The 72089-nt window shown below is 37.9% G+C and overlaps 3 protein-coding genes across 6 annotated transcripts in view; 2 read left to right on the top strand and 1 right to left on the bottom strand.

The window, feature by feature from the left end:
- The first annotated feature begins 12118 nt into the window (after positions 1-12118).
- DNAJC28 (DnaJ heat shock protein family (Hsp40) member C28) lies at positions 12119-16976 on the top strand. The gene is made up of 2 exons (XM_027875587.1): positions 12119-12176; positions 15387-16976. The coding sequence occupies exon 2, from the start codon at positions 15422-15424 to the stop codon at positions 16571-16573; it is 1152 nt and encodes a 383-aa protein (XP_027731388.1). The 5' UTR covers positions 12119-12176; positions 15387-15421; the 3' UTR covers positions 16574-16976.
- A 23926-nt stretch (positions 16977-40902) lies between these two features.
- TMEM50B (transmembrane protein 50B) lies at positions 40903-67373 on the top strand. Of its 4 annotated transcripts, none has more exons than XM_027875498.1 (7): positions 40903-41122; positions 51111-51249; positions 55244-55356; positions 56017-56084; positions 59424-59516; positions 63191-63248; positions 65877-67373. In XM_027875498.1, exons 2-7 carry the CDS (start codon positions 51151-51153, stop codon positions 65920-65922), a joined length of 477 nt encoding a protein of 158 aa, XP_027731299.1. In that variant the 5' UTR covers positions 40903-41122; positions 51111-51150; the 3' UTR covers positions 65923-67373. The 4 variants fall into 4 exon arrangements, with proteins under 4 accessions (XP_027731299.1, XP_027731298.1, XP_027731301.1 ...); XM_027875497.1 differs by having other exon boundaries at positions 40903-41156; XM_027875499.1 differs by lacking the exon at positions 40903-41122 and adding an exon at positions 41905-41995.
- Positions 67374-70022: 2649 nt separating this feature from the next.
- Positions 70023-72089, bottom strand: part of IFNGR2 (interferon gamma receptor 2) — a 30398-nt gene continuing 28331 nt past the window's right edge. Inside the window, exon 7 of the mRNA XM_027875600.1 lies at positions 70023-70766. Coding sequence (XP_027731401.1) covers positions 70587-70766 — 180 coding nt within the window. The 3' untranslated portion in view covers positions 70023-70586. The remainder of the gene's footprint in view (positions 70767-72089) is intronic.

Below are 72089 nucleotides of genomic sequence, written 5' to 3'. Positions count from 1 at the left end.
CTAAGGACAAACAACAGCTTCTGAGAATAGAAAATAAGAACATAGGAGCTGCCTCTTTCTTTTCTTTTGTTTTCTTTTCTTTTCCTTCTTTCTTCCTTTTTTTCCATTCCCTCTATCCACATAGGGTATCATACCCTTACCTGCAGGTGCTCCACCCAAAGGAATGTAAATTTTAATCCCTGAAACCTTTTTTTCTTTCTTAAGGACCATGCCTTAAACCCAAATCACTGTGGCTTCTCATTGATTGGCCAACAATAGGTCCCATGCCAAACCCCACTTGGTCATTATTTGGGCCCTGATTGGCTTAGAATGAATGTAAATATCAATTGCAGGTGGTGGTGCAGTGGATAGAGCAATGGCCCTGGAGTCAGGAGGACCTGTGTTCAAATCCGACCTCAGACACTTGACACTTACTAGCTGGGTGACCCTGGGCGAGTCATTTAACCCCATTGCCTAGCCAAAAAAAAAGGGAAGCAGTACAACATTAAGTAATCTCATTTCTAATTGGATGAAAGATTAGGGACTTTTCAAATTAGGAGGGAAAAAAGATTTAGAAAAAGAGGTGCCCTCCTCCCAAGTGTCTGTAAACAATCAAAGGAACATGGAAACAATAACTAATCAGTACAGGGCCAGTTTTCAGATAAGACATATAGATCTCTTAAGATGTACAATTGTGAGAAAACTTCTCGCATTGATCTTTGGACCTAAGTTTCTGGTCAACATAATCTCTTCATAACCAATTATTTCATCTTTCACTCACCACACATTTCCTCAGGCTCAAAACTTAGGACGAATTCTGAATTCCTCACCATCTCTCACCCCAAATATTCAAGTTATTGGGAAAGCTTGTCAATTTCACTCCTTTCTCTCCTCTGACCCTGCTACCACTCTAGTGCAAGCACTTATCCCCCTACACCTTGATTACAGCAATAGCCTGCTGGTGGGTCTACCTGCCTCAAGTTTCTCCCCACTCCAATCCATCCTTCATTCAACCACTAAAGGGATTTTCCTAAAGTGCAGGTCTGATTTTGTCACCTTCCTATTCAATAAACTCCAATGGCTTCCTATTACCTCCCAGGAGCAAATGCAAAATGTTTTGTTTGGCATTCAAAACCCTTCATAATCTAACCCCCTCCAACTTTTCCAGTCTTTTTTTTTTAATTTATTTATTTTGATTTATCAACAATCACTTCCATAAGTGTTTTTGAGTTTTAAATTTTTCTCCCCCTCCCCAAGACAGCACACAATCTGATATAGGATATACATATACATTCCTATTAAACATATTTTCACATTAGTGATGTTCTAAGTAAGAATTAGAACCAATAGGAGGAACCACCAGAAGGAGTAAACAAAACACAACAGAAGAAAAAAATTATCAAATGCTTCGATCTGCATTCAAACTCCATAGTTCTTTCTTCTTTGTGGATAGCATTTTCCATCATGAGGATTTTGGAGATGTCTTAGATCCTTGTATTGCTAAGCAGGATCAAGGCTATCAATATTAGTTATTGCACAATGTGGCTGTTATTGTGTACAATGTTCTCTTGGTTCTGCTTACTTCATTCAGCCATCAGTCCATACAAGTCTTTCCAAGTTTTTCTGAAGTCTGCCTGCCCATCATTTCTTACAGCACAATAGTATTCCATTACATTCACATACCACAACTTGTTCAGCTATTCCCCAATTAATGGGCATTTCCTCAATTTCCAGTTCTTTGCCACCACAAAAAGAGCTGCTATAAATATTTTTGTACATGGGTCCTTTTACCATTTGTATGATCTCTGGGATACAGGCCTAGAAGTGCTATTGCTGGGTCAAAGGGTATGCACATTTTTATAGCCCTTTGGATATAGTTCCAAAATGCTCTCCAAAATGGTTGGATCTTTTCACAACTCCACCAACAATGCATTAGTGTTCCAATTTTCCTATATCTTCTCCAACATTTATCATTTTCCTGTTTTGTCACGTTGGCCAATCTGATAGATGTGATGTGGTACCTCAGAGTTGTTTTGATTTGCATTTCTCTAATCAATAGTGATTTAGAGCATTTTTTCATATGACTATAGGTGGCTTTAATTTCTTCATCTGAAAACTGCTTGTTCATATCCTTTGACTATTTATCAATTGGTGAATGACTTGTATTCTTATAAATTTGACTTAATTCTCTATATATTTTAGAAATGAGGCCCTTATCAGAGACACTGGTTGTAAAAATTCTTTCCCAATTTTCTACTTTCCTTCTAATCTTGGTTGTATTGGCTTTGTGCAAAACCTTTTCAATTTAATGTAATCAAAGTTATCCATTTTGCATTTTGTAATGTTCTCTGTCTCCTGTTCGGGCATGAATTCTTCTGTTCTCCATAAATCTGATAGGTAAACTATTTCTTGCTGTCCCAGTTTCCTTACAATATCAAACTTTATATCTAAATCATGAACCCATTTTGACTTTATTTTGGTATATGCTGTGAGATTTTGGTCTATGCCTAGTTTCTGCCACATTTTTTCAGTTTTCCCAGCAGTTTTTGTCAAATAGTGAGTTCTTCTCCCAGAAGCTGGGGTCTTTGGGTTTATCAAATAATAGATTACTATAGCCATTGACTACTGTGTCTTGCATACTTAACCTATTCCATTGATCTACCACTCTATTTCTCAGCCAGTACCAAGCAGTTTTGATGATTGCTGCTTTATAATACAATTTAAGATCTGGAATGGCTAGGTCACCTCCCCCTGCATTTCTTTTCTTTAGTTCCCTTGATATTCTGGACCTTTTGTTATTCTAAATGAATCTTGTTATTATTTTTTCTAACTCTATAAAATAATTTTTGGTAGTTTGATTGGTATGGCACTGAATAAGTAAATTAGCTTAGGTAGAATTGTCATTTTTATTATATTAGCTCAGCCTACCCATGAACAACTGATGTTTTTCCAATTATTTAGATCTGGCTTTATTTGTGTATTCCAGTCTTCTTCTACCTTGCCTGCTAACACATACTGTTCCATCTATCCTCCTAGCTGTTCCATGAACAAGACACTCCATCTTTCAGCTCTGGATATTCTTTCTGTCTGTCCTTCATCCCTGGAATGCTTTCCCTCCTCCACTCTAACTATTGACTTCCCTGGCTTCTTCTTCTTTTTTTTCTTTGTGGGACTAGGCAATGGGGTTAAGTGACTTGCCCAGGGTCACACAGCTAATAAGTGTCAAGTGTCTGAGGCCAAATTTGAACTCAGGTCCTCCTGACTCCAAGGCCAGAGCTCTATTCACTGTGCCACCTACCTGCTTTTAAGTCTCAACTAAAATCCCACTTTCTACAGGAAACCTTCCCTAATTCCTCCTAAATCTAGTGCTTTCCCTCTTTTAGTTACTTTCTATTTAACCTGAATGTAGCTTGCTTTGTATATATTTGTTTGTATGTTGTCTCATCCCTACCCCACACCACTACATTGTAAGCTCCAAGAGCAGACTGGTTTTTGCCTGCTTTTTGTATCCCCAGCACTTAGCACAGTGTTTGACACATACAAGGGGGCAGGGATAGTGGGAGAAATTTTGGTGATGTAAAAAAAATATTAATAAAAATTAATTTTAGAACATTTTGTTAAAGCCCTGTGCAGAAATAGTTATTTTACATATTACAATCTGGTACGTTTCTCTTAGGCCAATTAAGTTTAAAAAAAAAGTCCATAAACCAATGTTTCCTTCAATGTCATAAAAGTTGAATACACTTAAAATCTCATACATAAACAGACCTAGTTAAACAGACTTTATAGGTAAACTATGTCAGGTTACAGATTAAATTACATTTAGAAAGTTTACAAACAGGTAATTGAAGGGGCAGATTTACACATCCCCAAGGAGTCAGGGATAGCTGAGATTCTTTCTCTGGCTTTTCATCTAAGGAATGTTTAAGGCCTTAAGTAAATTTTCACATGTTATGGGACAGGATTTGATCAGGTGAGGTTAATATTAAGAGAAGACACACTTTTAGTAGACCAAAAGTTGCAAGAGGAATGGCCCTGAGCCCCAAATAATAAAAATTAATAAAAGGAAATAAAAACTTCCCATTAAAAGCACTTGTCATGGGAGAAAAAGTTCTCTGAGTTCATGTGGTAGGTAACCGCTGCCAAAATATATTTACTAAAACACAGAAATTATAGAGGCAAAAACGTAGGTTTTATTATTATGCTAAAGTGTAGGTGAAGGCCTCTGAGAAACCCTGATCCCTCATTAGGAGTCTAAAAAGCCCTCTTATAGACAAAATTATGTCAAAGGAACAGAGAAATAATTCTTTTTACATATTGCAATCTTGTACATTCCTCTTAGATCATAAAGATGAGATGGATCCATAATCCCCACGCTTCCTTCAATATCACAACAGTTGCATAAATTTAGTTAAACAGAATCATAATCTCAAACCTCGTCAAATAAACCCTATAAGTAAGTTAAATCAGGTTTTAATTTAAACTATATTTAGAGGGTACACAAATAGGCTAATTGAGAAGAAAGATTTACTTGTCACCAAGGAGTCAGGGACATTTAAGATTCTTCTTCTGGCTTCTTATCTAAGAAATGTTTAAGGCTTTACATAAATTTTTACAACCTGTGAGACAGGTTTTGGTCAACTCAACAAGCTCTCAAATAGGAGAAAAGGGCCTGACCTTCCCTTAACATTATTATTCTATGAGTCAGGTTTTAGTCAGGTGAGGTTAATAATGACTGATGAGATTTTTCCTTACTGTGCTATCCAGCTATCATTTGTTTCATGGTGATATAGCATAATGAGAAGAACACTTGACCTGGCCTGACATTGACTAGCTTTTTAACCATGGGTAGTTTCCTTATTTGGAAAATGATGGGGCTAATAAGCCCCATCCAAAAATTCCCATTACACATCCTAAAGATACTCGAAGAAAAACAAAATTATGTTTATTGTTGAATGCTTTTATGAAAGCAAGAAAGTAGTCTATTTTATAAAGATTTTTCCAAAAAAATAAAATGACTTGCCTGACTAAAGTCCTTACTCAGAAAAATACACTTTTTTTTATGAGGCAATAGGTGTTAAATGACTTGCCCAATGTCACACAGCTAGTATGTATCAAGTGTTTGGTCTGAGGCCAGATTTGAACTCAGGTCCTCCTGACTTCAGGGCCAGTGCTGTATCCACTGAGCCACCTAGCTGCCCCTTCAGAAAAATAAACTAACCAAAATATCCCAATCAATCAATAAGGGCAGCTAGGTGGTGTAGTGGGATAGAGCATTTGCCCTGGAGTAAGGAGGACCTGAGTTCAAATGTAACCTCAGACACTTGACACTTACTAGCTGTGTGATTTTGGGCAAGTCACTCTCTCCCAATTGCCTCACAAAACAAATAAAACAATCAATAAACATTAATTAAGCACTTACTATGTGATAGGTACTGTGCTAAGGCTAAGTACTGAGGATACAAAAAGAGACTAAAAACATTCCCTGCCCCTTAAGTAGCTTACAATCTAACAAGAAAGACAACTAAAAGCAAATTTTTGTGTTTCTGTGTATATATGTATATGTGTATGACAAACAGGAAATAATTAACAGAGGGACAGCACTAAAAATAAGGGGGATTGGGAAAGACTTTCTACAAAAGATGGGTTTTAATTGGGAGTTAAAGGAAGCCAGGGAAGTCAGTAGGTGAAGTTGAAGAGGGGAAACATTCCAGCCATGGGAGATAGCCACAGAAAATGCCCAGAGCCAAGATATGTGATGTCTTCCCTACCTCCAGCCAATCGGGATTAAGTGACTTGCCCAAGGTCACACAGCTAGTAAGTGTTAAGCGTCTGAGGCTGGATTTGAACTCACATCTTCCTGACTCCAGGGCAATCTCCACTGCATCACCTAGCTGCCCTGTGATGTCTTTTTAATGGAACAGCAGGAGGCCAGTGTCACTGGATCGAAGAGTACATACTGGTGAGTAAAGTGTAAATCTGGAAAGGTAGGAGGGGGCCGGGTTATAAAGGGCTTTGAAAGCCAAAAAGCATTTTGTATTTTTTCCTGGAGGCAGTAGGAAGTCACTGGGGTTTACTGAGTTGGGGGAAGGGGGTGTCTGGGGAGGAGGGGAGGAGTGTGTGTGTGTGTGTGTGTGTGACATAATTACACCTGCATTTTAGGAGAATCACTTTAGTGGCTGAATGGAGAACAGACTGAAGGGGGGAGAGACTTACAGTAGATAGCCCCACTAGCTGGCTATTGCAGTAATAAAGGTATGAAGTGATAAGGGACTGCACTAGAGGGGTGGGCAGTGTCAGAGAAGAGAAGGGGGTGTATGAGAGATGTTGCAGAGGTGAAATTGACAGGCCTTGGCAACAGATTAGATATGGGGGCAGGGGGAAAAGACATTAAGGAGTTCAGGATGATGCCTAGATTTAGAGCCAGGGTAATGGGAGGGTGGTGTTGCTCTCTACAGTAACAGGGAAGTTAAGAGTAAGGGGAAGGGTAATGAGTTCTGTTCGAGGCATGTAGAGTTTAAGATGGCTACTGGACATCCAGTTCTGGATGTCTGAAAGGTGGTTGAAAAATGCAAGACTGGAGATCAGCAGAAAGTTGGGGGAAAGTATGCCCTGGATGAGGATCCATTAAAAGAGCCTGAGGAGAAGTCAGATTGATAGGGAGGAGAAAGTAGTGTCCAGAAAACTATTCCCAAGGTTTCTGCTGCTAATTCAAGTCTTGATTGACTCCATTTCTTCTTCTCCTCCTCTCCCTGCCCCCCATCCATTTGGAGTGCGGGAGGGTGGAGTACCAAACTCCTCCCAATACCTTCCTTTAAATCTAGTGGGAACTGGACTCTCAGATCACTCCACCCCACATTTGTTGCCCTGACTGATTTGAAGGCAGGGCTCTTTTTTATAATAGTTGATGTTGATGTCTTTTTTTTTTCTTTTTTTGGTGAGGCAATCAGGGTTAAGTGACTTGCCCAGGGTCACACAGCTGGTAAGTGTCATGTGTCTGAGGTCAGATTCTGAACTCAGGTCCTTCTGATTCCAAGGCCCAAGCTCTATCCACTGCGCCACCTAGCTGCCCTCTTTTTTATAATTGTATCCCCAGCATTGAGCATAGTGCCTGACACCTCATTAGTGCTTAATAAAGGTTGATTGGATTGATTAGTCAATTAAGATTTTATCATATCTGTCATCCTTATAAAACTTTCCACATAAAGCTAGCGATAGTTTGGTGGCCAAGACCCTCCAACACTTTAGTCTGTCTTTGACAGCTAACCATTGGAAAATAGCATTGAAGTTGGATAATAACTAGTTATTTTACAACTATTTTTTTCTCCTTTCTGATACACAGAAATATTAGTTTTTATTTTGGCCAAGTACAATTCCTGAACACAAGCAAGATTCTCTTTATTATGAGAATCACAAAAAAAAAAACTTATGTTTGCTTTTTGCCTTGTACTTAAACTGTTGAAAGTGGATTTTTAGGAGAATATAAATGATTCCATTTTGCATTATATTTGCTGTTATTATATAAATGTCTCCTTCAGCGTCTCCCATCCCCCAATCACTTTACAGTTACAAAAGAAAACTTAGAAGAATTTTGGTTAGTTCCAGGAACTCACTTGCTTCTTCTTATAGTATTTGGTGGGGGACATAGTAGGATTAGCCAGAGAAACATGATCTAGGTAAGATTACATATAAATAGATTTGAAGCTGATCAGGTGGCCAAACCCAAAGAGTTGTAACATTGTCCTGTTGGAAGAAAGCTTCTAGTAGAATCTGTCTTTGGTCCGCTGCTGTTTATCATGTTTATTCAAAGACTAGGGTGGATCCCCGGATGGCACATTTATCAGATATGAAAATGACCCAAGAGGAATAGCTTCTTTAACCAAACGCATTCCACGAGTTAGTGGCAGAGCTGAGATTAGAATTTGGGCCTTGAGACATCTGGTGCAGACTTCTATCAACTACACTGAAGTCGCACATAGAGGGAGAATACTGGATTAGGAATTCAGAATCTGAGTTCTAGTCCCATTATGTGGTTAATTCAACAAGCATTTATTTAGCACCTACTACGAGCCAGGCACTGTGCTAAGTGCTAAGGATACAAAGAAAGTTAAAAGACAGATCTTCCTCTCAAGGAGCTCACAGTATAATGGGAGAGACATCATGCAAAAAACTATGTACAAACAAGATAGATACAGGATAAATGGGAAGTAATCAACAAAGTGAAGGTATCAGAATGAAGGGGTATATAAGGTATTCAGGGAGGACTAGCATCTCTGGCTTAAGAGCTTGCCAAGCCATTTTCAGGGCTGTGCCTCCAACTTTGGTGTCTACCTGTCACTCAACTCTCACCTATGGCTCTAAGCGTGCAACACCCCTGTAAAACTATTTTAGCAGGTTGAGGGCCTCAAACCTGTTGGCGAATTAGGGGGATGTCTACCCCAAGCAAGAGAAGACTTTCCTCATTGTAATGTACCAAAGACCAAGAACGCAGCTGAAGCAGGTGCTGTGGAGCACTTAGAGCTTGGTCAGAAATGAAGGATGCCAAAGTCATCCACTGCATCCCAAGCCATCATGGTCATCTTACTTTTGTCTTGCTGGACTTTGATGGCTCTGGAAGAAAGGCTAACAACAGTGTGCAACTCTACCTTGCTTTAATTCAGTTAAAGAGCCAGTCTTCATCCTGTGATGTCACTGATCCTCTTGGGGTGGGAGGGTCAGGAATGAAGGACAACAACAACAAATGTTTATTTTTTTTTATTTTTATATTAATTTACTTTGATTTTTCAATAATCACTTCCATATGCTTTTGAGTTTAAAATTTTTCTCCCCCCTCCTCCCCACCATCTTCCCCAAAACGGGGTACAATCTGTTAAAGGCTATACATTTACATTCATATTAAACATATTTTCACATTAGTGATTGAGTGGGTATGTGGGTACCAGTATCAGTGAAGACCCCTCAGGACATGATCCCCCCCTTTTTCTTTTCTTTAGTTATGTAAGCAGGAATTCCTGAACTATAGTGTATTCTGTATATCCTCTAGCTACATGACCTTGGGTAGTAGACTGAAGTCATAAGTCCCAAAAGGGAGGGAAACCTGTTGCGGTTACTGTATTCCTTTGTTCTCTTCATCACTGGGGAAGATTTACACGAATAGATTGTGCCCTGAGGCTCAGCCAATGGGCCAAAGGGAGGGGGTCAGGTTGGGCTATTGTGCTAGGGTCTATATAAACCTATTTTAAACAAAGCGCTCTTGCACTCTCTGGTTGACGCCATTTTAGGCTACACAGGGGTGTCCTTTCTTGAGAAAGCCAATAAAGCAACTTTCCTTTTTGCAATTCTTGTCAAGACTCTGATTCAAATTTGGGTAGGTGGTCTTTTGTCCCACACAGTGATGTTATAAGGAAAAATTAAAACCAGTAGGAGGACCCATCAGAAAGAGGAAACAAAACTCAACAGAAAAGAAAAAAAATAGCAATTCAACTTCCATAGTTCTTTCTTTGGATGTGGATAGCATTTTCCATCACAAGGCCTCTGGAGATGTCTTAGATCCTTGTATTGCCGGGAAGGGTTAAGTTTATCAATATTAGTCATCACACAAGGTGGCTGTTATCATGTACAATGTTCTCTTGGTTCTGCTCACTTCACTCAGCATCAGACCATACAAGTCTTTCCAGGTTTTTCTGAAGTCAGCCTGTTCATCATTTCTTATAGCACAATGGTATTCCATCACATTCATATACCACAACTTGCTCAGCCATTCCCCAATTGATGGGCATCCCCTCAATTTCCAATTCTTTGCCACCACAAAAAGAACTGCTATGAATATTTTTGTACATGTGGGTCCTTTTCCCATTTGTATGATCTCTTTGGGATATAGCCCTAGAAGTGCTATTGCTGGGTCAAAGGGTATGCACATTATTATAGCCCTTTGGGCATAGTTCCAAATTGCTCTTCAAAATGGTTGGATCTTTTCACAACTCCACCAACAATGCATTAGTGTTCCAATTTTCCCACATCTTCTCCAACATTTATCATTTTCCTGTTTTGTCATGTTGGCCAATCTGATGGGTGTAATGTGGTACCTCAGAGTTGTTTTGATTTGCATTTCTCTAATCAATAGTGTTTATTAAATGACTGAAAAAGATGCCGTCTTTGGTCTAGTATAAATGATATTAACCAAAAGTCATGACTCCACAAGAGGAGTAGTAATTTGATTTATTACAAGAGAAAGAAACATGCATGTGGTAACTCTTTACTCCTAGGAGCTAGCTCTACAGACAATACCTTGGATGTTTATGGGGTAACAACAAAAAGGGGATGTCTCATGGGAGGAGTGGAGACCAATCCCTTCCCAAATGGGAGTGGCATGGGAGGAAGAAGGGAGCAGAGGGCTTGGGAATGATGGATCGTGGAGGGAGGACGTATATCCTTATCTGAAAGAAAGGGTCCCAGCTCCACAGTTTATCAGTCTGGGCAGACTGGCAGGAACTAACTCAGCTTCAAGGGCATGAGAGCTTAATAAGAGTTTAGTTGCAAATGATCACTGTTAAGTTAGTTCAGGGGGGCTTCATCTCTAGAAAATAATGCAAGTCAAGAAAACAAGTTGGGGGGGAGTGGTCTTCACAACGGTTACACTAAAGGCTTTGTAATAATTTAAGCATCTTATTCTTTTGCTAAAAATGTACCTTTTTATTTACACACCCTTCATCTGCCTATCTGTAACCTGTGCTGGCTTATTCCTGCAGTGTCTAGCAAGGACCTTGAAAATTCTTGTAACACTACTGAAAAACTCTCCAGCTCTATTCATATTACCTTTTTCTTATTTGAAAAGTATGAAGTGTGTGGTTCAGATGTATGGAGGGCCCTATTGTTAAATTTTCAGTGTGAGCTGAACATCTTGGAAATCAGCAAACTCTACAAATCAGGGTCTGATTTATTGTTTTGTGGTCTAAATTTAAAAAAGTAATGGAGAAAATGTTAATATTATTAGATTACTATTACAAATGTTGTGCAGTGCTGAAAAAAATTATTCAGGTTTTGTTGATAGGTGCTACCAATTACACTTATTAAAACGCAGAGACATTTTAATAACTGGCTTATTATAGGCTGGAAGCACAGTCTCATGGTTTAAAAAGAAAGGGGAAAAAAAAGAAAACCAATGGTCCATGAGTAGCACTTTCGAAAATGTTACATAGGACAAAGCAGGATGGATATAGTCATACCTTTTACATCTAAGATTTAAACAACAAAGAACCGGGACACATTAGCAAGGAACCAAAGCTGGTACCTCAGGGTGGAATCTGCAAACTTATCAGGTAATAATCACCCTCAGAACACAGAATTAATGGCTGAGTCAGAAATTCTTTCACCATTAACCAGTTAATCACCTAAGTTAACGTTTTGGAGGTCTCGGCTCAATTCTGGAAAGCTTCAGCTAAGATGCTTACGTAAGTATCCCCCCCCCAAGATCCCGCTGTTAAACATTTAACAACACACCTCTGATTGTATAAAATGTTGCCTAGCTTGCTTCCCAACCCCCAAAACACACTTCCAGGGCCTCTAGTTAACAAATACTTAAGGTGTTCAAACCCTGTAATAATTAATAAATACAAAGAAAACAACAGACTATCCTGGAAAACCCCAAATTCTTCTTTTCCTTCTTGCTAGGGTCAGGCCTCGTCCCCAACCCCATTGTTGTTCCCCTCCTCCTTTCCTTAGAAAGAGAAATAGACCAAGGATCCCACGTGTCCAAATTCGTCGCGTGCAACTCAACCCAGAATTACACCCTTCCCCCCACCCCCAAGTCCAATAGGCTCAACCATCTCCCGCAACGGGGGGAAGTGTTAGAGAACCCAGCCATTAAGAGCTCCACTGACCAGCTCGGAGAAACAATGACCTGATGCTGTTGGATAAATCCCTTTATTATTAAAGATACTCTGTGCTGTTGGCACGATGCTTCCCCTCTTTCCCATGCAGTGATAATTTCTCCCTGCATGGAACCCTCCAGAGCAAAGGTTCTGATAGTCTGATCCACCGGCTGGGCTGGAGCCTACCCCACCCCCAAGCCTGAAACTGAACCGGCCCAAGGAGAGAGGAAGGCCGAGAAGGGCATCGAGGGAAAGCGCATGCGCTGCGGCGCAGTTGGCGGGGAGGGAGCCTGGGGGCCGCCGAAGCCCTTCTCGGCCGACTGTAAGGTGAGCCCAGCGGGAGCCCCGGCCTCCGGCGCTGCGGGCTGTGGTGGGCAGCAGGTGGTCGCTTAGGCTGGGACCCCAAGGACTGGAGTAGCCGCAGTTTATCCCATTATCGAACTCCTCTCCACCCCCTGCGACATCCCCGGACCTCACAGATGATGGAGAGACTAAATCCCAGGCGCCCCGGCCCGTGTTGTGTGTACCACCACCAATACACATTTATTAGGCGCCTGCAGTGTACCAGGCCCTCTGCTAAGTAAGGGCTAGGGATCCCAAACCCGGAGCAAACAGTATATAAGGTGGACACGTTCTCAGAGGCACTGGCATTAAAGGAGGACGGGAATAGGCTCCTTGCAAAAGGTGGGATTTCAGCTGGGACTTGAAGGAAGATGAGGAGGGTACAGCCAGTGCAAATGCCCAGAGTCGGGAGATGAAGCGTCTTGTTTGTGGGACAGCAAGGAAGCCAGTTATTTTTTATAAACTTAGGTCAATTGTTCGCTGCCCCCTAGTTCTAGGGAATAGGATTATGTGGATTTGGGTTTGAATACTACTGTTATCTATTGTATTAGCTGTATGCCTTGGGGCAAGTCACTTTACTGAGCCTCAGTTTCTTGAATTATAAAATGGGGACAACACTTGGATTATCTAATTTAACGGGGAAGATTTTGCACTTGCACTGGCATTATTTACTCTAAATCTATGAAGACCCTAGGAGATAGGGTAGGCTTATCTTTGTATTTATGCTTTGTAAATTTCAAAGAGCTTTTACTAGTTGATTTTTCTATCCTTCTGGGGCCAGGTCTCTTCTTTAAAAACAAACAACAACAGCAAAAAACATTGGTGGGGGACCAAACATTCTGCCTTTATGAGATAGATACTATCTTGTGCTTGTCTTTAGATTGTAAACTCCTTGAGGAGAGGGGCTGTCTGCCTCTGTTGTGTTCCTAGTGATTGGCACAGTGCCTGCCACATAGCCTGGACAAAATTAAAATGTAATTGAGAAATATTTTTAAAATTAAAAAAATACAGCAAAATATGTTCATGTGTGGTTTTCCAAATTATTATGCTGCTGGATTCCGTACTAAAGTTTAGTGATCTGTTTTTATTTGAGTTTGATACTGCTAATGTAAATAATAAAGAGGGAAAGCATACTAATATTAGGATAATGAGGAACGGTTTCATTAAGTTAAGGGCACCACAGCTCAGCCTTAAGGGAAGCTAGGATTCTGAAAGATAGAGACGAGGAGAACATTTCTGGCACAGGGGAACTGGTCAGGGGCAAAAGGTAGGTTGACTTGACTTGAAACCAAAGCCTACCCAGCATGAACATCTTGCTATCTGCCCTGTTACAGTAATCAAATCAATATGAGTGTTACTTGCCAGACAGAAACATGTTTCTCTGGTTCCCACTCCCCTTTGTCTGCTCTATCTCCTATTAAAACTGTCTCACTTTGAAACTTTTATTCCCAATACCAAGCACAGTGCCTGACTCATAGTAGGCACTTAAATGCTTGTCTGTTCATCTATCCAACCATCCATCTTGTTTTGGCAGCTCTGTGAAATATTGATGAGGCTTTAGAAGACTATTATAATAATACAGATGAGGGTTTTTGAGGGCCTGAGCCAAGGTGGTGGTTATGTGAGTGAAAAGATAGGCACAGAGATGAGGATGTTGTACAAGCAGACCCCATGGAGTTACTGATTTCCACATTTAAGGCCCTCAACAGTTTGGTTCTAGGTGTCAAAGTGGATAGAGTGCCAGGCCTGGAATCAGAAAGACTCATCTTTCTGAGTTTTCAAATCTGTCTCAGATACTTACTAGCTGTATTAGCCCTCCCTTAACCCTATCTGTCTCAGTTTCCTCATCTGTAAAATGAACTGGAAAATGAAATGGCAAACCAGTTTAGTATCTTTGCCAGGAAAACCCCAAATGTTGTCAAGAAAAGTCAGACACAACTAAATAACAACAACAAACAATCTTATTGAGCCCTCTCTCCAACCTTAGCGCCCTACGTATTTTACAATCCACTCATTTTGGACAGCTTGCTGTTGCCCAAATTTGCCATGCCATCTCCCACCTCTATATATTTGCATAAACATCCCCAGGTGCCTAGAATGTACTCTTTCCTCATTTCTTTTAGAATCCTTATTCTTTCAAGATTTACTTTAGGTTAGGGGCAGCAAAGTGGCACAGTAGATAGAGCTCTGGCCTTGGAGTCAGGAGGACCTGAGTTCAAATCCAGCCTTAGACACTGACCCTTACTAGCTGTATGACTCTGGGCAAGTCACTTAACTGCATTGCCTCACCAAAAAGCAAAACAAAAGATTTACTTTTAAGTTTAACATCCTCCATGATGTACTTAGTCTCTGCCACCTACCCCCTTTTAGTGCTGTATTCTTCCTCAAATATTCTATCTGATCTCTTTGCTTCTTAATCCTTAAAGCTTCAAAGGGAATAGGGAGGGACAGGACCTGTGATATGTCTTTAGTTAAAGAGGATTCCTTCTACTAACACAAATTCGCCCACCTTCTTTGTAATTTAGTCTTAAAGAGTTAACTGCAGAATTGAGAGATGAAATAATTTGCTCGAAATCACATAGCTATTATCTGTTGGAGGCTGGATACTCTGGTCCTCCTGACTTCAAAGCAAGCTCTCTATCCACTAGCCAGGTTGCCTCTCAACCCTTTATAGATGTAGAGCTGACCATTTTATTTTTACAGTTGAAGTAACACAGGTACATAGAGGTTAAATGACTTTTCTAAGTAGTGGTGACCCAGGCCCTCTCTCCAAATTCACCATTTTTCTTCTGTACCATTCTGCTTCTATTATTCTAATCTGTATTTATGTGTGTCTCCCCCACTTCCACCCCAGAAATGGAATATAAATTCCTCAAGGTCTGGGAACTATTTAATTGCCGTCTTTGTATCTCTGGTGCCCAGCCAAATCCCTTGCACATAACAGGCACTTAATAAATAATATATTTTACTATTGCTATTAGTGAAATCACTAGAGAATTGATCATTTTGTGATCAGTGTTACTTCACAACAAAAATCACAATTGTGATTTTAAGTAAGTATTCTTTGTTGAAAATTCCATTTTATCCCTCCATTTCTTTTTTTAATATTAGAGATAAGAAATAGTTGAAAGAAGGTGAAGTTACAGTTGATGATATGGTTTTATTTAACCTGTTTTTGATTGTATAATTTTACAGGTTATTGCTTAGAATGCAACTGAATCTGAACAACCATGAAGTGGCTATATATAATTATGAGCTCCAAATTAAGATACTCTATTTTGGTAAATTTAGCAACGATTCCAAACCGGATGAAAGTTATTCCATGTCCTTATATCATTAGTAATAGAATGATGTCAAATTATAAATCTCAAAGGAACATCACAGAATATTACAATATACTTAACCTTGATGAAGGCTGTTCTGCTGCTGAAGTAAGAGAATCTTTTCATCAACTTGCCAAGCAGTTTCATCCAGATAGTGGATCCAGTACAGCTGATTCTGCAGCATTTATACAGATAGAAGAAGCCTATAGGATGGTACTTGACCATGTAATGGAGAAAACAAAGAGACAAAATAAAGTTGAGGAAGAAGCGGATGAAGATATACACAAATATAAAACACCACAACATAGGCATTATTTAAGTTACGAAGGTTTTGGTTTGGGAACTCCAAGCCAACGAGAAAAACAGTATAGGCAATTTAGAGCAGATCGTGCTAGTGAACAAGTAATGGAATATCAAAAGCGGAAACTGGAAAACCAATATTATGCTAATAGTGTGACTGCTAAAAATGTAAGACAAAGTAAGAATCAAAAAATAACTCAGGCAGTTGAGCGCTTAGTAGAGGACCTCATTCAGGAGTCAATGGCTAAAGGAGACTTTGATAATCTCAGTGGTAAAGGAAAACCCCTGAAAAAATTTTCTGGCTGCTCATACATTGATCCTATGACTCACAACCTGAACAGGATTCTGATAGATAATGGATACCAACCAGAATGGATTTCAATGCAAAAGGAGATTAAAGATACTATTGTACAACTCAGAAAAGACATTCTGGTGTCAAGGAATAAACTTGGATATCCAATGACATCAAGTGAGCTAAAGCAGTGGAGCCAAGATTGTGAGAAGTTTCAAGAAAATATTAAAAAATTAAACAAGCGAATTAATTATTTTAATTTGATTGTTCCCATTCTGAACAGGCAAAAAGTTCATTTTGATGCTGAGAAAGAAATTGCCAGAGTCCTAAAAAATTATGAAAACCTAATAGAAGCAGGGAATATGGATAATAAAAGTACAACTAACATCGAAACAAAAAATGTTAAAGTGGTTGGAGTCAAGGAAGGTTTTTTTAAATGGCTAAATCTATGGAAATATAAAATATGAGGATTTCAAGATTCAGTGCCATTGTGTTTCAAAGTCTTTTTTTCTTTTTTTTTTTAAAGATATGCTGACCTCAAAAATGAGATATATGCTATCACACTTGCAAGAAATTGTGTCTGACCGTCTGTCAATTTTCTTCGTTTGTCAGTGACTCTGGAAGGTATTGAATGAACAAATTTCCAACTAGTCTTTAGAATGCATGTGCACATCAACTACGTGTCAAAAAACCCCAACAATTCAAAGACCACAAACCCAAGAGGACTCATTTTGTGGGGAGGAGAAACCATATTTGACAAACTTTGGATTTAAGAACACTAGTAATCGAGTGAAATGAGCTAGGATAAGAATATGGGAATAGTAAATTCAGGGTATGAGGTCAATAAAGATTGCTTCCACTATTAAACTATTTTTGCCTTAAGGCTGTGTCTATTCACACCAAATGAACAAACCAATGTTTAGCTGAACTGTTTTTTCACCTCTCAATGATTTACGTACCTCATTGCTTGATCATTTTTTTTTTACTGCAGTTATTACTAGAGATACTCAGAATGAAAGGAGAGACTACTTCAGGTAGTTCACAGTGCGTATACATGAAGTATTGTATTAGCAATAATGGATTTATGAATGTGTCCATACTTTAACAGATGAAACAATTTTATCAACCTAAAAGACCCTAAACAGAGATAGCTTTTAATTTCTTAAGATGAAAAATTGTTCAGATTTAGTAAAATTAAGCTTTAACAAATTGAACAAAATTGACTTTCCCAGATTTCTCTCTTATTCTACCTATATTTTTCAATTGGTAGTCCCTCTAGAAGGATGAGATGGAAATATTAAAACCTAAACAGAAAAATGGGGTATTAACATTTCTAATCCCTGTGATTATTAGAACAACAAATATATTTGTTTTTGGGCCATTCTACTTTCCTGGAAAATGGAAAGAAGTGGCCATAGATGTTATGTTTATAGTCTATCCACTTTCAGAAAATTTGGCTTTTTTGATAGCTTCTTTGCTCACAAAAATTAATCTGATAAATGAGTGAAATAGGACAGACATCCTTTAAAATATGACAAATTATTAGCTTTAGTTTTATGTGTGGTTGAGAAACTTGTGCAAATTGTCCCGATTTTAGAGGAACAAGTAGTTTTTCAAATGTATTTATGATAGTTAAAACTACTTTCCAAAAATGAGATAATTCTGATAATTAGTTAGCATATGTGGTTGGTTATGTTGTTTAATAAGGCACATTTTTATTTATATTGAAGCTAATTTATAAGGTCATTATTAATTACATTAAAAATTACTGCATTATGAATTTCATTCAAAATGACAATGAAATTATGTTGCTGCTAAGACCTATAGTTCTCTATAGTTTCATGAAGGCTGAAATTCTTTGTTGTAATTAGGTCTGAAATAAATTCCTACTTTGATGACTTTGATTTCATTGATGGGAGGACTCCTTCCAGTACTGTAGATTATAACCCATCAACTTCTCCTAATCCTGTGTGGCTCTTCTCCTTTTCTTGTAAATGTTTCCCAAGGTGTCACTTGATTGCTAGAGGCCTTCTATATTGCTGGACCCTACATGGATACCTGCAGAACCAGTAGGCTCTTCATCACTTATCTTTTATCCTTGCTATGTAATTGGTTCACCTCATTTTCCAGACATATGTCTCTCTAATAATATCCTTTATACTGCTTCTTTATAACCTATTCATACCTACCATTTTCTTTTAGGTGATCTGCAAATAGTGGCAAATAAGAAATAAGCCAAGACCTATATTTTTAGAATTAGAAAATAGGACTCATTAGTTGAAGATAAAAGTTTAAGCAAGCATATGATTTCAACACAATGTACTTTATATTTGCAGAAGTTATCTATAATAATAAAATTAATGAATCAATTATACTGTAAGTATAGGTATATTCAGAAAACAAAAAAACCTAAAATTAGATGTCTGGAACATTGGATAGCTCTACTGTGGAGGACCTTTGTGAGAAGATGGACAAGAGTTAAACAGAATGATAAGGTGTGCATGGGTTTTGATCTGTACTGATAGAGGGAGAATGCCCATTCCAATGAGATCATGTATCCATTGATTCACATATGTAAAATATATGCCAATATGCACTGTGTATATATATATATACATACATATATATGCAAATATATATTCTACATTAGCACTTAGTATCCTCTACTTGTTAGCACTTCAGTGTGTATAATCTTTTTAGTTAAAAACCTATCGCAACACAAATTAATCTTAGAGAGTAAAAGAGTTTTCAAACCTCAGCTGATGCTTACCTTAATCATTCATGTACTCGTTCATTGAGGAAGTATTAAGTGCTTATTATGTACAAAGTACTACTATAGGTACAATGTATTTGCAGAGAAATAGAAATGGATAAAATAGGTCTCTGGTCTCATTGAGTTTATAGTCTAATAAGAATTTACAGCCAGGCTACTGTGGAGCAATAGTAAATAGAACAAACTTCTAGAATAAGAAAAGGACTTAGACAAGCCATTTAAGTTAGTTGAAATGCAACTTGATCTTGGGCCAGACTTCTTCCACTTTACATGTTAATTTCCAACCTTCTAGCATGTTCTTTGCTTTTTAGAAGAATGGTTTATTTCTAAATTTATTCACTATGTAGCATGAGCTTAGGTTATAGGACATAGGATCATAGATTTCAAGCCAGAAAGAGACCTAAAGGGTCACCTGGTGCATTCAGCCTCCTCATTTTACAGGTGAGGAAACTGACACACTAGGAGAGTAACTTTGCTAAGTTATGTGACAGAGCTGGGAGTCAAATCCCAATACAACATTCTCTACTACATGAAAAATTGATGGTGCTTATAAATCTGTTCCAAAAGACGATTTCAAATACTAATCTTAATTTCTGGATATAAAAAGAAAAATATAGAAGTGTTGCCAACTTTGTTAAATTTGGCACTATTTTTTTCATAGACAAAAAAATATTTAAAAAATTATAGGCCAAAATGAATTTGCATATTCCAAAGAATACAAATTTAGTTAAAACTTTATCCTATTTTGTTTTATCCAATTTAATAGGAGAGAATGAGATTGTCAGTGCTTGTATAAGAAAATAGTTTAATACTTCACCAATCTGTGATTTCATCAATGTGGATACTCCTTCCTTTGGGGTATTTTATTTTTAACACATCTCCATTGACTTTGGAAGTGTCTGTTATCAAAAAAATTCATCATCCTTCTGCAAACCGGATGATGAGCACTTCTAATATAGGCTGGCTCTTTGGCGAAAAAAATAAAAGTCTGATTCCAAGCCCATTACTTAAATCCTTTCCAGGTTGGTAGAATCTTCTAGAACTTGTACTTTCCTGGAAGAGCTTTCTAACAAGTCCAGTATCACCTTCAAATCATGAGTGGACATAAGAGGAAGAATTTATTATTTATTGTCAGTATGTAATAAATGTCCTAAAATATTCCAAATGGGATTTTCACTAATATTTTATGTGATATGTGATATTTAGATGATTATTTAAAATATCAAGTAACAAATGACTCCTTACTATAACTAGATCTAAGATCAACAATCTGTAATTAATCAAATACAGTATGTAGGTAAGCTGTTAGTTTATGATTGGCACAATCCCATCCATCTTCTGGATCTTCTTTGGGCCAGTCCTGGGGCTAGTTATCAGATAATCCTCTTACCAATCTCCAGTCTCATCCTGGGACTTATGGTCACCTTGGGCCAATCAAGATTTTACCTAAATCAGTGTTTTCCAACCTATAGGTCCTCAGGTAGGAGAAGGGGTCCATGAATCCATATGAACACCAAGCATTGTCATTTTAATCTTTAGTGCTAACAAAATATGAAGAATCACAGTATAATATTAACACCTTATGTAAATTGAACGTCTTGCACATATATGTACCACTTTTTCCAAATGTATGTAGATGTTTTAATAAATGCAGATTCATTGAAGTTGCTAAATTAATCATAGCTCTCATATATTTTAACATATAATATCAGCAGATATTATTAGTACAACTGTTATATAAAAAAGGGTTCTCATCCTTAAAAAGATTGAGAATCACTGATCTAAGTCTCTCCTTACTCTTCTATACTAATCACACCCAGGGGTCTTTGCTGAAGGGACAGCTTTGGAATAATTTCTCAATTCCCCATCTTCTGGAACTTTGAGACTGGCTAGGTTTGAACACTGTATGGACTACTTTAGGTAAGAGCAAGGCTGGAACCCATCATGATCAGTACCTGATCTTTTGGGAACAAGCTAGTTAACGCATATCATAGGAGCATGTTTCTAATCTGCCCTTCCTAGTGGGTTATAGAGCATGCGAAAATATTCCTTGTCAATATGTGGAACTTTGGAAGGCTTTTTCTAGCTGTTCGTGACCAAAGGGCTCGGCTCGTATTGTATGATGTCTTCTAACTGGCTGCAGAACTGACATCTGGTCACTTAGGAGTTGCTGAGCCAGAAATAAATGTGGAAACAAAAGGTGTAACTCCCCTATCTTCTTCCTTGGGTGAGGAATCCTTTGAACTGCATGGAGCACAGGCAGTTGGCCACATTCCCCCACCAACCTCACACAAGATCCTTGACTACATAGTGTCTGTTTTGTTTGTGTTTATTCTTTCCTGATTTTAGGCAAATGAATATTCCGAGATGGGAGTGCTCAGGTAACCTAGTGAGGTTAAGAGATCCAGAGGTCCATCAACAATTAAAATTAGTAGCAGAGTCCACCAGAGGCAGTATTATTAAGGAGTGAGGAGGTACCTCTGGGCCAAATGTGTTTTCTGCATAAGTGCCTTACTACCATAGTACTTTTTAAAATTTGAGCCTATTCTCCTGAGGGAATTAGTATAACCCTGGAATGTTTTGTGCCAATTGTTCTTGCTGTATCTTCTCAATAAATCCTTTTTTTTCCTTAGTATTTCTTATACATTACTACACTCCGCAAACACTGTAAAGACAAACTGGCCTTTTCTCAGTTCCACTCCCCTTTTAGTGCGTTTGCACTGTTTGTCCCCCAAGCCTAAAATGCATGCCTTTCCTATCTCCACCATCCAGAATCTGGGATTTCATTCAAAGTTTGATGCAGGTCACTACATAAGGGTGTGTCCCCAAACTCCCTGCTGCTAATGCACTCCCTCCCAAACCTACTTTGTATGTATTTTGCGTATATTACCCTTGTACTGGTTCTCATAAAAGCTTTCCTGCTGTTTTAAGCTATTAAGCTTTAATAAGCTATATGTTGTTTCCATTCCAAGGTAAGTTCCTTTGAGGGCAGAGACTGTTTTACTTTTGTCTTTGTATCTCCATCTCTTAGCAGTGCTGACACTTGATCCATTGATAGTTAATTAACCAGGTCAAACCCATTACTTTGCACCTTGTTTTTGTAGTCTTTCAATCTTTATCTAATATCTAATTTCAATCTATACCTAATTGGGGGGTGAAGTGGGGAGGGCACACATATTAGTTTAGCCATAAAATTTGTGTCATTCTAGGGCCTTATGCTACAAAATTCAGTCTTTGAAATTGAATGTTGTGATTAGGGAGAGACTATGAATTTTTATTTGTGATTTCAATCACTCATAAGACTGATTTTCTTCCCCCAGGCTCTGTTACTAATTGTTCTGAGTTTGGGGGAGTTCAGGTATAGACAAAGCCTAAGTTACCAATAAGGTGACTGTGCTTGTAGATATTTTGGTATAATTACCTTAACTTTTAAATTTTAAATTATGGCTAAGAATTCATGCCCATCTGTTTTATCTGGGGGGAAAAAAATCTGATTTTTTTTTTAACTAGCCCAGTGATGGCTAATAGGTGTTATATAAATACATACACATGACATGTTATGGCACTTAATCATCTAGATTTAGCATATACATTTTCAGTTGTTTTTCAGTCATATCCAACTCTTCATGACCCCATTTGGGGTTTTCTTTGCAAAGATACTGGATTGGTTTGCCTTTTCCTTCTTTAGCTTATTTTGCAGATGAGGAAACTGATGGGTGCGATATCTCAGAAATGAGCAAAAATTTGCTATAGAAACTTTGATATTTTTACAGTTTTGCATAATCAGTTGCTGCAGGATTATGAAATAAGTGAAATTCCTACTGCAGGAAGTTCTAAACTGGTGATATAATAGGGACAGAATATCAGAATTTTTTTAAATAAAGAGCCAAATGTATATGTCAGTCTTTACCATGGATTTAAATTCATAGGACCTGAGTTTAAATCCCTGGCTTTGCCACTTAGAAGCTGTATGACCTTGGGCAGATGGTTTTACTTTTTTGGGTCTCAGTTTCCTCATCTTCAAAATGAGTGAACTGGACTAATACAACTTATAAGGTATTTTATATTTATATATATATATATATTATATATACACACATGCACGCGCACACATATGTACACATACACAGTATTTGTGTATGTATATATATATGTATATGTGTGTGTGTGTGTATGTATACAGTAATATGTTCTATAGTAAGTTTTAAACTATCTCTTACCTGGAAGTAGCATTCTCACTAAATACTTGCCCTCCATCTCCAGAGAGAGGTAACCTGAGCTAAAGAACATTGCTACATTTGACTCGGCTATAAAGGTAAAGAAAAGGTTTTTAATCACATACATACATTCTAAACTATCAAAGAACTGGTAGAAACTAATTAGATCCGCTTAATGAAATGTCACATATTTGCGTATATAAATGTATACAGTTTACATCATATCCCGTGAAAGGAAATCTCTACCAAAAAGTAAGCCTGCTATAATAGTGGTGTTCCTCTTTCTACAGCACCAGTAATTTCACCATTCTGAATTGGTGAACCATCATCTGAACTATCAAATTGAAGGCTTTCAATTTATGTGTTCATATGCTAAATTTAAGAGAAATGACAATATGTTACATAAAGCAAAAGTAGGTACTGTACCTGGTGGTCGACTATAACTAGACCTTTTTATAGATGACATTTTTCTTTAATAAAGTTACCAATAAGGTGACTTAACTTTTACATTTTAAATTATGGTTAAGAATTCATGCCCATTTGTTTTATTTGGGGAAAAAAATCTGAGGAAACTGAGGCAGTGTTAAGTGACTTGCCCAGGGTCACACAGCTAATAAGTGTCTGAGGCCAGAGTTAAACTCAGGAAGATGAGCCTTGCTGACTCCAGGCCCCAAACTCTAGATACACTGCACCACCTAGCTGCTCCATTTGCTTTGGACAAATAGCTTAATAAGAGTATGAATGAAAAAGCATGAAGTGCTTACTTATGTGCCAAGCATTGGTTATATAAATAGAAAAGCAAGATAGCCCTCCCTTCTCTCAAGGAATCTGCATTTAAATCAGAGAGACAATAATAAATAGGTTTTAGTTGCAGGTTATGTGGAAAGACCTATTGGTTCCTTAGGCTGCAATGGCAAGACAAAGGGAAACACCTTCCTTGTAATTAATCATTGATAAAACCATATCCGTTCCTGATATCGAACCATTTGACAGTGCCAAGATCCATTAGAAAAGGGCTATGTTGGGAATAAATATTAAGTACCTATTATATGCCAGGCTTCATTTGATACTGTAACATAAGAGTCTGCTTCGGGGGAGACCCAGTACCAAATTGCTTAAGTACACACAAAATTTCAGCACCTGAGGTGCATGATATTTTGGGTTTTAAATATAAAGTTCTCTGATTTTTAAAGCCATTCATAACCCGGCCCCTTCCTATCTTTCCAAACTCTTCAACACTTTGCCCCCATTTCTGTGATCAAGTGACACAGTCTTCCTTGCTATTCTTCATACAAAACACACCTCCTTACTGCATGTTCACTGGTGTTCCTCATTCCTAGAATTCTCACCCTCCTCATCTATGGCTTTCTTCAAGTCCAAACTAAAATCCCACCTTATTTCTGTAAGAAACCTTTTTTTTTTAAGAAACCTTTTTCTAATCCTCCTTAATCTTAGTGCCTTCCCCAAATTATCCTTTATGTATTGTTTTTACATGCTTTTTATGTATATTGTCTTCCCCTAGACTGAGCTCCTTGCGAGCAGGGACTAGTTTTTGCCTTTCTTTGACTTGGTTTTAAGGCCAGCTCCCTGTTGTTGATCCCAAATGTTTGAGGAATTCCTCAACCCAGAGGTCCCAAGATCCTCCTGAAGGCTAATTCCTCCCACTTTGTTCTATTTGACTGAAAGTCAGTAAATCTGGAGGCAAGGCTAGAAGATAAAAAAGTTTAATTAACATTAGTTGACAGGCTAGTGGATAAGCCAGGAGGAGGAGAGATAGGCTCATTTAGGGTTTTACACAGTCTTAGGGCTGTTAAACACTGAGCAAAAGGAGCTTATCGGGTGAGGCCGCCCAGGCTGCTTTCCTTAGTTTGGAGGTTGAGTCATAAGGACAAGATTTTGGAGAGCACGTTAACCTTGGGTTTGGAACAGTTAACCTTGGAATCTCTGGTGTTCCCAAAGATCAGTTTTGGTCCAGTGGGGATGTTTTCTCTGTAGTTAATCTCATCAGATGATATATCCCTACAGGGCCAGAGGTTTCTAAGACAAGAAAGATAGAAATCAGTAAGGCTTATCCTTTGCTTGCCAGCCTAAGGATCTCTGTTTGCACAACCCTGAAGTTCTATTTATTTGACTTCTCATGTTAATATTTCTTGGGAAGAACATGTTTTCCACAAAACTCATGGTATGCAGGTTTTATCCATTTCTTCCATGAGAGCAGGAAGGTGGCATACTTTGAAAACCTGAGTTTAAATCAGGTCTCAGATACCAGCTGTGTGACCCTGGGCAAGTCACTTAACCACAGCCTGCCTCAGTTTCCTCTTCTATAAAATGGGGATAATAACACCACCTACCTCCCAGGATTGCTATGAAGATCAAATGAGATAATAATTGTAAAGCATTTGGCACATGCCTGGCATACAGTAAGTGTTATATAAATGACAGCTATTATTATATTAATAATTAAGTCTTTGTCTCTTTGCTTAGAATATTTGTGTATTAGTTGTTTATTCTCTCTCCCCTCTCCATGGAATCTGAGTTGCCAGTCATGTGAAAACCCATGGGAAAAACCATAAGCTTCTCTATAAGGTTGTGTCCATGATACCATGATCCTGTGATAAGTGTCTCTCTGATCCAAATATCCCCATAACACTTGTAATCACATCACCCTCGTTAATCACCTTTATGGGAAATATTCTAGTCCCATACTGTGTCCTTTATTCCCATCCCATACTGTGATTCTTCTCAACCAATTACTGTATTCAGAGATCCTGAAAAAAGTAGTTGGCAAATAACACCTTTTCCCCCATCCAATCACCATCCTGGAAAACACCCAAAAGGAAAGAGTATTTCTAAAATATGTCAGAGATTAAATTTTTCTTATACAGAAAAGGAAAGAAGGGAGGCATTCTTTGGCACTGCCACACAATCTCCTCAATCTGGGTGTAGATTTGGAGGGATCATAGTATCCCAGTCTTGTCTCCAGACTTCCTGAGGACTTGATTGGCTGCTCAGAATACCTTTAATAAACCTCTTTAGAATACGTCAGTCTCATACATAGGCTTCCTCCTTTCCTTCTCCATAGTGCAACTAGGGCTTTAACTATATAGTCATTCACTTGGAGAGGCCTTGGTCACCAAATGTGAGCACTCAAACAGCTGCAAGCTGCAATGAGAGGTTATATTCACATGGTCATACTTCTATTTTATGGAAAATCACTTTGGTAACTGTGTGGAAGATTGGAAAGGGAAAAGCAATTTGAAGGAAATTAAAGGCTCATGGATGAGTTGGATCAATATAATAATAGCTAACATCTGTATGGCATCTGTATGGATTTTCAAAGTACTTTACAAATATCAGAATTATCTGGGATAATATATATTACCTATATAGGTTATATAACCTATATTAAATTGCTTCCCTCCTCAATAAGGGGGGAGGGAAGAGAGGGAGAGAATTTGGAACTCAAAAAAATTTTAAAAGAATTTTAAAAAAGGAAAACTGTTATTTCATTTGAGCTTCACAATAGCCCTGTGAAGTAGGTGCTATTATTATCCTCATTTTACACATGAGGAAACAGGGTCAAACAGCTAGTAAATGTTTGAGGCTAGATTTGAACTCAGGTCTTCCTGACTTCAGGTCTAGTGCTCTATCTACTGCGCTGCTAAAAACTGGTAAATCCTGAAACAGTCTTTTAGGCCATTTCTAGAGTCTCACATTTCTATGGCAACATTTGCCAGGCATCAATCTAGAAGTCAAGAGGTTACATACGTATAGTAGCTTGTTATCCTTTGTTGTTTCTCCGAAATCTTTTTTTTTTTCTTAATTTCTAGAACCTCAGAGGCAATGTTATTTAGTGGAAAGATCGGGATTCAGAAATGACTCTGACACTTTCCTCATTTGTAAAATGGAAATAATATTTTTATACTTAACTCATAAAGTTGCTATTAAGTGATGAAGCAATAAACTGAGTCATTTTGCATTGTGTTTAGTAATCAGATTTCTTAAAAATAATATTAGATAATATTCGAACAGCTGTTTGGAGGTCATTTGTCTGACAGAGATACTTCTCTATCAACTTCCCTCTGACATAAAAAGTCTGGGTCTTTGATGCTTTTGTGAAAATTCTCATGAAAAGCTCTAGAAATTCCCTAGTACTATAAGGTTTTATTAGTGTAGCACTCTTTCTGGGACTAATTCCCCAATTTGCACTTGAAATCAGTTTGTATCTCCAGAGGTATGACTATTTTCAAGTTCTAGGGCTAATCTGTGGGACTGCATTTCCAAGACTATAGCTCATGAGTCCCTACTAGTACGTTTTTCATTTAACAATAATCAGTCAGGTCTTTGGGATCTGGAGCCCAAAAAGGAAAAACCCTAGCATTTCCCAAATTTCTGGCGTTTGCCTGAGGCTGTCATCATTTTAACTGGCCTTTCATTGTGGTTATACCCAATTTCCCAATTCTGTTGTTACCTCCCAATTGCTCTTGGCCACACCCCACCTTAATCCTATCCAAACTCCATTCTTCCTTGGTCATGTGGTTCAGGTCCCTGGCATTCTGTTCACCCCAGTTTACTGGCCACCCCCATCCAGATCCTCCTAAGTTCCCTCCTCCAGTCACCCCAAACTACTTGGCCATGCCTATATCCCTCCCACAGTCTTTCTGTATATAAGGCCCATCTTGTCTCCATTAAGGTGCTTAGATTTTTAAAATCTGGCCCACTTGCAACAGCGATACAAATGTTTAGATTCCTTAAGAGTCTGGCCAATATGGCGGATTCTTTAAATCTCACCCATCCCCAATTGATGTTCTAATAAACCTTGTCTTTGGCTGAAAAAAACAAACAAACAAAAATAGTCAGTGACTACATACCCTTTTTAATTCAGTATACTAGGTTTATACCCCAAAGAAATCAAAGAAAGAGGAAAGGGACCCATATGTTAAAAATATTTATGGGGGGCAGCTGGGTGCAGTGGATAGAGCACTGGCCCTGGATTCGGGAGGACCTGAGTTTAAATCCAACCTCAGACACATAACACTTAACTAGCTGTGTGATCCTAGGCAAGTCACTTAACCCCATTGCCTGGCCAAAAAAAAGAAATATTTATATCAGCTCTTTTTGTAGTTGTCTAAAACTGGAGACTAAGGGGGTACCCACCTGTTTGGGAATGGCTAAACAAATTATGATAGGTGAACGTCATGGAATATTATTGAACAGGAGGAAGTGAGAATCTGGACAGTTGCAGAAGAAACTGGGAAGTTTTCTGTGAACTGATACACCGTATGGTGAGCAGAATTAGAAGAACAATTTATACAATGACATTATAAAGAAAAACAACTCTTAAAGATTTTAGAACTCTGATAAATGCAAAGATAAATCATTAGTCTAGAAGACTCGAATGAATTATACTACCCATCTCCTACCAAAAGGGGTGATGGACTTAAAATGCAGAATGAATCATACAGGGGCAGTTAGGTGGCACAATGATTAAAGCACAGGCCCTGGAGTCAGGAGGACCCGAGTTCAAATGTGACCTCAGATACTGGACACGTACTAGCTGTGTGACGCTGGGCAAGTCACCTAACCCCATTGCCTAGCCAAAAAAAACAAAAAAACAAAAAAACAAAAACCCAGAATGAATCATACATTTTTTGACATGGTTAATGTACAAATTTGTTTTGATAGACCATATATTTGTTATGAGGGTTTTTGTTTTCTTTTTAAAAGTGGTGGAGAAAGGCAGTGAGTGAGATTGCCTATAAAAATAAAATTTCAAAAGTTACCAATCAGTAGACTTAATCGGATTTTAGCAAAAGCATTTACTATAATATAATAAGAAATTTGTAAGTATATGTATGAAATATAATAAGAAAGTTTGGTTTAAAAAAAATTTCCTCTAAAAACCTGGGGCATACTCTCTTTCACATACATATTGTGTCCATAGGAAGAATGGGCTCAAACTTTAGAAGGATAGAGGCACACGTGTAGGATACATGTATGGCAAAGGGTAATTCACAACCCTGGGTACTTTAGGGCCTGTAAATCCTATGTAGCATAATCCTGACCAGCTTGCAGGTAATACTGGCTAAGCACACATATCACAAATATAATAAGTGCTATTAAGGGCTAAAGTAACATCTGTAATTATTGAAAACAATTTAAAATACAAGTGAATAAATGTTTTGATGACAACAGAATGAGATCTGTTTATAATATAATTACAATGATTGTCATCTACTGAAAATGACACTCTTCAGGCAATATACAAAAATCCAATGTCTGGTTCAGTTAGAGATGGTATAGGTAAGGAAATTTACTGGCATCGTTCTTTAGTAGATTTGGATAATACCAATCTTATTCTCTCCTCGATTTAGAGAAATTTAGACAGGCAGTAGTATCTTTTTTCAATTTTAATTTTTTATAATAAGCATGAGCCCATAAATGTTTGATAATTTAAGAAAAGGTATTAATGTAATACATCCTCCTGTGAAGTCAGGAACATGAGAATTCACCCACCTGGCAGTTAGAGACATTCAAGTCTTTAGAAAACTGTTGAAATGTGTAGGAAAACATTGCTATATTCACTAACAATATGAATGAAAAAAACATTGTTCTATCTTGAAAAGTCACCTACGTGGTCTTAGTCTCCCACTGGAAAAGGGGAAACACCATCTTACTGGGTATCTTGCCTGGTCTCCCGCCTTTAGAGAAGGGGGAATAATGCTACTCCTTCAGCTCTAACTTGTTGCTACCTGAGCTGCTTAAGTCCTTGAGAGGACTCTACCCTGAGGCCAAACCCGCAGGGGTGTTGAAGAACTCATTACACAACTGTGTAATCCCAATGCTCATATTGTAAAAAAAAAAAAAAAAAGGGTAGAATGAATATACTTAATTAAATGAGGGATGGAGATAATTAAAAAAGATAAGTTACATAAATTTAATTAAATGAAACTGAAAAGCTTCTGCACAAACAAAATTAATGTGCCAAGCAAAAGTGAAGCAAATAGGAAGAAATCTTCATACCAGATTTCTCTGATAAGGGTTTGGTATACAATATATCCATCCATATTTACATCCATATCCACATAGCCAATATATCTGTATAGATATAGATATACATAGATATAGCTAATACATATCCAAATATATATCTAATATATCTATCTATAGCTATATCCATATGCAAATATGGGTATAAATGGCTATGGATACATATTTGTATATGGATATAGCTACAGATTAGATATATTGGATATATTTTTATGTACGTATATGGATATAGATATGTAACCAAAAGCTATTCCCCAATAGGTAAGTGGTCAATGGATATGAACATCATCAGTTCTCAAAAGAGGAACTGCAAACAACCACAGGAAAGAATTCTCCAAATCACTAAATAGTAAGAGAAATACTATTCAAAACAACCCTGAAGTTTTGTCTCACATTCTGCAAATTGGCAAATATGACGAAAGATGGGAATAGTTAATATTGGCAAGATTAGGGGAAAATAGGTACACTAATGTATTGGTGAATCTGTGAATTAGTACAAACACTTTGGAAACAAATTTGGAATTAGGCAAAGAAAGCGACTGAAATGACATACCCTTTTCTACTACTAGGCTTATACCCAAAGAAGGCCACAAATAAGAAAGTTCCTATACATACCAAAATATTTATAGCAGTACTTTCTGAGATTGCAAAGATTTGAAAATAAAGTAGCTACCCATGGATGAAATGGCTGAAAAAAATTGTGGCACATAAATGTAATGGAATATTAATAACTATGTCATAAGAAATGACAAAATAAGGGCAGCTAAGTGGCACAGTGGATAGAGCACCGGCCCTGAAGACAGGAGGACCTGAGTTCAAATCTGGCCTCAGATACTGGACACGTACTAGCTGTGTGACCCTAGGCAAGTCACTTAACCCTAATTGCCTTAAAAAAAAATGACAAAATGATGAATATAGACAAACATGGAAAGAGCTATATGATCTGATACAGAATGAAGTAAATAGAACCTGAAATATATATAATCACTAAAACAATGTAAACAGAACCAGGAAAAAAAATGAATGCTGAAAATTTACAAAAACAAAAATGGCTTCAAAGAAGAGATATGAGGACCCCCCCCACATACCCATATAAAGAGGTGAAAGTCTGTGAGTGTGATATATTGCATATATTTTTGAACTTTTGAGATGTATTTATTAGTTTTGAGTTCTTTCTCACTTTTTCTTTCACTCTCTTTCACTTTAAATATAATACTGTTATATGGGATGGCTCTCTGGGAGTGAGAGGTGTACTAAGTAAATTTTTGTTGAGGTAAAAAAAAAAAAGACCAATAATTTTTTAAAGTTCCAGACAGAGGATTTCATATTTGATCTTGGAGGTAATAAGGATCCACTTGAGTTTGTTGAATAAGGGGCACTTGGTCAGACCTGCATTTTAGGAAGATAATTTTGACAGCTTAGTGGAGGATAGACTAGAGTAGGGAGAGCCTTGAGGGAGAGGGACCAACCAGAAGCCTATTGAAATGTATGATATGAAGCCATGAGGGCCTGCACCAGGGTAGTGGCAGTGTCAGAGGAGATAAGGAGATATATACAGGAGATGTAAAAGTATAATCAATGGGACCTCGTAACATATTAGATATATAGATTGAGAGTGAAGAAGTGAGGATGTTGCTTGGGGACCCATTTTCCTCATCACCATCAGCAACAACTGCTGACCAACTACTACTACTACTACCTACCTACCTACTAGATAAGCACAGGTAGGTAAGTCAGTCTAGTTCAAGCAGCAAAGCACAGGAGTCAGGCCACCATCAGCACCTAGATCATTATCTCCTCCCAGATCTTGATGGAGACAGCCAATGACTCTGATCCTAAGACACTGGGAATGACAAAGCTTCCAGCCCAGGGGCCATGGCCATCACCAAACCCCATTATGGAAATTTGGCCTGGCACTTCCCCTTCAGGTTCTACAGCCACATCTATTGAAGACCCAAGAAAGAAAATCCTTGTCATCAAAATCTTTGGCACTATCAAATGCTTCAAAATCAGAAACTGATATGATCTTATTAGTGGAAATGACATTAAAGAAAAGGAATTACCACCTGCTTTACTGTTGGGTCCCAAAGACTATGGGACTTCCCCCTCTGACCTGCAGCAAAAATCATCCATGTGTGTTGTCTCCCCCATTAGTATGTAAGCTCTCTGAACCCAGGCACAGTCTTAACTTTTCTATTTGTATCTCCACTACTTAGCACAGTGCTTTGAACACAGTGAGTAGGGATTAATAAAGGCTTTCTCAAGAGTGGCTTGTTTCCAAAATCTAGCATGGACTTTAGCTCCTGGAGCTCTGGCAGTCTGCTCTCTTGTCATCACAGTTCATAAAGTTGAAACCCAGTCAGATACATCTGTACTCAAGAGCAGGAAAATATAATGCAAAGATGCAAAGAATGAAGGCTCATGTTCATTAAGGCCCAAAGCTTCCCTCTCCACTCAAGAAGGCTTGATTCATCTATTTACTGCTTTCTGTAAGCATTCGTAGTCCTGGCTCAGCAGCCTATCTAAAGACTCATCTTCTTCACATGGGAAGTCCAACAGAAATAATATATGTGCAAGCTCTGAAGTTCACCTAGGGATTGCATCAACAGAGCATGTTCCTCCCATTGCACCTCTGTTTGACTACTTTGCATATGTTTTTCTTTATTCACCTTATATTTAGGCTGTATTGCATTTGCATTTGTCTCCCCTATTAGAGTAGGGATTGTTTCATTCTTTGCATGTATCAAGGTGCATGATTCATGGGAGGAGAGAGTGAGGCTGGTGACTTTGCACAGCCACAGTCTCAGATATTTAAATGATACCACTCTGATGACAGAAAGTACAGAAGAAGGGGTAAGTAGGTGGCACAGTGGATAGAGCACTGGCCCTGGATTCAGGAGGACCTGAGGTCAAATCTGGCCTCAGATACATAACACTTACTAGCTGTGTGACCCTGGGCAAGTCACTTAACCCCATTGCCTAGTCAAAAAAAAAAAGTACAGAAGAGTTAAAGAAGTCTCTTGATGAGGGTGAAAGAGGAAAGTGTCAAAGCTGGCTTGAAGCTTAACATCCAAAAAACTGAGATCTTGGCAACTGGTCCTTTCACTTCCTGGCAAATAGAGGGAGAAGAAATGAAAGCAGTGTCAAATTTTATATTTTTGGCCTCAAAAGATCACTTGACTATGACTGCAGCCATGAAATTAAAAGATGCTTGCTCCTTGGAAGGAAAGCTATAGTAAATATGGAAAGCACACTAAAAAGCAAAGACATCATCTTGCTGACAAAGGTCCAGTTTTTCCAGAACTATATTTTTTTCCAGTAGCAATGTATAGCTGGGATATAAAAAGCCAAGCACCACAGAATTGATGTTTTTGAATTGTGGTGCTGGAGAAGACTCTTTTTTGTTTGTTTGTTTGTTTGTTTTTAGTGAGGCAATCAGGGTTAAGTGACTTGCCCAAGGTCACACAGCTAGTAGTGTCAAGTGTTTGGTCTGAGGCAGGATTTGAACTCAGGTTCTCCTGACTTCAGGGCCAGTGCTCTATCCACTGTGCCACCTAGCTGCCCCTTGGAGAAGACTTTTTGAGAGTCCTTTGGACAGCAAGGAGATCAAATCAGTCAATGTTTAAAGAAATTAGCTCAGACTATTCACTGGAAGGTCAAATTCTGAAGCTGAAGCTTAAATACTTTGGCCACATAATGAAAAGACATTAGAAAACCCCTACTGTTGGGAAAGATTGAAGGCAAAAGGAAAAGGGGGTGGCAGAGGATGAGACTGATAGTGTTATGGAAACAATGAACATGAACTTGGACAGACTTCAAGAGATAGTGAAGGATAGAAGGTCCTGAAGTGCTACGATGTATGGGGTCACAAAGAGTGGGACAGCACTGAGATCTACCCAAAAGTTGAGAGTAACTGTAACAACCACAAGCAGAAATTAGGGAATTCCTCATCTAAGTGGTTCCAAGATCCTCCTGGAGAGTGATTCCTCACACCTTGATCCTTTGACTGGACCTCAAAACAATGCTAGAAGATTAAAAAATTTATTCAGGATCATCTGAAGGGCAGTTGCTAGGTGAATACCAATGGCTAAACAAAGAGAGATACACATATATAAGGTTTTACACAGTCTTAGGGTAACATTTTAGGCAGCAAAAACAGCCATGAGGTGAGGCTGTTTAGCCACTTTCCTAATTTGGTAGGTTGAGTAATAGGGAAAGGATGTCAGGTGATTTTCTGGAGAATGTGTTAACCATGAGGTCTCAGGAGTTGCTAAAGATTTCGAGTGGGGACATTTCCTCTGTAGTTGATCTCATGAGAATATCTTGGTGGGGCAGGAAATCTCTAAGTTAGTGGAGGCCTTCAAGATAGAATCAGTAGGCTTCTGTTAAATGAAATACAGACTGAGGGTCTATCTCTATTTATACTACCCTGTAGTTTCATTTCTCTAATCTCTAAGACTACTTTTTTTTCCTGGGGAGATATTTCCTACCCCCTTCCCCAAACTCACAGAACACAGGCTTTATCCATTTTCTCTACACAGACACTCAAAGGGGAAAAAAACCCCCTTTTTTTTTTCACAGGGAGTGCAGGAATACCTGGGAGAAATAGAATAAACATTTTTTAAAAGTGCTTAGTGATATAACTTTGAATGTAGATGAAGTGGAAAGTTTACTAGATTTGGAGTCAGATTTGTTGTTGTTCAGTCATAATCCCATGTACTATAGCACACCAGGCCCTCAAAATCACATCTGTCATCTCCTTTTCCTTTTGCCTTCAGTCTTTCCTAACATCAGGGTCTTTTCCAATGAGTTAGAGTCAGGTTGTGGGGTAAATCCTGGCTCTGATGTCTTCCATCTTCGTGTCAAGTCACTTCTTCCTGAGATTCAGTTTTCTCATCTGTAAAATTGAACTAAATGATTTCTGACTTTCTTGCCAGCTCTACGTGCTATGATTCATTCATTTGACAAGCATTTTTCAAACTCCTCTTTGGCACTGTGCTAGGTACCGGAGTTACAAAGTCAGAAAAGAAACAGCCCTTGCCCTTGAAGAACTTAAATTCATTTGTGAGAAAACAACATGTACATAGAAAATTAGGTACAAAAAATGTAGAAAGTAATTTCCAGGGAGAGGGTGTTACCAGAGGGGGAACAGGATAGGCTTTCTATAGGAGGTAACACTTGAGGGGAGCTTTGGAAATCTCACCTTCTGCAAGAAGCCTTTCCAGACCCCCCTTAATACTAGTGCCTTCCCTCTCAGATTTCCTCCAATTTGTCTACATTAACTTTGTGACCTTGAGTCACCCTTAATAATTTTGGGCCTCAGTCCCCATCTATAAATTGAAGAGATCATAGATATTGTGTTGGAAAGGACATTAGCGGTAATTTAAACCAACCTATTTATTAAAATAGCTGAGGAAAGAGCCTCAAAGGTTGGGATTTGTGCCAGATAGTTCAGTAGCAGATCCAGGATACAAAGCAAGGTCACCTGATTCCAAATCCCATGCTTTCCACTACACCATGCTATTAAAGAGATGCCCTCTAAGATTTCCTCCAGCATTATCTGTGAATTCGTACGTAACATCACATGAGATAATTAATGGGTGTACAGTTTTGTCTTGTTTGTGATGTCACATAGCTTCAAATTCCTTTAAGGGTGCAATGTCTCAGCTAGCTGTCAGGAAGTTCTCTAGCCAATCTGTCCCCCCTTTATGGGTGGTCATGGCTAGTTTCAGCAGGGTGCCATGTGCTCTCCAGCCACTAGAGGACAATCAAAGCCTGTTTTTACCCCGATGAGTGGCTGCAGTCTGTTGCCTTTGTCCTTTTTGTCAGAAGGGGTGACCTTTTGCCCAGAGCTATTGCTTCCTGCATCCTAGTTTAGGAAAGGAGATATAAATATGGAAAAGATGTGTGACTAAAGGTGCCTGGCTTTGGTTCCCACTAGTCAGTGAGAGTAATTTAGACTCTTTCCTTTAGTCTTCCACTGATTCAGATGCAATGCTTTGGGGGTGGGGGTGGTAGCACCGCAAGTTTAATATATGAATTAAAATGAAAAGAGAAACATACTAACTCCCTTAAATCTGCATTATTGTTTCCTTCATACCCTTTCTACCCCCAGATCTATATGGGAAACGTTCTCACAAACTTCAGAAGTTGATGGAGAGTGCAGGGATGGGATGTGCTTTCACCCCTCCCATAAAGAGGAAGGAATGTGGAGAGATTTTCACTGGCTCAGCAGTTTGATAGTTGGAAGGCTTAATAGCACCCTGAAGTCATCAGCAGACTCTGGACTGTAGATAATACCGGCATTTCTTCCCCATGTGATTTTGTAGTACTTGTAGCAGCTGTCTCTTGACCCTGGAGTCCCAAGAGAGAAAAAACAGTAAAGTAGAGCTTTTTATGACATCATCTTTGGTCTCAGAGAAGTTCATTATGAGCTCAGGACAGTTCTATTTTTCATAGAAGGGCTCTAGAATCTCCTTTCCCTGGGCCCCCTTGAATCATTCTGGGGCCTTTGCAAGAGTCACTTGAAGCAACAAAAATGGGGCAAATCTCCTGGGGTTATGTGTGAATACCAAGAGAATCTTAGAGATTGAAGCAATCAGTTTAGTATTCTATATTTTTTTTTGGCTGCAGAATGCTGGAGCCAAAATACTGAGTTTGTATTGTTGAGCCACTGAAATCCAGTTTAACTGGTTGTGGAAGCCTACGCTCTGTGAAAAGGGACGCCTGAAGCTTTGGCATGCACCTCCCCTGATACCACTTTCAGGGAGCCTAGATAAACTGGTAAACATCCCCATTGGACCTTTTATTTCTGTGATAACATAACCTTCCCCACCCTAGTCCATGACAACAAATCTAAGGGGGTGTGGAGGGCGGTACAGTCCCTCACTATTCGTTGAATAGACAGGCCTCTTCTTTGATGGAGGTGATGGGGTTGGGATCTGGGTCCCAGAAAGGAAAAACCCTGGACTTTCCCACATGGTCAAATCTCTGGTTCTCCTGAGGCTATAATTCCATCATCTGGCCTTTCATTGTGGACCTCCCTATGGCCCCAGGCCATTTCTCCATTCTCTCTTGGCCTTGTGGTCCAGGTCCCTGGAATTCTATTACCTCATAGACTACTTGGCCCCTCCTAAATCCCTCCCATAGTCTTTCTGTATATAAAGTCCATCTTGTCTCCATTAAGATGCTCTGATTCTTATAATCTAGCCACTGCTTGGACTCTTAAAATCTAGCCACTGCTTACCCATGTTCAGACTTCTTAAGAGTCTGCCCAATATTACAGATGTTCTAATAGACCTTGTCTTTGACTGAAAGAAAGCTTGGGTCGAATTCTTTCAGGCAGGACCCGCATGTTGTGATTTTGGGGTCTCAGCACCCCTGAACCCCTAAACCGCATCAGAGGGGCAGGGAGGCTGCCACAGTCAAGGCACTATAGTTTCCTGGGGTTGGCCAGATATACAGGGCTCGATCAGTTTGTAAGGGTTTTTTCTCTTCTCTAGAAAGGGATGGCTGAAACCAAAAAAGCGATCAAGAACTTCTTAACAGAAGCTCAAGTAGATTGCTAAAGCCCTGGAAGTACAGGCTTGAAGTCTAAATTTCCTAGATGGCATGATAATATATAACTGCCTTGCCCTGGACTATCTAACTAAATAGCCAGGGAGGGGTCTGTGCCTAATGCCTCCTGTGGTTTTGTGGTTAATACTAGTGGGCAAGTTGAACCATAGGGGAAATTAAGGATCAGGCCACCTGGCTCTCTGGTGTGTGACCAGATCCTGTCGTATGGGATTTATTCTCATGGCTAGAGTTTGGCTTCTGGGGAGGCTGGATCCATAGTGCCTGTCAAACCCTGGCCCTCTGCATAATGGGCAAGGCTGTAATTCTGATCAAAATCTGCTTCGTATTGCAATTCATCCAGCATTAGCTTACTAATGCCTTCACCAGTCACTTTATAATATGCCCCTGAGTGGAGAGCTTTTGATCCGGTTGATAGGATGCTGGGGCTAGAGGATGGATAGTGAGCCTGTGAAAACTAGTATAACAGATAGGGCCCACACTTCCCAATCCCCACTCCTGCTCAGGATGTATGCATGAACTAGAGACTAAGTATCATCCCTTCCTGCTTCCCAGGTCCTTGCTGAATAGCATTTTAGAATTAAGTTCCCAACATCCCTGCCCTTCCTCCTTCATTCCTTATTAGGCAATTTAGAAAATACTTTCACTTCACTGGTATTATAGATAACAAAGCAGTTTCCTATTCCTCCCATGCTGGTTTTTTGTCTAAAACTCCATATCAGTGTGAGCCCCAAAAGTTTCTGTGCCTTCACCCTCAGCATGGATACTCACTGCCCACTCTCCTTCCCCACTGTGAGCTTCTCTTTGCAAGGAAGTCGAACACTTAAGTCTGTCCCACTAGCATCTGTTCTTATCTTTCCCTTGTGAGTAGCAATAAAGTGTTGTTAAAAGTGTGGAATTTCATTTGAATTCCCCTGCACTGCATATAACTCTCTTTATATGTAATAAGTGTAATCAGTGGACCCTCTCCCCAGTCAGCTCAGACTACAGTACACCCCTTGGAGCATCCCCTTCCAGTGACACACTTGTCCAAATCTTTTCTGGTGGGCCACGTTGCTTGTTCAGTGATGAAATATTTGTTGCTTTTGGACGGAATAACAGATGTCCTTTGGTCTCCTTAATCATCAACAGCCATAAGTGGCTACTTCAGAGAGGATTGGTCACTAAGCCAGGAAGAGGCAAGTGATTAGAATTTAAAGGAATAAATCTATCCTCTAAACCTATTTGTCTCTGTTTGCTAAGCATATTAAGACATTGGGGAGGGCCTCTCCTTGGACTTCTACTGAGAAAGCCCCACCCTGGTAAAAAGGGGGAACTACTAACACATGTTAGCTAGCACATGTACTGACCTAGGTGAGCTTGAGATTCTATCTCAGAGCTCTTGAAGCTGCTTCTGCTTTATTTTCTTTTTTTTTGCTAGGCAATGAGATCAATTGACTTGCCCTGGGTCACACAGCTAGTCAAGTGTCTGAGGCCACATTTGAACTCAGGTCCTCTTGACTCCAGGGCTGGTTGGTGCTCTATCCACTGCACCACCTAGCTGCCCTTATTTTCTTCCTTTAGATATGCTTTTTTTTTTTTTTTTTGCCTTTTTGGTGAGGCAGTCAGGGTTAAATGACTTGCCCAGGGTCACACAGCTAAGTGAGTGTTACTTGTTTGAGGCCACATTTGAACTCAGGTCCTCCTGACTCCAAGGCTGGAGCTCTATCCACTGCGCCACCTAGCTTCCTCCCCCCCATTTTTTTTTTTCTGAGAACTTGGGACCACATGGTGATCCTGGAATAGGAATTTTCAGTCTTGAGGGAAACCTTATACTTTCAAGAAGTCTAGAGCTTCTGGGTTCCTCCACTGGTGCTGGCTACAATTTGCGAGAAGCCCTCTGTAGTTACTAATATGTTCTTCAGAAGAGATATGACCAGTGGTAGGACTATGAACCTAAACTCTCACCTGGCTTTCCAGATGAAGTGCACTTTAAGGGAATCTTTAGAGCCAAGGTACTATTTACATAGACTTACTATGTTACCAGGCACTGTGCTAAGCACTTTATAACTACTATCTCATTTGAGCCTCACAACCCTGGGAGGTAGATGCTATTATTACCCTCACTTTACAGATGAGGAAACTGAGGCAAACAAAGGTTAAGTGGTCACACCCAGGGTGACCCAGCCATTGTCTGAAGCCAGGTTTGAATTCGGGTCTTTCTGACTTTAGGCTCGGCATCCACTACTTTACTTAGGGGAACCAGTTCAGCAGATCCAAATAATGTTGCCATTTTAATTATCAACTTTCCCCTTAACTGTATCAGCAGTTATACATTGCTGTAACAAGAGCTTTGGCATTACGAATTTCTTTTGCATAGCGCTATTCCATAGCTAGAAATCTCTCCCTTCACGTTTCTACCTCCAGGTTTCCTCCAAGTCTCAATTAAGATTTCACTTTCAGTCAAAAGCCCTTCCCTCTCAGATTATCTCCAGTTTATCCCCGTAAGTATCTTGTTTGCACTTAGTTGTTTGCACCTTGTCTCCCTCCCCTCCGCCCCCCTTATTAGATCAATGAAAGCAGGGACCTTTTTTTTTTTTTTTGGTTTGGTATTTCCAGTGCTTGGCACACAGCAAGCAATTAATAAACGCAGGTGCTTAAAAAATGCTTGTGTATTTCACTTGACTCTATCTGCTCTATATTGCAAATTATGAGCCTTTATACTTCGCCTTTGGGGCATAAGACTAACTGAAACTTTAAATGATTTCCCCTCGAAGTGAAGCCAGAGGAATCTAGTCTGAATAATCAACCAGGCTCTTAATTTGAGATCTTTGGCCTTTTACATTCCACTCCCCTGAGCACTCAGGAGCCCCTACAAATGAAGAAACAAGCTCCGGGTTGCCCAATGGTCAGTGTCTCTCAGCCCGGGCCCCAGCTGTCAGGCCCGCACTAATGTAGGGCTTGCTCTTTTCTTCTGCATGTCTCCGGTCAGGCTGCAGCGGAGGGAGCAGCCCCGCCCCCCGGCCTCGCGCACACCCGGCAGCAGCCCCCCACGCAGAGCTGCGCCCCACCCCCTCCGCCTCGCGCATGGATCCAGTTTCCTTCCCCCCCGCCCCCCGGCCGCCTCTCCCCCCACGAACCTCCCGGCTCCCCGCGGCACACGAGGGCGCTCCGCTCCGCTCGGCCCCGCCCCCCGCGGCAGCTTCCCGCGCCAGGATTGGTCGCACGCCGCTTCGGTGCTCAGCTTTCCTTCTCTCCCAACCCATCCCCTTTCCCACCGAGCCTCCGGCAGCCGGGGAGTTGGGAAAGAGGAAGAAGAGGAGGAGGTGGAAAAATTGCTGGGGCCCCAGTCCGGGGCTTGAGCGGCAGAGGCTGACCGGAAGGGGTGGTGGAGGGAGAGGAGGAGGAGAGCAAGTTGGCCGGTAGGAAGGGAGCGCGCCTTCGGGAAGACTTCGGGTCGGTTTGTTGAATAGGAAAAGCTGCTCGGGGCTGCGAGGTTGGGGGGAGGGGAGGGAACACTGGCACTTGGAAGGAGGGGGCGCTCGCGCCGCCGCCCCACCCGCCGCTTCCCTCGGAGCCCGCGCCCCGCCCGCGGCCGTTTTCCCCGGTGCGCCCCCCCACTTCCGGCTTATGCTGGCGGGGAGGTGGGGCGGAAGCGCTTCCGCTTCCCCTTCCACTTCCTTTCTTCTCCCCCCTCCTCTGCGGGGGGGGGAGGTTTCTCTGTCTGACTCTGGGTTTTTTCGGCTCCCCTCTTTTCTCTTCTCCGGCGGATCCGCCCGGCCGGGCCCTCTGGTATCTGCGGGCTGCGCTGGGGCGCTCGGCACGGATCCCGCCGTGGGGGGGCTGCCCGTTATTGCCGGACCGCCCCCCCGCCCCCGCCTGCGGTCCGTGTTGCCTCCGCTTCTCGGGGCGTCGGCTGCAAACCAGGGCCTGGAAGGGCTTTTGTTTGCAGCCTCTGCGGGGGCACGTTTCTGGGTGGCGCCCCCGGGTCCCCTCGAAACCTGGGGTCGGGAGAAACCTCCTATGACGTCATTTGCCCTCCAAAGCGTCGGTCGCCCGAATTTGGTGCAGATGGCGGCACCGGGCCGTCCCTTCTACACCCTCGTAACCGTGACCACGAATTTTCTTTGTGGAACAGCCTGTAAAGACTCGACATTTCAAGTGTTCCCAAGGACGTAGAGAGAGGGATGCAAAAAAGGGGAGCCAAGAATGACCTTCTTTTAACACCCCTGGCAAAAGGTCTCTACAGCAGGCGTTTTACTCAGAAAAGGTTTCCGGAGTGAAGCCACTCAAAAGTAACTTTGCATTTCTCTTCTCTTTACTATATTACTTGCAAATCGGCCTTTATTCCTTCTCATATTGCTTCTGAGATTCGTTGTGATGGACTCCTTTCGTGTTACTCGTGTAGGAAAATTGCTAGTATGTTAATATTCACGAGGACCTCTGATGCTTTTTGAGTTTGTTCGTAACGGAGAATGGAGACTGAAAATCAAAATTATGTTTTGAGAGTACCGCCCTTTGTTCTCAAATAGTAGGAGCTTAGATGTTTATCTAGTTAACTACCTAATATAGAATTATTTTTAGGTGTGAAGGGTACTGTTCTAAATTGAGCTGCAGAAGTTGATTGCTTCTGTAGGGGTTTACAGAATTGCAGGAAAAATCATCTGGTTTTGAACTGATCGGAGCACTTTGAAATTAGGTGTTTATGAGTGCCACATTGAATTTTTTTTTTTTACTGCCTTTGAGTGGCCATCCTGGCACCTATTTAAAGCATGAACACTTGATTTTTAAATGCTTGGTTTAAACCAAGCAGACAGATTGGCTTATTAATTAATAATATGACTCAACAAATCTAAATATCAACACCTAAATATCAGTGTCTATGCGAGAACTAATATTTAACAGTAAAATATGTCATTTTGTTACAAGCTGATCCCTCTTTTAAAGGAATTTTTATTTCTCATTTATCCTGTATATGGAGCATCCCAAAAGTCTATGGGCGTTTTAGAACTATTAAAGCTTCAAACTGCACAAAGACTTTTGAGAGATCCTGCATGTCTTGTTTGTACATAATTTACATTCCTCTCCCTCCCCTCTTTAGATTGTGAACCTCTTAAGGGCCAGGACAGTTTTTGCCTTGCTTCATATCCTCAGTGTTTAGCCATGCACATAGTAGGTGCTAATAAATGCTAGCTATGGATAGTAATTGCTAGTTTATTTTAATTCCAGAGTTTCTTTGAACATGCCTTAGGTTTAGTTTGAGTATGAAGTTATATATATAGTATTTGGCAGGGCGATGAATCAAGTGGGTTGTCAGTGAGGGGAGAGTAAGAACAGAGTAAGTTTATTGTCTCAGTTTCCTATAATAATGCTCTGGAAAGGTCTCACAAATTACTGTGATCTTGGACAAGGTACTCTCTGGGCCTCACTTCCTCATCCTTAAAGTGAAGGGGTTGAAAAAAAATTAAATAAAAAAGAATATTAAAAAATATATAAAAAATAAAGTGAAGAACCCGGGTTGGAGGGCCTCTAAGGCCCTTTCAAGCCCCAACTCTATGATTATGTAATCTTATTAAAGTAACATCTTTATAAATGCTCCAGAAAGCAGTGACGTTTCCTTTTTTTATTCAAGGTAATTTCATATATGTGGCATCCTTATGTATGTACATGTACATATATTTATACCTACACATGTATATATACATGCGTGTATAGGATCTTGGTTAGTAATAATGAAAGTTAATACTCTTTGCTTTGCCCCAAAGCAAAAGCTTACTGTTTCCCTTGATAAATAACACTCCTGAATTCTCAGAGTAGTCTGTTTATAGGCCACGTACTTCCTTTTATTGGCTAGTGATAGTCATCCACCCAGCTCCTTTAACCAAGTGGACTAAAGCTGTGCTGCTGTTCCCTTGAAAGAGGTTAGGAAGCTTAGACCTATCTCTAGCCCAGCTTAGTGGAGGGAAGAAACTTTTAGGCAATAAACCAATAGTCTGCAGTCAGATAATTGAGAACTGATTATATTCCTAAAGTGACTTAAATGAAAGATTACTGGAGCCTTGTTACTGTGCCTTTCCTGATTCTCCCTTATAACTGAGTTTATTTTGTATATTCTTATGTATATATACGTATTATATACTTAAGTTATTTTGTATATACCTCTGTCTTTCCCTTTTCCTTGAAGGTAGGTACTTTTTTCATTTTTGTCTTTATCCCTAGGGCTTATCTCAGTTCCTGGTGCACAGTGGGCTTAATAAATGCTTGTTAATTGATAAACTACTACTTTAATTTTGTGAGACAGTTAAGATAATATTTCTAGTACTAATTTTCTTTGAATGAGTTCCAGAACAGAAGTCTTTTAACAGGTTGTGTTGTAGTGTCTTCAGTTTATGTTTTACTGAATCTGTGATCTCTTCCATGTTACATCATTTCATTCTTTCCATCAGTGCAGATCATAAACCATCCTTACCCTCTCATGCAGTGAAATTCTTGTTCATGTTCTAAAAATCCTTCAGAGAAGATCCTCTCACTGGGGCTGGAGTTACTCCTTGTTACATTTTGTGGGCTTTTGTTCAGTTCTTCAGGCTGTCTATCCCTAGCTCTTGTCCTACACCACTGGCTCACCTGTTTTTCCTGGCATACATTTCCTTGATATTAAGTAGGCAGGTAGGGCAGTGGATCGAACTTTGGATTTGGAATCAGGAAAGAAGGAATTGGAATCCTACTGTAATCGAAAGGATTACTTCGCAGTTTTTCATTTTAGGTTTGGATCTCAAGATGTAATGACACGTCCTCAGTATAAACTTAACAATCACATTTATTTTACAATGATTAATTATGATTAAAACAACACAAGCATACAAAGATAAGAATAACATTCAGTGCAATAAGGAATAATCAAAATAAAAGGAAGAATAAGAAAAGAAAGGATACACACTCACTGACCAGGCGAGCTCAAATACCTACGAGACTGGAGACGATCAAGAGGTTTGATCAGGAAGCCAAAAGAGCAACGTCCTGCTCTTAAACTACAAGGGCCGTGCACGAGGTCCGCCCTTGAACAGCAACAACAGTTATCATAGATACGTACACTGACATTTCTTTCTTGGTGTTTGGGCACCTATAAACCTATAAAGTTTGGGCAGTAGGTGGTTTTTAATCTATCCCTAGGTCATAGTCCTCCAGATACTCTTTTTTTGTGAAGTATTGTGCTGATGAACTTTAGGGACATTATTGGCCTTCTTACAAGATCCATTACTCAGAATTATGGATTTAGAGTTAAAGGGAGCTTAGAGTTTATCTAGTTCAACTCTCTCATTTTTTGAGATGGAGAAACTGAGGCCCAGAGAGGTGAAGTGACTTGCCCGAGGCCATACAGGTAGTAAACAACAAAGCCAAGATTTGATTCTTTTGAACTGATTCTAAAGTTCTTCTCTCTTTCTGCTGTACAATACTACTGTGTTGCCCGCAACTAAGAGTCACATCTGATGGGAGAGCGTGAACTGAAGAAACATGGGCCAGGCAGGTCAGCCGGGTCGGCCAAGACTGAACTGTTTATTCATCTGAGGGTCACAGCATATATAGGAAGAAGTTTGGAGCTACAAAGGATCTCTTGTGTGGGAGAACTCTGCATATTCTGTAACTGTTACTGATAACTTTCAAGCTTCAGAGCTCGGTAAAAAAATGCTTTCAGGACATACATCAAAGGAGCATAGATAGAAGTATCAAGAAAAAAGGATTACATCATTTTAAACAAATGGTTACAAGATAGAGATTAACAGTCAATTAACAGGCCTTGACAATCGTTCTCAGGGCTGGCTCAAAGTATGTGACTAGTCCACCCTAGTTTGCCACATGTTATCCCTCATGCCAGACTTTTATTGTGTCCCCGTCGGGCAGTTCCAGGAGCCCCTTAATGAATAGGAGAGTGGTGAGCCAACATTCTGATTAAGTGAGCCCTGGAAGGTAAGAACAGGCAGGAGTTAAATTCCAACCTGAGTTCTTTAACCCTTTTCTGGACTGATCAGAGCTGGCCCTCTACACTACTGTATGTAAGAAGTTTAGCATTATGTTAAGTACATTTTAAAATCTTTAACAGTGTGGTTTCTAGCTCATGATTTTACATTTAAGTTAGATATTTTAAGCTTTGTGCTTCTTGCTTAAACTTTGTTTTAGTTACTTAATGTGATTAAATCTGTAGGCAAGTAGTTGGGAGATATTAATTTGAAAAATGCTTTTGTTTGAAACATTTAAAAGATCTCTTAAATTTGATTAATTTGTGTTCAAACTTTTAAAGTATATAATTTGTGTTAGGCTTTTAAAATGGAAAATATTCACACAGTGTCATTAGAAGTTAGAATTTATGTATAACTTGAGAAATAAAACAGCTTTCTAGAATATCCTCTGGCAACATTTGAATAACAAAATTAACTATATGCTTTTATGCTAGGCTTTATTTTTCTATAAAATTTTAATGTGTATATTCTTTCCTAAATGGCAAATATTGGGACAGTGACTTTCCATCCTTTCCACAAATAGTTCTCAACTGTGGTTAATGAAGAAAACTTGGTGACTGAGGTCCATTTTCTCAATGGTCATTTACTTTGTTCTTGTCTGAACTGGGGTCATTCTTCCTTTGCATTGACTTTGTAGATCTGAGTCAGTACTGGAAAGATGTTTGGTTTTTTTTGTTTTTTGTTTTTTTTAGTATTCCATTAATGTGATTTTTGCAATAGATTTTTTTCCTTAATGATACTGCTTTATAATTTATGACAAGAATATAATTCAGTGTCAGGAAGAAAAAATGAGAAGTTTTTTGCTAATGTACAGTGGGACAATTGTATAGGGGACATGGTTTTATTTTACATAAATTGGTATCTCATGACCAAATAGTTCACTTTGTTGTATATGTTATGACCTACTTCATAAAAAGTTTTTTATTCCTCTTGTAAAATTGAATTTAAATTTATAAAAGATAAATTCCTGAAAAGCTGTAACTGTGTGGAATTTTTGTCTCAAATCGCCCTAAATAGATGAAGGGAATTCACCTAGGGAACCTAAGATAATTTGTTTTAAGATGAAAAATCCTTAATTTATGAAGTTTTAATCTTATCAGTCTAGTATTCTGCTTTTTTCCCTTCTTTAGTATCAGAGAATTTTTGAGATTAAAGGGATTGTATGTAGCAGTTTAATGAAATTCCCATTTTTACAGTGAAGAACCAGACCCAGGAAGGCTGAGACCTTGACTCTTCCAAGGTCATTTAGAAAGTTAGTGATACAGCTAGGACCAGAATTCTGTTTTCTTGATTCTCAGCCCCAGAGCTTTCTCCTGTACAATGCCAATGTAAATATCATATCTTTGTTTGCATTTTAAAGCTGGGAACCAGCATTTGTTAAGGGCTTACTATGTGGATGGCACTGGACTAAATACTAGAGATCCATAGGAAGGCAAAAACAATCCTTACCCTCAAGTGTCACAATCTAATGGGGAACAGAACATGAAAATAAGTAGGTACTAATTATATACCTTATAGTATGTGTATATCTTGTGCGCATATGTAGGTATTACACATAGGTGTATAAATAGATGTGTATATATATGTAAACATAGGTGTATGGTATACATGGGTACATCTACGTATAATGTGTGGATACCTATATCTATACACACACCTGTATGTTTATGTACATAAACAAGATACTTTACATATATGTGTGTATATATATACTTAGTAAATGGATGATTTTATATATCCATAATAAAATACATTTATATAAGATACATACTTAGTAGATGGATGGTATTCTGAAGGGAAGATAGTAGCAAGTGGTTGGAGATAGTAGCAAGTGGGTGGGTGGATGGAGGCTGGGAAAGACCTTCAAAAGATGTGGTTTGTCATACCAGTTTTAATTTAAGCACAGCTAAAAATCACCAAAAAGAAGAAAAATAGATGAATTCATAAGAAAACAATCACCAGAACTTAATATAAGCATAAAGAGCAGTTAACACAAATTATTCTCAAATACAGTATAAAGAGAGAAAGTGTTCTACCAAATTCCTATTATAAATTTTTTAAAAAAGATAATAGATTTTTTGTTGTTATATTTTGTTTTTACATTATTTATATTTCCCCTTTAGTCCCTCCCTGTCTCAGAGAGCTATGCCTTATAAGAAAGAAGGAAGAGGAAGAGAAAGAAATTCAATAAAACCAACACATCAAAAAAATCTGATATTATATGCAGTGTTCACCCCCCCACACACACACACTTCTGTAAAGGAGCCAGTACACAATATCTTCTCACATCTCTTAGAGGCAAAGAAGCTTGGTCTTTAATTTTTCAATATTCCCGTTTCAGTTGTTTGTGGCTGTTCTTTCCATTTGTATTTGTATAATCAATGTGTACATTGTTTCCCTGGCCCCAGTTACTTCACTTTGCGTCAATACATACTAGTTCTTAGATGTTTCTCTATATTCATTATGTTTGTCAGTATATGTAACACAGTATTGTTCTATTATATTCATGTACCGAAGTTTGCTCAGCCTTTCCTCCCATCAAGGAGCATCTATTTTGTTTACAATTCAAAAAGAATGTCATATAAATATCTTGGTGTATTCAGAAGTTCCCAAACTTATTTGGCCTAAAAAACACATTCTTTAAAAATGATGCATTTTAAATATAATAATTTATTGTAAATGTGTTTTTTTCCCTCCATTGACATTTTGATGATGCAATATTGCATCGTATAACTTCATTTATTGTAAACAAATTGTTACATGGACATATTCCTGCCCATGCATGCTGGATTTCTTGACAGTGTGTGACATGCTGGCCTGCCAATACTTGCTTGTTAACCTGTCTTTGGACTTGACCACTAATTGGTTAAAACTTATATTTTGTGTATTTATGGAAAATAATGTAATCACTGTAACTTTAACTCTATTATACAACAGATGAAACACATGTGAACGTTTTTCCTCAAAATTTTCTCCTCTTCTTTCCTTATGCTTCCACTACCTCCTTATTTTTATTCAACAGTCCCCAGTTGCACCTGAAGCTACTATCATCCCCCCCTCCAAATTGTTCCAGCTGTAGCCCACTTTGGGAACCTATGGATGAAACCTTTCTTTCTGTCATTGAGTTCTCCTTGAGAGTATATGCCTGTTTGTGGGATCTCTGGGTCAAAGGATATGAATGTTTCTCACTTTTTTGTTTTTAACATAATTGCAAATTGCTTTCCAGAATGGTTATACCAATTCACAGCTTCATCAAAAATACATAGTGTACCTGGCTATGTCACATTCCCTTCTGTCTTTCAATTCTGTTCTCTTAATTTATGTACTCTCCCATTCTGTAATTTTGTCCCACAAAATAAATTGATTCACCTGTAGGAGGTTGTATGTGGAATTTAGACCATAGTGTTTCAGGCCTCCTCTTTGATCTCACTTCTCCTGTTTCTTTAAATTTTGTTTTCTGCTTTATCTTGTACATTTTACTTAAAAAAGAAACCAATTTAATGATCTCCTTTTTAAACTACATAGACTTTGATTTTTTGGGGGGGGGGGGTTTGAGGCAATCAGGGTTAGTGACTTCTCCAGGGTTACACTGCTAGTAAGTGTCAACTCAGAGGCCTGAGTTGAAAACTGATTTTTTTTTAAAAATTCTATTTATTTATTTATTTATTTATTTTTAGGCAGTTGGGGTTAAGTGACTTGCCCAGAGTCACACAGCTAGTGAGTGTTAATGTGTCTGAGACTAGATTTGAACTCAGGGCCTCCTGACTGTAGGGCCAGTGCTCTATCCACTGCACCACCTAGCTGCCCCTCTAAAGAGTATTTTTTGAAAAATCAAAGTCTCATCTAGATGCCAGTTTCCTTTCCTTCTCACCTGATGGAACTCCATACACATAATACCTTTTCCCTAGTTCCCTCTGTTGCTCCATTCTCTGTTTGAGCATTGTTGGCAGTGGAATTTATTGCTATGCTGCTGTCCCAAGCAGTGCAAGCTCCCTGGAGTGAAGTTGGAGGTGGGGGGAGGGGGAGTCAGTTTTATGACTTTTTCTCTTAAAGACAGTAAAAATAGTTCTAATAATCATTTAACATGTGTGACATCTCTTATGTTGTGGTCTCTTATTTAACTCAAATTATTGTTTAATAATAGAAACAAGTTCCAGCCTCAGACAATTGATACTTACTAGCTGTGTGACCTTGGGCAAGTCACTTAACCCCGATTGCCTAAGCAAAAAAAACAAAACAAAACAAAAATAATAGAAACACGATATAAGAACTAAAACCACAAAGTGTTCTTTTATGAAAGACTGGGAAAATTTTTTACAACAAGGTTCTCTGATAGAGGCCTCATTTCTCAAGTATATAGAGAACTGAGTCAAATTTATAAGAATACAAATCATTCCCCAATTGATAAATGACCAAAGGATATGAACAGGAAGTTTTCAGAAGAAGAAACCAAAGCTTAAAGTCATATGAAAAAATGCTCTAAATTGCTATTGATCAGAGAAATTCAAATTAAAACAACTCTGAGGTACTGTCTCACAGCTATCAGATTGGGTAACGGGACAGAAAAGGAAAATATCAAATGTTGGAGGGGATGTGGGAAAAATGGGACACCAATACATTGTTGATGGAATTGTGAACTGATCCAACCATTCTGAAGCGAAATTTGGAACTACACCTGAAAGGCTGTAAAATTGCTCATGATCCATTATGATCTTTGATCCAACAACATCACTAGTAGGTCTGTATGCCAAAGAGATCATAAAAAATGGAAAAGGATCATTTTGTACAAAATTTTTAACAGCTTTTTTTTTTGTGATGGCAAGGAATTGGAAATTGATGTGATACCTGTCAATTGGGGAATGGCAGAACAAGTTGTGGTATATGATTGTGATAGAATACTGTTGTGCCAAAAGAAATGATGAGCAGGTTGGTTTCAGAAAAACCTGGAAAGGCTTACATGAACTGATGCAAAATGAAGTAAGCAGAACCAGGAAAACATTGTATGTAGAAACAGCAATTAGTGTGTGATGATCAGTTGTGAATGACTTAGCTATTCTCAGCATTACAATGATCTAAGACAATTCTGAAGGACTTAAGATGAAAAATGCTATCTACCTCCAGAGAAAGAATGCAGATCAAAGCATACTTTTTTACTTTATTTTTCTTGTGATTTTGTGTGTGTGTGCGTGTATGTGTTTTCTTTTGCAACATGACTTGGAAATATCTAATCTATATCTCATTGCTTGCCTCTCAGGAGAGGGAGGGTGAGAATTTGGGAAGAGTTTTAAAAAATGAAAGTTAAAAATTGTTTTTACATATAATTTGAAAATACATTTTAAAGAGTATTCTTTTACATTCTTTGTGGGATTAATTTCTTTCCTTCTTTGTTTCTAAGATTTGGCATCTAATGAAAAATCCATGCAAAAGAAATAGAAATGGCAGGCTTCCTAGATAATTTTCGGTGGCCAGAATGTGAGTGCATTGATTGGAGTGAGAGAAGAAACACAGTTGCATCTGTGGTAGCAGGTGTACTGGTAAGTCATCAGGAAAAAAAGAAGTTGGTTAATATGGTATAATTTCTGATTTTCTTTTTATATTGCAAAATCAGTTTTATTTTATAGTATGCTTTTGGATTATGAATGCCATTATAATTTTTAAAGAATTTTTTTCTGTAATCATATACCTCTACTAAAGGCCTATTCCAGTGTTTTTTACTTTGTAGGTGACCCTGGGTACTCAAATGGAACCTGGAAAGGCTTTGAGATTAAACCAGTATTTAGAGGCTTATCACATGAGGAATGGCCAAAGGTTGACAAATTCTTTTTGGCCACAGCAATTTATGAAAACTGTGGAGTTGTTGCAATTTGTTTTGGTTTTAGGAACATCCATATAAGTGAAACTATAGATCTTTTCAGGTATTAAGGAAGCCAACAGTATTTCTCAGTATAGTTAGCAGGATATCTTTAGCTTTCCAGATAATAGAAATCTTAACAGTTAAAGGGAGTCTCCATGTCATCAAATCCAGCTGCCCAGATCATGAATCTCATCTAAATATGCCTCATCTTTAACATTTCCAGAGATGGGCCGCTAACTCTTCTCCCAAAGTAGTCCATTTTGTTTTGTGCCGCTCTTCTTTTTAGGACGTTTTTCCAGATTTGTCTTACTGTAACTTGTACTCTGGGCTCACGTCTGTCCTTCTAGCCAAGCAGAAGACTAATCTTTCCATATTTTAACCTTCAAATTCTTGAAGAATCTTTTCCCTTCCTCTCTTCTTTTTTCCTGCTAAATAGGTGTAGTCAGTTAATACTTATCAATTGTTTACGAAGCGGTGGGCACTGTTCTAATCATTGGGGATACAAAGAAAGACAAAACCAGTTCTTCAACTGAGATTTTTAAAGATTTTCTGTTCTAAAGAGAGCGACCACATGCAAACAGTTATACAAATAAGATATATGCAGGATAAATTGGAGTTAATCTTAAAGGAAAGGCACCAGCATTAAGGGAGTTGGGCAAGTCTTGAATAAGGAAAGTGGGCGTTTAGCTGAGATTTGAAGAAAGTCAGGGAAGCCAGGAGTTTGAGATAAGGAGGAAGAGCATTTCTGGCAAGTGAGGAAAAACAAAAAGGTCAGTGTCACTGCATCATAAAGTACATGTAGGGAAGTAAAGTTTAAGAAGACTGGAAGGTAGAAAAGAAGGGGTCAAGTTATAAAGGGTTTTAGGATTTTATATTTGATACTGGAGATAATGGGGGCCACTGAAGTTTATTGAATGGAGGGTGGTAGTTGTTGACCATGTCAGTTGTGGGACCTGAGCTTTGGAAGATCACTTGGATAGCTAAGCTAAGAGGAAGGTGAACTGGAGTGGAGAGATACTTGAAACAGGGAGACCAACCAGAAGGCTAAGGCAGTAGTCTAGGCATTAGGTGATGAGGGCCTGTACCAGCATGGTGGCAATGTCAGAAGAGAGAAGATGGAAAAATTGAGACACTGTGAAGTTATAATCAACAGAATTTGGCAATAAATTGGATATAGGGGTGAGAAGAGAGTTTGGAGTTGAGGATGACCCTAGGTTGTGAGTCTGGGTGACTGGGAGGATGATAGTGCCCTCAGCATTGCTCTCAGTAGAGGTTGGGAGGGGGGAGAAAAACTTTTTTTTTTTTTCCTCGAGAAAAGATAATGAGTTTAGTTTTGGACAGGTTGAGTTTAAGATGTCTGTGGGACATCCAGTATGAGATTTCCAGTAGGTTTTTGGAACCAGTCTTCATGTGGCATGATTTTGAATCCCTTCACCATTTTGGTTATTTTCCTCTTACTTATTATAGGTTGTCACTCAATTTAAATTAATATAGCTCAAGATCACATTAATACCAAACCATACTGGTGACAAATATAACATTTTATGTTATTAGATGCCTTTTTCACATAGTATGTTTTCTGTTCACATTCCCTTCATTTTGTATAAAGTTTGAGCAGTTAAATTTTTTTAACCTAAGTGTAAGACTTTACTTTTATTCCTATTAAATTTATTATTCCAGCCTTTGAAAATCTTTTTTTGATGCTTATTCTTTCATTTAACATTAGTTTTTTTATCTCAGCTTTGTATTGTATGTAAATTTCCCAAATGTGCTATCCATTTTAATCATCCAAATGATTGACAAATGTACGGAATAGAATAGGGTCAGTGTCAAGTCCTGAAATAATTACACTTTGAGAACCCACCTGTATGTTCATATTCATTCATTCATTATTGAGTATTGTTTGGGTCTAGTTCTCCAGCTACTTCCAAATTCACCTAAATTGTTGTGTGCTCAAATGATTTACTGAAATTTAGGTTAACTATGTCTTTGATATTCCCTTGACTTATCAATCAGGAGAATACAGCATTACATCAGTAGTTTCTTGATATACCTCTACCCCTCAGGAGCCTTCTCTGCTAACCAAGGGAGGGGGGGAACATTTGCAACCAGTCTGATGGCTATATGTGACATTTTCTGCTCACAGTTCCCAACCTTCCAGTTAAAGGAGACAGGTTCATTAACTCATTTCTTCTCTGGGGCCAAGATTTGCATAACTTTGTTCTTGTTACAGGCTTTTAATGATCACTTTCCTCCCCCACCCTTTTTTTAAGGCAGTTGGGGTTAAGTGACTTGCCTAGGGTCACACAGCTAGTAAGTGTCAAGTGTTTGGTCTGAGGCTGGATTTGAACTCAGGTCTTCCTGACTTCAGGGCTGATGCTCTATCCACTGCACCACCTAGCTGCCCCAATCACTTTCCTTCCAAGTACTCACAAACTGCTCCCTCATTTTAGTGCTAATAATTTATTTCAGAATGTTACTAGTTAACTGACATCAAGATCACCTTCCTATGGTTTGAAATATCTACCTTCTTTCTCTTTTTTTTAGGACACGTTTCTCTGTCAGGTTCTAGTGTACCTCTTCCAATTGCTACAGTTGAAATCTTTAAGGATAGCAACTCAATGAGTTCTCTCTTACTTTGTCCTTATTTACCTTAGGTATTTGTTTCCTTCTAATCATTTTTGTTCTTTTCTTTCCTGATGAAAAGTTAATTTTGCTGAGTAAGGAAAACAGTGGAAAAATTAAGTAATTGTGGTTTTTTCTGCCTTTGATTATCATCCTCCTATCCATTCCAAACAAGTTCTGTACATTGCTTGATATTCCTCAACGTCCCTTTCATATTGAGATTTAGTTTTCTTGATGCTTACAGTGATTCTTACATAAATGTGCTATGTTTGTAGTTTTTTTCAACAACTTATGCCCTTTTCAGCTTTTCCTATGTCTCAAATCACTGCAGTGGTGAACTCTATTTGTTCTCTTTAGATAAATACATCTTCCTCATCAAAATAAATTATTGAAGCATCATTAGAATACATCAGTAGAATGTAAACTCCTTGAGGGCAGACTCTGCCTCACTTTTGTATTTGTATCTCCAGTATTTATCATAGTACTGATACATAGTAGGTTTAAATTAGGGTTTTATCCATGAGAGCCTCATTCTTACTTTTTTAGGGGGAATGTCTATATCTTGTTTTCAGGTCTTTTGATTGTTAGAGATTGCATGTTTTATATTATATCACAGGTGTTGAGAACTATAATCCTACAGCAGAAATTATCAATGTTATGTGGTTTTAGAAATTATTATGGCACTTAGAACAAGATGGAAACAAACTTAATTCAGAAAACCTTATAAAATCCATAAGAATTAAAAATTCTTTTGAATCCTTGTTTAAGTAGTTATGGTATAATTAAATTCTGACCATACCAAGTGTTAAAAACAAGTGGTTGCTGCTAAAAGGACTATTTTCAAGATCATTTGGTCACATAATATTCGTAGTTGATTATTTTTTTAATAAAGTTTCTTTTGATGGAAAAAGTTTTAAAGTAGGCTAGTGGTGGTTTGTTAAAAGAAATTCTAAATATTTTGTATTTATTGGGCTTAATTCTAGTCCTGGGAATACTAGAAATAGTCTCAGGGTTTAATAGCTAAACGTTATGTTTGCTGTTTTTTAAAGTTTTTTACAGGTTGGTGGATAATGATTGATGCAGCAGTGGTATATCCTAAACCAGAGCAAATGAACCATGCATTTCATACATGTGGAGTATTTTCCACATTAGCTTTCTTCATGTAAGTATGAAGGTAATTATAAAAGTTGAAACTATATTTTTCTTAGAATAGGTAATATAATGACTTGCTTTTTAATGTTGGAAAATGAGAAACACTCAGACTATGAAGTTTTCCAAAAAGAAGTAATAACCAAAGAAATAAAAAGGAATTTTTGTTAGTATTTAGCGTTAAATCCTGACCTTTGTTCTAACTTAAGTAGGAAGAAAGGTTATCCTTCAAGCTGAAATAGTGGGCCTGTTTTTTTTTTTCGTGGTTTTTTTGGGGGGGGCTGTTATTTATACATGTTTCCAAATTCTAAAACATTTTTTCATGTAAAATTACTATCTGAATTTCTTCCTGAAGTCCAGAAGTTATTCAAAAAAATTTTTGAGACAGTGATACAGCAAAGTTGAGTCCTGATTCATGACATCAACAAGCAGTAGGTAAAAGTATGTGTATTCTGAATGCCCTTTAGGAAAGACAAAGGAATGTTTCTAGCCACAGAATACTTGTGGTTTCAAGAATGTTTGTTCACTTGCCTACTTATTTTGTTGTTAAGCAGCAGGTTAGTTATTCAAAGAAAATGGATAATTTGAAGATAATTTATTTTTAAAAACAGAAACCTTTGGATCATATGGTTGTTTTTTTTGTTTTTTTTTTTTGTGTGTTTGTGTATTCTAGGATAAATGCTGTGTCAAATGCACAAGTGAGAGGTGATAGCTATGAAAGTGGCTGTTTAGGAAGAACAGGTAGGTAAAATCATTTTTGGGTAGCTCTTGGGTATACTATAAATTAATAAAAACTGGTGAAGTATGCCTTAAACTCCAAAAGCTCAGTCCTTTATGCAGAACTAATAAATGGGATCCCAAAATACATCTTTTTACAGTCTTGCTTTAGCTTGAATACTCTGGAAAGATGAAATTTTTTTGAGAAATTTGTTTTTGTGATAATGCATTGTCTTGTGTATATAATAACACTAATTAGTAGGACTCAGGCTTTGATTTGTTTTTCTAGAAGTGAAGGCGGATTTTTGTGTTTATCTTCTTATTTTGCCTCTTGTGACCATCATGAGTAGGTTGTTTAGCTGGCTTGGCAACTAGCATATTCGAAGATTGAGCCTATGACTTTTTTTAATCAACTAAGTGAATTATCCGAAGGCTTTGATAATATATATATAGAGAGGGAGCAAGGAATGGCACATTCAACTCATATTTTTCTTGTCTTTGTGCTAATGATGTACGTATTTTTTAATCTGTGTTTTTTGATTGTACATAACTACCCTACCTACATGCCATGTCCCAGCTAGACCAGCTTTCTTGATATTCTTCACAAATGGCATTTTATCTCTAGTCTCAGTAACTTTACACTGATATCTCCTGTGCGTGGAGTGGGCTCTTTTCTCACTTAACGTCTTTTTAGAACCCCTCATTTTCTTCAAAACTCAGCTCAAGTGCCACCTTCTACATGAAGCCTTTCCTTCCAGATGCTAATTCTCTCTCACCTGCCAGCTACTTTTTATATATGTGCGTACACACACATACACACTTGCACTTTAATCTCCTCTGTTAGAATATAAGGCTCTTGAAGACAAGGACTATTTCATTTTTGTCTCTGTAGTATCTATGTGGTACTGAGCACAGTGCCTGCCAAATAATAGGTGCTTGATAAGTACTTGATTGATTGTTTGGGGAAACATCTAAATTTTAACTCAGTAATATTTTTTAATCCACATTAAACTTTTTTTATAATAAACTTCCCTAGGGATCTGATGATTTCATCATAGTGGAATTTCACTGTAATGAACAATAATCACATTCCCAGTTTTTGAAAGGGCTGTGGATTAAATTGAACAGATGTCCAGCCTCTCTATTGTCTTTGAATATCCTAGAACTACCATTGAATTAGTCTGATTTTTTTTTTTCATTTATGCTCTTGCATGAACGTTTTGTTGAGATTTTATTTTGACGAGACTTATTTTGGGGGATCTTCTAAAGCTCTACTGTGATGCCTCATCACAGTGTGGAAATAACCATAGGTTTCTGAAGCTGTGGAAGGATCTGCCAAGATATGAAGGCTTAGAATATGGGCTTGCTGATGGACCAAATAAATGCCGGTCATTTGTGATACAACTTGGCTGAACTGAGAGGCTTATCACTGGATTGGTCGGTCACAGGGTGAGGGACTTTTTGGCTGCAACCGCTCTTGAACAGAGGTGCTAAACTACAGAGCACTCAAGAGTTACATCATTTGAGAGAATATCATCATCAAAATTACAGTTCTTTAAAGTATTGTTGAAGTGTGTTGGCATTTATTTTTTATTTTTGTTCTTTCTGCTTTTCTGGTGAGGGTGTTTGGGTAATTTGGAGTAGGAAGGGAGGGATGAGATTTTGAAAATATGTTTCCATTTTCTTGAATTTTATTAAGCCTTGTTTCAGCTGCTTAATCAGTGCTGTGGTTTTTTTTTTTCCCTGGTAGGACAAAAGAGCTCGAAAAAGCTTAGCTTCTCTATTTAAATCTGAATTAAGGAAGACAAAGAGAGGTACTTTCTAATCTAACTTCTATGGGAATGATCAAGGAATCTGTGTGACATGGAGGCACAAGGGTAGGGGGGTCAGCAGGCCCTAAACTTTCAGCTGTTGTAATGTTCCTCCTTTGCTTAAACTACTGTCTAAGAATAAGAAAGGAGGAAGCTGCTGGAAAGTAATCAATGAGTGTGTTTCAGTGCCAGGAATTTTTCTTCGAAATCTGAAGACATCAGTTCACGTCACATCTTTGTCACGGCTATGCCCCTGGCAATTCACTTAATCACTGACGTGTAGTTTATTTGTTTATAAAGTAAGAAATAATACCTCTTTTACTAGTCTCCTTTACAGGGTTAATAATAGGTAGCACAATAGCTAAAATGAGCTGTACATAAATAATGTTGATGATGATAATGATACATTTGATTGGTACTTTCTTCCAGTGATAAAATAAAACCTCAGCTATAATAATAATTAACTTGTATGGTGCTTTAAAGTTTGCAAAGCTCCTTTCTTGCATTATCTCAATTGACCCGTACCACAATCCTGTGATGTTGTGATCTCCACCTTATAGTTGAAGAAGCTGGATTGTCTGAGGTGAGATTTGAACTTAAGTCTTCCTCACTGTCAGGGAGTAAGTTATTTGGGATAGTTGAGTTTTCTAGAAGCTGGAAGTTTGGTATTTGTAAGTAGCAAAACTGAAAGACCTTTTTGAAGAGAATCTTTTTGAAATGGACTAACTCTTGGTTTGTGAAATAGAGTGTATCAAACAGTGCTACCTTTTCTTCATGACTCAGGGTCATTAATGTCACTATAACTATTGTACTGGGTGGCAGTTTTCATGGCCTGGGGAAATATTTAGAGCTACTTTATGCCTACACTAAATGGACTCTATCCGCTATACTTTTTTTTTTCCAGCCAGAGACAAAGTTTATTAGAACATCAGTCATACTGGGCAGACTCTTAAGGAGTCTGAACATTAGTAAGCTATTGGCTAGATTATAAGAATCTAAGCATTGGCTAGATTATAAGACTCTAACATTTACTAGATTGTTAAGAATCTGAGCCATTTTGGGGGGGGGGGGGCTTTTTGGTGTGGCAGTCAGGGTTAAGTGACTTGCCCAGGGTCACACAGCCAGTAAGTGTTAAGTGTCTGAGGCAGGATTTGAACTCAGGTCCTTTTGACTCCAAGGCCAGAACTCTATCCACTGCACCACCTAGCTGCCCCATCTGCTGTACTTTTAAAAATCTTTCTGCTTTCTGTAATTTCTACCTCCTCCTTGGCTATAATCATGACTCCCTTAGAAGTAGCTTCTGATCCCCAATTTAATTTATTGCTTTTAATCTTTAATACCCTGGAAATCAGATAATGGCTTTGTAACAGCTGTTTGAGCTGGTAGAGAGTTTTTTGTATATTTTTACAGTTCTCAGCTGTGTACAATGGTAGGTGATGATGCTGAAAAGCAGAGTTTGGGATTGCTGAAGTGGTACCAGGTGTATGTTATTTCCGAGATCCTAGAAACAACATGAAAATAAACAAAATGACAAATCCTGTCATCTTTACAGGTGCTCGAGTTTGGCTTTTCATTGGTTTCATGTTGATGTTTGGTTCGCTTATTGCTTCAATGTGGATTCTTTTTGGTGCATATGTTACTCAAAGTAAGTTTATTCCTTCCTAGTTAGTTTTTCTTTTTTTTTTTTAAACAAATGTTAATGTAATCAACTTCAGTTTGGCTTAATTTGTTAACCACTTAATATAAAATTTGTTTTAAATTTAGTGTAAAGAGAAATATGTACTTAAGTTTAAAAACTTGTAATTTGATAATTTTCAGAAATCCAATTATTTTTACAAGTTCTAGTTCCTTTGAGGAAGGCACTAAATTTTGTCTCAGTTTCTCTGTCTGAAATAAGAAAATTGTGTGTAGAATGGTCTTTTCCAAAATTAAGATTTTTTTTTCAGTTACCAAGCTTCTATTTTTTTCCCTCCCACGTTCTTCACTGAAAAAGAAGAAAAATTTTTTTTTAATAAATAGGCATAGTCAGACAAAACAAATTTCTGTAGTAGTCAGGTCCAAAAATATGTCTCATTTTGCATATTAGGAGATTTTATTATAAACCTAAGAAACAGCAGCAAATATGAATATTTTAGTATACAAAGAACAGAATATAACATTGTATGTGAAACTCTAAATCCCCTTTAGACATAGATTTTTTTTTAAATGAACATTACATTTAACACAATACTCATAAAATTCTCTCTTTTTTTTTGGTCTACCTCTGGGTTTAATGAAGTACTGATATTAATAAAGTGAATTAGCTTATTGAATGAAAGTTAAATATAAAGAAGTTAATGCATGTTGGGTGAAATCCTGGTTATCATTGAGCTCATATGGACATTACTAATATAGTACTTATCCTTATGGAATGAATATAATTTTTGTTAGGGGGCATTTCCATGGTGTTGTGTAACATTTCACGGCAGAGGTTTTGGAAAATAATTTATTTATTAGTTGGTGTTCTTGACTTTAGTTTGCTGTGTTTAAAGCCTACAAAGAATTTAATTGGTTTCTTCATCCTGTGACAATCATGAAAATAGTTTCCAAATTACTTAATGGTATTGTGGATAGATTGCTGGACTTGGAGTTCAAATCCTATAGTAGCTATATACCTCAGTTTCTTCATTTGTAAAACATGGTGGGGTTGCCTTTTAAGTTCCCTTTTATTTGCCTTTTAAGTTCCCTTTTAGCTCTAAATTTATGAACCTTCATGATACTGCTTTATGAGATTAAAACTTAATCTGCCATTTCCACCATTCTTTTCTCTGCTTTCCCAATCAACAAACCAACAAATTGTTCCAGGTATTTAATGACATTGAACAGTGATACATAATAAATATATTTCACCTCTCTGGAACCCTCAGAGAATGAGCTCAGAACAGAGGAGATGATACTTCTTTTGTTCTCTGCCCTGGAATATTTTGTTCAATTCTGAGTGCTATATTGAGAAGAAGGACCAGTGAGGAATTAGAGTGGGTATGGAGGCAGGAAGGAAGGGAGAGATGGAGAAGACACTAAGTGCCTCTGATGCCTTAGCACTGTGCTAAATGTTTTACAAATATCTCATTTAATTCTCACAACAACCCTGGGAGGAAGTGCCATTTTAAACATGAGAAAACTGAGGCAGACAGTTAAATGATTTGCCCAGCATCAGAGAGCGAATATCTGAGGCTGGATCTGAACTTGTCTTCCTGACTCCAGGCTCAGTACTATATCCACTGTACTACCTACCTGTTGCTAAACTGAGCGAGACCAGGGTGGTGAGGAAACTGCAGCTCATGCAGTGTGAAATTGGCTGAGCAAAATAAAGAACCGAAGACGCAGAGGGAAATGTAGTAACTGTTTTCAAGTATCTAAAGGGCTCTCATGTGGAAAAAGGTTTAGATTTGTTCTCAGCTGCTGTGGTGGCACATAACTAACCCCTGTTCCTGGTGGGGTGGAGTGGAGCGGAGTAGATCTCTTAATCTCAAGATGTAGAGCTGCAGTAGGGCCAAAAGAGGGTGTTGGGTGGGGGTGCGTGTCTGTCTGTCTGTCTGTCCCAGGCTAAATGGGTCTAACCAGCCCAGATTAGAAATGCAGTAGATCAGAATTTCTGTGCTGGTTAGTGGAATCAAGCCTGTGAGTAGCTGTTGCAGTTCTAGCCTGGGTGAGATAAAGAGCCCCAGTCTCCAGAAATAAAAAATAAAAATATTTGTTCTCAGAACTAGGACCAGTAAGTGGAAATTGCAGAGAGTAAGACTAATATTGGACATTTTGATATAGTGGATTTCCCATTAGAAGAAGTCTTCAAAGAGGATCACCTCTGTCAGGAATATTGTACAAGGATTCCAGTTCAGGTAGATTTATTTGGCCTCTGCATTCTTTTCTTGTTCTGAGATTCTGGATAACTGTTGTGAGTCATTCTGGGTAACTGTTGTGAGTCATTCTGGGTAACTGTTTTTTCCATGTAAGCTAGATCTTTGTCCCTTTATGCACCAAACTTTTTACAATTTCAATACAATTTCAAAGTATTTCACTTTTAAAGTGTATTAACTTATTCCCTTCCTTGAAAAAAGAATTTACCAAACACAATTGAATCTATTCTTAATGACTCATTCCTCTTTATCAGTTGTCTGTTAATGATTTTGAGAGCCTGTTGAGGTGTGCAAAGTTGTTTTTACCCTGCACTAAATGGCCTCAAACTCATGCCCTTTTTGAGTTTTTATGTCTGTTTATAATTTTTCTGTTTCTGCGGTCCAACTTTATCTGTTGCTGCTGACAGAAGTATTCATTACTACTCACTGTAGTATTTTTTTCTCTGATCTTTTAAATTTGCTGCTTCTAATCTATTTTGGGCTAGGAAACCAGATAACTGTATTTGTTAAAATTAAGTCTAAAGTAAGAGTAAATAAACTGACGGACTTAGTGTTAAGTAGTCTTAGTGCATAGATTCGGGGCCATTCCTTAAGCAGAGAGGCCTGTTTTGCTCACTTCCTTGATCCTTAGTGTCTTCTGAGATACAGGAATAACTACAGGGTAGGTTAGGTGAAGATGTATTCCTTGTTCTACGCTATTTAATGACAACGTGTAGTAGTATTCCAGAAGTTTTGTAGAAAAACACAGTAACAAAATCGTTGACAATCTATTAAAAGTTTTCAGCCACTTTTGTTTTTGACAATATTCCACATTTCCATGCTGATCTTGGGTAACAAGAGGAGTATATGTGTGTGCCTCTTGCTTTTTTATAGCAAGCAGTTCTGATCCAACCAATACCATGACAGTTGTGCTGAATAAGCAGTAAATTAAAAAGCTTATCTATTTTTGCTTTAGGTCATCGGTTCCCAGTCTTCGAGGATGAGAAACTTCTCTTCTCCCCCTTTCTACATCAGTGTAGCCATTGTTTTCTGAAAATAATAACAGAATGAAAGTGTTTGATGTGCTTATGGATTAGTGAACCCCTTGCAATGAATGCTTGTCTGCCTCTAGGTGTCCTTAGCCCACATATGACATAAGCAGTATTCTAGGTGATATGTTCACTTCTGTTTTTGTCGTGGCTTATATAAATTAAGAATTACGGTTTTTCTTTTTTTTTTTTTTTTTTGAGGGGAAAAATCTATATTGTGTAAAGTAAATGCTTTAAAAATTCAGATAATTCAATGAAATTGTATCTTTGGTTCCTTTTATTTATCTTCTTTTATTTCTTGGTATGTTACATGTGTTCTATTTGTGGTTAGCACTGATACTCTTTCTTATTGAATATGTTGATGCCAATTTTTCATATATTTTTAATTCTTTCAGATACTAATGTTTATCCAGGACTAGCTGTATTTTTTCAAAATGCACTTATATTTTTTAGGTAAGTTAACCACTTTTCCATTCTATTTTTAAGTATATTATAAAAAGAATATAAAAAGTATTAAGTATAAGTTCATTGAGTTCAGTTAGAAATGGGCTATGATACAGTTATGAATTGTGTCTTTTCAATAAAAAAGACAGGGAAGTGCAACTTCTAATAGTGCACCAGGAAGAACACTGTGGTATAAACTTGTAATAACCGTTAACTAGTTGAGGCTTAGTTCTAGTTTAAATGTGGGTAAGAGACAATAATCACCTTTAGATGTTATCTGCTAAAAGGCCACAAGATGGAGACATTTCTCCATGAAATATTTTCTGGACTAGAAAGTTTGGCTTGATCTAGTTGAAAATAAGGAAAAAGACAAAATTTCCCTAGGTAATATTTGTCTTAGGAATCCAAAGGTAAGCACTCTCAGCAAGTTAACATTCCCTACCTTTCCAGCAGTCCCTTCAAGCTTTAGGAGTTCTTAAATTTTTTTGTGTCTTGAGAGGATCCCAAAGTGGGCGATACCAGAGGGCACTGGAATGATTGGGGGTGATGGTAGTAGCCTTGGTGCAATTGTGGGGCATTAAATAAAAATAAGGGGGCAGTGGAAGCATAAGGAAAGAAGAGAAGATAAGAAAATTGTGAAAAACCATTTGTACATGTGTCATCTGTTGTGTAACAGTTAAAGTAGTGATTACATTATTTTCCAAATAAACACACAAAATGCAGTTATAACCGATCAGTGGTCAAGTCCACTAACAGGTCTTAAGCAAGTGTTGGCAGGTGCATTGTTGGGAAGTTCAGCATGCATTGGCAAGAATATGTGTGTAATGACTTATTTACGGTTACATGATGCAATATTGCATCATGAAATTTTAATGCAGGAAAGACCCCATAAATTTACAATAAGTTATTAAATTTAAGATGCATCATTTTAAAAAAAATTATTTTTTTAAAATGATGCAAATTAAAAAAAAAAAAGTTAAAAGGTTAAAGATTTCCAGGGGGGCACTGAGTAATTTTTTTCTTTTTCTTTTTTTTTTCTTTTTTTTTTTTGGAAAATGGGGTGATAGGCCAAATAAGTTTGGGAACCTCTGTCTTAGACCCCTTCTCAGAGTCATGTTTTTAAATACATAAAATACATAGAATAACAAAGGAAACTAATTCTTTTGAAATACAGTGATCAAAATACGTTAAAAAAAAAAACCAACAAAGAAATTTATGGACTCCCAAGTCAAGAACTCCCTGATCTGGGAGGGCTGTGTTTAAAAAAAACCCAAAACTGGGGCAGCCAGGTGGTGCAGTGGATAGAGGACTGGCCCTGAAGTCAGGAGGACCTGAATTCAAATTTGACCTCAGACCAAACACACTTATTAGCTGTGTGACCCTGGGCAAGTCACTTAACCCCAATTGCCTAAAACAAAAACAAAACAAACAAACAAAAAAACCCAAAACTTCAATATCAGTAAATTAAAACTTATTTTTCAGAGAACTTTTGTTGACAGCCAGACTTTAACAATTTAACAGGATATGAAAGGTAAAGCTTTGTGACAAAGATCATAATTTAGATAAATAAGAACTTTGAAGGTAACTCCTGAAGTTCTTGAGTTAGATTTTTGGGCAGCACAAGGTCTTCCCAACCTGTGTGATCTTGTCGTTTAAAAAATGCCAGTGACTTGATAATTTCAGTTATTTTATGCCTGTTACATGAAGTTTTATTATAAGGATTATTTTTTATAGGTTGATGATCACACAGGTCTTGTGACCTATTTTTAAAAAACAATTACCCCTGGTGTTTTTATGTTACTACTTTGTGGTTCAAAGTCCCACTCAGATCTTTAATTTTTTTCCCTCTTATCAGCTTAAAATGTCCTTTGTCCCTTTCCCCTCTCATCAATTAGTTAATCAGTAGGCACTTAAGTACCTCCTGTTTAGTGGGCCAGTCTGATCAATAGAAATCCAAATGACAAAACTCCCTCTTCTCCAGAAGCTCTCTGCTGTTACCAGTTGAAACTTCAGTTATAATTTAGGACCGAGAATGTGCTTTTATAGTATTGTTTAGTACCTGGAAGTGGTAGCTGTAGTTGTAGAATTCTTGTTTAATATATTTTAGCTGAGAGTTGAATATGTATTTCAAGTAGCAGATATTGAAAGGTAAAATAAAGAGTTAATGATCTAATGAAACACTAGGGTAAGGCACTCAGATATAATTGGTAAAGTTATTGGTACCTAAATAATTTTAATGTGACAAAGTAGTTTAGAGGAAAGTGCTTAACTGTGAATTACAAAATAGTATATAAATGAATATTTAAATGCAAGTCATTTTTAATAACAAGAAAACCTAGGCTCCAATTTTTTGGATATGGTTGGATCTGAAAGAGAAATAATGACAGAAAAATTCTCTACTTCTCTTAGATAATTAGAATATTATAATATCTTTGTGCTTTAAGAATAACATTCAAAACAGTTCAGACATTTCTAGTTCAGGAAGCTGGGTTATGAAAGATAATGTCTTAGCTGATATGTAGCTATGCTACTTAATTTTAGCAGTTCCAAAATTGAACTTAAGTACATATGTTGTAATGTACAAGTAGTTTCAAGTTTTTCTCACCATGTATAACTATGTTTTTCATATTTTTATAGTACCCTCATCTACAAATTTGGACGAACAGAAGAGTTATGGGGATAAATCACTAATTGCATCAAAAATCATTTTGTTATATTCTATATGTATGAAATTTTCTCTTCCACTTTGATTTACATTTTGCTAGTGGATTGTACATTAAATGTTGTCAAATTGTTTTCCTTTTATGCCAGTAACTACTTTGATGTAGTTTCTACCCTTTATTTCATTTCATAGATTGTGAATATGTACATATATGGATGTATATATTATTATAGATGGTGGAAAATACTTGTTTTTTATTCTTGCACACTTAAGGCTTGATCTGTGCTCTCTGAGCAAGGTTGCATCATGTCACTTTAGAGCTTATTGACAATGCTTGTGTATGCTGTTTCTAACTACCGAAGATGTGCAAAAATAAATCAGTGAATATCTGAAATCAGCACTTACCCGTTAGTTCAGAAGGGCATTTCAATAAGTTGTATTTGTTTTGGCAGAGAAAATGAGCGTGTTTTGGTTTTTTCTTTTTAATGCTTGCATTAAAGTGGAACATAAATGTATATGAACATTTTTTAAATACCCAAAGGACTAATTTGGAAATAACTTTTGAAGAAAAAATGTTTCTGAATGGCAAGGCTCTGAAATGGGATAGTGTACAACTAATTAGCTTAGATTTAATGTGGTTAAAGTAAAATGACCACAAAACTTGGCAACATAATTCTTAGAAAATGCAAGTAAAATAGTCTGTGTATTGTGCTTTTCTTTTTACAATCTATAGATTATATGACAGCATTATAAGTTCATGTTAAAGCATATTGGCTTGAAAGAATCAAGATTTAAGAGCGCAGAGTAGTACAACAGATACTTTTACTGTAATGGAAGGTATAGGGAAAACATTAAAAAATAGTTTTACTTCCAAAAGGGTACTGCCACTATGTTGTTTAAGAAATAAGCATTCTATCCACTTATTTGCAAGACTGAAAGCCCCTATTCTAATGTATTCATTGAACTTTGGGTGAACTGTTGTAAAATACACTGAGAAAATTTTGCAGGCATGTATCATATTACAATCATAGCTCTAATTTATTGAGTTGCATTAGCCAAGTAAGCACAAATACACAGTGTAGTCTCAAGGGAATTGTTTGAATATTGTCACTATCTCATATTACACTCTGACTTGTTACACAGGTTTTGGTTGTGTTTTATTTTTCCCTGGTTTTACAGATTATTTTTCTTGTCTCTAAGACAGACTCTATAAAACAAATAGCATTAAAATGCAGCTTTAAAAATATGTTCTGAGAATTTCCTTTGCACAGAATATGACGCAAATTGTGGAAAGCTGTGCTATTGTGTACACTTAATCCTTTTTACTGCTTGTTTGTGTGCTTTTGTTTAAAAACCTTGGCAACCTTTTATTTTCTCAAACTTTTATTTTCTCAAAGCATCTTTGAAGTCCCTTTTTATGTCCCCTCAGTTGTAACTTATTTTAAATACAATAAATATTTCTTTTAAGGGTGGTTTGTTAAATTTATTTGACCAAAAATATATTTTGAAAATTGTTGTTGTTCGTAATTTACACAAATAAGTGGCTAAAAGACGCAGCTTATATAAAAACAAAAAGTGTGTGTGTTCTCAGCACTTCTGGAGTATTTGGGCATCTTCTTGGTGAATTGTTATTTCTATAGCAAGTTGCTTAGCCAAAACAATCTAGAATAACATTAAAAATTTAGTATCCTTTTTTCTACTGAAAACATAGGGGGAAAAACCCCATATTGTGAATATGAACAAATAATTAATTGCTCTTTGCTTATTTTCCTATCAAAAAATGGGGACCACATTAATAGCCTTAGATTTTAATTACTGAATCAGATTCTGTTGCCCAAAGGAGATTATATACATATGTATATAAAAAGAATACATTTTGTAAATCTTAAACCGTGTAATACCTGGATAATAGCTGGCATTTATATAACACTTTAAGTTGTGCAAAGCACTTTACACACATTTGAGCAAGATAATTTGGCTTAGTGGTTACTGAATCTTGTGGATTTAGGAAGTATTAATATGGTGGTTAGCTGTTCTAAAAAATATGATACTAAGCCCTTTTCACAAATTTCACAAAATCTCTAATTATGAATTCAAAAATTATCAAAATATGTAATATAGAAAGAGTATATTCTCATATGCTCTTCAAACAACCCTGTGAAGTAATAGATTTTAGTTGTGGACGTCATTTCCTTTCTGCTAAGAAGGAATGGAGCATGCTGTAGCCATGGATTTGTATTCCCCTACCCTGTTTTATATACAGAGGAAGTCCTTAATAAACTGATGAACCATAAACTACACACCTGTATACTGTGTACTAGGAAGCTTCTGATAGATGCTAAATCAATGTAATGAGGCACTACAGTGTGCAGTCACAAATTACATTACAAATTACATAAGGACAAATTATTGTCCTTAGGAAAGACTGTAGAGTAGGGGGTAGGACAGTGGAGCTGAGTAAACCACCAGAGGACCCCATGATCTTGGGAGTCAGATGTAAAGTAAGAAAGGGCTGCGTGTGTTCTGTGGCAGAGCTTAAGGTGTAGTGTATCAAGAAATAATTCAGACAAGTTTACCTTCTGCTGGCAAGTAAAGACGATGAATGATATGAGTACTGATTTTTTGACATAATTGCATCATTAGAATTCTTCCACCCGCTCCCTTGCACCCCTGTTCTCAGAGGGCTCTGCCATATATCAAATACTTTTTTTTTTTTTTAGGCAATTAGGGTTAAGTGACTTGCCCAGGGTCACACAGCTAGTAAATGTGTCAAGTGTTTGGTCTGAGGCCAGATTTGAACTCAGGTTCTCATGACTTCAGGGCCGGTGCTCTATCCACTGCGCCACCTAGCTGCCCCCTACTTTTTTTTTTTTTTAAAGAAAAGGAAAGCAGTATAATGAAAAAATCTGAAAATATGTACTCCACTCTAACATAGGTGTGACAGACTTTTCTTCCCAACCTTCTAAGCTGTCTTTGGCTGGAAAATTATTTTGTCCCATCCTTTTGTGGGTTTTGCTGCTCCAGAAATTATTTTATGGCATTATTTAATGGTGTTCAGAGGGGTTTTGGGGAGAGCTTGGGGAGTTGCTGCCTTTTCTCTGCCGTCTTGGCTTTGCCTCCCCACCAGCTGGTATTAAAAAAACCCAAAAACCCGAGGTTCATAATAACAATTTACACTTAAATGGTGGGTACTTAAAAAGGCCTGTATCTCTTCCCCCAGTTCTCTTGTGGATGCTCAGTGTGTTAGGGTGGGGAAGTGAGAGGGAGAGAAGAACCAGACATAGGGTCAGACATCCTTCCCAAAAGTACCTTGCAGACTAATTGGTTGATTGTTAGCAGAATTCTTTTTTTTTCCTTTGGTGAGGCAGTTGGGGTTAAGTGACTTGTCCAGGGTCACACAGCTAGTAAGTGTCAAGTGTCTAAGGTCAAATTTGAACTCGGGTCCTCCTAACTCCAAGGCCAGAGCTCTATCTACTGTGCCACCGCGTTGCCCCTGTTAGCATAATTCTTTTCAAAGCTGCTTCACATCTTTGTCTTGAGTTCGAATGTCATTCTCAGATAAATACTATATAGGGCTACACCTGATTTCACCTACCAAGAGCCTGGCACTTTCAACTTGGTTAATGTTTACTAACATGCAATTCTGTAACCAGTTTTAATAAATAAATTAGTAACTAAAGTTTTAGAAGCTATTTTCCATATGTTAGATGGTTATTAGGAAGGATTTGTTAAAAAAAAAAAAAACCAAGAATGGAATAAAAGTCTTGATCCTTTCCTGATAAAAAGTAAATATCACTTGAATGCTCAGTGAACTTTATCCATATTGTCCTAATGCATTTCATAATTTTCATAGTGCTTGTCTACATACACATCCTAGACAGTGTTGTGGAATTCATATAAAGTGCAAATTCATCACCTGAAAATCCTCCAATTTCAAGGAACTGGCTCACAAACTTAGTAAGTCAATTGGTAGATACCAGACAGAAAACTGCATGTTTGTAGATAAACAGGAATATAGCAGAAGAAAAAGCTGAAACTTCAGAAAACATGGAAATACTTAAAGTATAAAAAAAAACTTTTCAAAGAGTTTATTTTTAAAAAAGTTTTAGCCATATACTGTATTAGCTTAGAAAATTTGTAGTTAACAAATATTTATTTACAAGATTAAATCATAACATTTTCTTAGAACTGGATCATGGCTAAGACCAGTTATCAAACTCACAGTTTCATAGGGGTGCCAGCCAGTAAAGTTTTAGAGGTGGGAAATACCTGAAACCTTCTATAGTTCAGCTCCATTTCACAGATAAAGAAACTCAGGCAGGGAGAGGTGAAGAGATATTTCACCCAATGAAATAGTGGTACAACAAAGTCAAAATCCAGTTCTTAGTCTGCAGTTCTTTCCATTATTATTATGCTGTCTCTCAAGGTACTGTAGGTTAGGAGATCCTCTTAGTGTTTTTTGGGGAACATTTGTGGTGTCCATCTTGTTCTTTCTAGGCCAGGAAGATATTTTATAATTGAATGTTCACTGGAATAATGCCAGTAATGTATACTTAGTGGTATCTTCAGTTAAAAAGGAAAATAAAACTTGTCCCAAGTACTTAGATATGGCATCTGTGGTAGATAGAAATATGGAAACTGGCCTCCTATAAAGTTTAGACAGTAATTCTCACAGTTTATTGGCTCTAGGTAATTTTTGTACTTGGCTGGTTATCTGTACAAGTATTGTCACTTAAATTACTGCTGAAGACAGCTTGATGTTCTTCTGTGCAGGAAATAATAGATAAGGAATCCCAACAATCCTTTTCCATTGAGCTGTTCCTGTCCAGCGCTTCTAAAATAGGCTCATTGGGATCCATTAAATACTAGAAAGGATCAGAAATAAGGTCAAGTTAGTACATCAGACCTAAAGAAATTGGCTATGTTTTTGTGAGGCAAGCCCTTCATGCTTTAATGTTACATATCACCACCCCCAGCCTCCAAACAAATACATTCACACAATATTTTAAACAAGACTGATCAGTGTAAGTTACAAAATGCTATTCAACAACTGTATTTTACTAAGCCCAAAGGATCACAGAAGGCATCTAAAAAGTCTTCTAGTCCAACCTGTCATTTTATAGACAAGGAATCATAGGTTCGTCTGGAGACAGTAAATATCAGAGCTAGGATCTAATTCCAAATTATCTGATTCCAAATCCAGTGTTGGCATTGTGCTATACCATATAGTCCAGTGAGTCATTGGGAAATGCTTGCCTAAAAGGGGAATGTACAAAAAGGGGAATGACAAACTTGAAACACAGTGAATCAGCATAGGGAGTTTCCAACCTATCTGTGAAAAATCAATATATGAATACTATTTTAAGGGGTTTTTTCCTACTTAACATTTGTTTAATTATTAACTTACCAAGTAATTTATTTCATCTACACAGACTTGCAAAACATCTACCCATAATTGATAACAGTAAAATTAGTCAGAATACTTTGGCTTTTTTAAAAACTTTATTTATTTTATTTTATTTAACCTAGATGCTATGGCATTCTTTTTTTTTTCTTTTTTTTTTATTAATTTATTTTGAGTTATCAACAATCACTTCCATAAGCTTTTGAGTTTTAAATTTTTCTCCCCCTCCCTCCCCACCTCACTCCCCAAGACGGTGCACGATCTGATATAGGCTATACATATGCATTCCTATTAAACATATTTTCACATTAGTCATGTTGTAAGGAAGAATTAGAACCAATAGGAAGAACCACAAGAAAGAGAAAACAAAACAGAAGAAAAAAAGAGCAACTAGTATGCTTCGATCTGTGTTCAAACTCTATAGTTCTTTCTTTGAATGTGGATAACATTTTCCATCATGAGACCTTTGGAGATGTCTTAGATCCTTGTATTGCTGAGAAAAGCTAAGTCTATCAACGTTAGTCTTTGCACAACGTGGCTGTTACTGTGTACAACATTCTGGTTCTGCTCACTTCACTCAGCATCAATCCATACAACTCTTTCCAGGTTTTCCTGAAGTCTGCCTGCTCATCATTTCCTACAGAATAGTATTCCATTACATTCCTATACCACAACTTGTTCAGTCATTCCCCAATGGATGGGCATCCTCTCAATTTCCAATTCTTTGCCTTCATAAAAAGAGCTGCTCTAAATATTTTTGTACATGTGCGTCCTTTTCCCATGT

This window comes from Vombatus ursinus, unplaced genomic scaffold (assembly GCF_900497805.2).
Source record: "Vombatus ursinus unplaced genomic scaffold, bare-nosed wombat genome assembly UNPS02014809.1, whole genome shotgun sequence".
In the NCBI taxonomy this organism is placed as follows: Eukaryota; Metazoa; Chordata; class Mammalia; order Diprotodontia; family Vombatidae; genus Vombatus; species Vombatus ursinus.
Note: the sequence above shows the minus strand (reverse complement) of the source record. Positions and strands in the feature narration are given on the sequence as shown.

Excerpts from the sequence above, each read along its gene's own strand:
- DNAJC28 (XM_027875587.1), top strand. The coding sequence starts at position 15,422 with ATGAAGTGGCTATATATAATTATGAGCTCCAAATTAAGATACTCTATT.
- TMEM50B (XM_027875498.1), top strand. The coding sequence starts at position 51,151 with ATGGCAGGCTTCCTAGATAATTTTCGGTGGCCAGAATGTGAGTGCATT. Across the intron at positions 55,357-56,016 it reads TCCACATTAGCTTTCTTCAT|GATAAATGCTGTGTCAAATG; the intron begins GTAAGTATGAAG and ends TGTGTATTCTAG. Across the intron at positions 63,249-65,876 it reads AATGCACTTATATTTTTTAG|TACCCTCATCTACAAATTTG; the intron begins GTAAGTTAACCA and ends ATATTTTTATAG.